The sequence below is a fragment of the Calidris pugnax genome, unplaced genomic scaffold (assembly GCF_001431845.1).
Source record: "Calidris pugnax isolate Ruff unplaced genomic scaffold, ASM143184v1 scaffold171, whole genome shotgun sequence".
In the NCBI taxonomy this organism is placed as follows: Eukaryota; Metazoa; Chordata; class Aves; order Charadriiformes; family Scolopacidae; genus Calidris; species Calidris pugnax.
In genome coordinates, this window is record NW_015091064.1 from 7,856,808 (window position 1) to 7,928,896 (window position 72,089).

A 72,089-nucleotide genomic window follows, 5' to 3' on the forward strand; every position below is an offset into this window, starting at 1 on the left:
CTGCTGTGGCTTTTAAAGGTAAAAAGGTAAACCTGATTATCAACTTTTGGATTGTTTTGCTTCTTAAGACTAGCAATTTCCCGACCTCACAAAACACACAGACCTGTTTTTACTAATTTCACAAAGCACTTCACATTGCTGATGAACAGATTTTATTTAGATTTTGTCAGCACATAAACAGACCATTTAAAAAGCAGTGCAGTAAAGCCATTTTAAGAAGTGATGCTACTATTTTAAATTACAAAGATTGGGATTTGATACAATGTTAGAGAGACCTTTAAAAAAAATGAAGCTCTGGTTGCCATAGTGTACCAAATGTTACCCTTCTTACTGAATAATCCAGATGCAAGCCATATGGATTTATCAAAAAAAAAACACAAAACAAATAAAAAAACGCCACAATTCCTTTATTTCTGTAACTTGGAATGGATGGCTTCAGATTGCCAGTAAGGTTTGTGTCCATTCTCAAACCACTGCTGGCTTGCTGTTAGATGAATTTGGTTGATGCAAATACTCTCTTCTGCTCGGTTTAAGGCATGAACCATTTCATAAATGGTGGCATTTATGAAAACTTTTCTGTGATACTTTGCAGAAAGCGTGAATAGTTCTAATCTAATTCATAAATGGTTTAAACATTTTGTATTTTACCATGATTAGCAAATAGAGATTGTTTTGAGACCCAGGCAAAGTTCTCTGTTACCTTGCAGGTTCCCTCCCGCACCCTCCTTTAACTTGCTCACTTTCTGGTGCTGCGTTCTGCATTCCTGAGACCAGCTTTAATGAGGCTGTAGGGGTAGTGGAGCACAATTGTTTGCAAGCACATTAAGTTTTGCTTTGAAATCACAGGTGATCTTTATATTTCCAGCAGGCGGAACTTCCAGTTGTGTAAAGCTGCTGGATTCAGTCCAGAGAATTTGGCCTGGATGAGTGAATACAGCTGAACAGAAACCCTGGAAATACTTCCATACACTATGACTCAGAGGGGCACTGCTGGGCCTAGTCAAAATCTTCAATTAAAATTAAAAACCTGCTTGCTTTGTCATACATGTGTTTCTGATGTATTTTCTGATTCATAAAATCATCATAATTCTGATGATTTTAATGAAACTATTCACATAGGGGAATTGTGCAACATTTATCCCATTTTCTGAGGAATGCTACTGTATAACATTGTGCCATTAATGTTCAGCTGATAAAAGTTAGCTGTGTCACAATATTTATTTTAAATTGCCCTCATAATATGTTTCCATGCAGTATCTGATCTCTCTATATACTGTTGCTGTCCATGTGTTGAAACTTTAACTCACTTGTTCCTACTATTCTTATTAACAAAAAACATTGCTATGAGCAATTTTCTATACACATATATTAATTGTGGATTACTGAGATAGCCTAATGAGTTTATACTTCTCTGTTAAATATTTCTGACAGAGAAGATCCAGAACAGAACTTGGAAAACATCTTTTTCTCATGATGAAACCAACTTCATTTAGTCAGAAATATTCCCAAGAAAGCCTTCCACAAGAAATTATCCTGCATAATGCTAATAAAGCAGAATTAGTTCAAGCTGCCACCGAAAGCAAAAAAAATCTGAATTGTTTCACCCTATAGGGCTCCCACACTTGGAAATTATTATAAGCAACTGTTAGGAACAAGAATATGAACATGGGAAAAAATGGAGAGGGAATATTTTTCCTTTCAATTACTCTTGGCACCTTGGAATGATCATCCTAAAACAGATCCTAACTCAGTCACCTGAAATTGCATCCAATGGAGCACGTCTCAACACACAGGTAAAAATTCAGTCTGGTTTTCTATAAATTCTAATTTTTACAGGACTTCTTGATTATGTTTTATTATGCAGCACTGGAACAGTAGGGGTTTAAAAGGGAAGATTATTTTTCTCAAATTATTTTTGAAGTAAGATGTTGCACACCAATGCACTTTATTAACTGATGTTTGGAGGCAGAAGTTCAGTTGGTTGGAGAGAAGGTGGGCTTTGCCAGGTTTTGCTTTAGTTTTCTGAGAGGCTTTGGGATTTTTTGCCGGATCCTGTCTGAGATGCTGCAGCTCTGGTCAGTTTGATACAAATGTCTCCTTAAGGTGAATACTGATGCAAGTTACATCTTCCTATGATTTCTGGGAAATTGGGAAACACGCTGAGCCTTTTACCACCATGTCCTGCTGATTGTGGTAAGAAGCATTGCAATAAAGAAGTGTATAGTAAAGTTCTGATTAGCATTAAATAACAATGAATTTGGCCCTTTCCTAGTCATAATGTCTGTACTAAACAGAGCCAAAGCATGAAGTCAAAAAATGTTAACTGCTCATCCTTGGGTTATGTCAAATTTAAGAAGTTGTGTGGCCCAAGAGGAATGAATCTGTAGAGAGAAACTCTTGGTGCTGAGGACATGATGTCTGCTGTATATGTATTTTGGAGGTTTTAGCTAAGTCACCATTCTGGTGTGTTCTGGTTTGAGGAAAAACAGAACCAATTTTCTGTTCAGTAATTTTACTTTTTAGCTGGGCCTCTTATAACTATCTGAACTCTGAAATTAACAGCACATTGTTCAGAAACTGTTCACTTTGAGAGTGAAAAATGAACCAAACTAGCCAAACCCATGACCAAACTATCCAGACCATGGTGTCATGGACTGAATGCTCATTAGCACCTAGAGCTGTGAACTTCTGGAGCACACCTCCTGGTTTAGTATCAGGGAAAAAGAGTTGCTTCATGTATTCCAAGACAGCTCCACCACACAGGCAAGAGAATTGCTTCAAAAACCCCATTCTCCTCATTCAAATTAAAAAATTAATGCAGACAAACCCAAATATATTACTTAATTATTACCATGGGCCCTGCTGTATATGGATGCAAACTCTTCCATGTCACTTGCCCTCATCTTAGATCCAGCTGTGGGCTACTGTGTTTGCAAAAGAAGCCACAACCGTCCTGCCCCCCACCACATGCATGTCTCATTTGCAAGAGAAGAGGTGGTAAATGCAACTCACATTTCCTTGACTTAATCTGCAGATTGGATATTAAGGAAGTGGGAAATGTGTGTCTGATGACCTCAGGCTATGTCTATGCTTGAAAGTAAAACATGCCAAAGATCATAGCTTGGCTCACACCCATACACGTAAGCTCTCTTCCCTCCAACACCAGGGTCTCCTCAGGTAAAAGCCTTTCTTCCTTGTAGGGAAGTTGCACATATCTGTCATCCACTTCCTGACTTTTTGTTTGTTTGCTTGTTTACTTTAATGTTTTTAATTTGAGAATTGAATAAAAAATTCTATCAGAGCCAGATAAACCCTCTGTCTTGAGAAGAGTGGCACTATAGTGCTACTACAGCTCTTTTCATGGTAATGACAAAACCTTCCTGAATTTGTTTTACACCCTGGCAAAGTCCAGTGGAAGAAAACATGATGATGAAATTATATTCCTGTTTGGGAACTTGGTGCGGTGTACCCATCCCTTACTTTACCATTCTTACTCTGAATGCAGTGCTTGGTAAGGCCACATCCTCTACTTGGATAAATTAGAGTTGCTCGTTAAATAGAGCTATTCTGATTTGTGCCATTTCAGGAGATGGTTTGATATGATGTGAAGAAACACTTTCTAGAAATTAGATATAGCTATGTTATATATATATCTATAGCTAAATAGATATGTGTCTAGGCTATTAGGCTGTTAGCCATAGCCTAATTCATAGACATTAGAAATTAGTCCTTGAAGACTGATGAAATATGATGAAATTCCTTGCATTTGTTACAGAGAATTTCTTGATTTAAAATCTCTGCATTTATAAAATTCCTGTATGTGGACACTCTAAAACTGCACATCCTATACTTTGTCCATATCAGGAGCATTAATTCCAGATAGGAGTGAAGGCTTAAGAATTACCTCTCTAGTCTAACATCTGGATGTTCAAGAGGAAGTATTTAATTTAAATCCATCACCCTACAGACTAGCATGAACATGGTTCTACAGACAAACCTGTCTATAAAAATGGAAAAAAAATATCCAGGTTAATCCAAAATAATTCACTTAAATGAACCTCATTTAAGAAAAACGTACTTTGAGTCATCAGTAGGTCATTGCCAGAAGGAAGGTAAGTACCAAAAGGAGATTTGCAAAAGCCTGTCCTAATGCCCAGTGTTCTTCAATATATGTATACAAGTTCTGGACAATTGGCTAGATAATACTTTCACTACTTTTGTAGATAGATAATACCAATGTGGGAAGGACTGAAAGTGTAACAAAAAGTCTCAGGTACAGCTTGCTGCTGAAAAATGGACCCATTTTCCCCAGGCCACTCTTAATGTATAGAGTGTACAATAATCCATGTAGTAGTGGAACTAATCATCTGGCCAAGGACCCCCAAAAGGCTTAGCTTTCAACTGCATGTTATAGACTGCAAGGTGACATGGCACCCGGCCCAGAGCAAGGATCAGGGTGGGAATGCGTGAACAGAACTGGGGTGGGTGGGGAGATGCCCTTTTCAGCCACAGCCACTGTAAAAGGACCCTGCAATTGAACCCAAATAGTACACTGAAGGCCAGAAATACAAGTTCAAAATAATCTCGACAAATGCGAAATTCACTGAAAATAGGATTAAAAAGGATAGGAGCAAAGTACTGTACTTAAGTAATATAAATGGCCATTGTAGGTGAATTGCAAGATTGTAGTTCCCCATTTGAAGTTTATTTTATTTTCATGCTGACTTCTGAGTGCACCACCTTGATTTGGTGCCTCCGTGCTACCTATGAGAATTTTGGGTTGCCTTTCCAGTTTGGTTATGATCAAGCATTAGGGCAAAGCTGAGAGAAGGCTGTTCTACAAGTCAGTGAGCAGATACTCAGATAATATCTGAAGTAATCCTTACGTCCTAGAATTGTTTCATCTACAGCCCCCAGTTTCTGCCTTTTCAAACAATGCAGGAGACAAAACAAACAAAAAATCTGCTCTCACAAGTGAAAGTTACAACCTAAATAATATGGTTAGAAGGCTTCATCTCTTTTGTGTTGTATATCCACAGCTAAACCCAACACTGAGGTCTTTCCTCAGTCTTCAAGTAGCGCTTAGGTTAAAACCTTGCTGAAGGGTTCAGCTCACCAGAGATCTCAGCTGCCTTCTCTAGATATCATTCTCTCTTATATTTAAGCTTTATATTTGCTTCTATGGACAGGCACCCCAAGGATGTAGCTGTGCCCTTCTATACATCAACTGGGTGCAAGGCTTATGCAGTTTCCTGTACTGCTTTTGTTACCTTCCCACTATGAATGGAGCAATACGATGTATTTCTAACACATGAGATTTCTTTTCTTAGGCTTTTATCCGAGGGATAATAATTTCTTTTCCTAGCATTTAGATTAAAGTAAAACTTTTTTTTTTTTTTTTAAATTACTTTCCAATGTAATTTAAACTAATGAAATTACACTAGAATCTAAACAATACGTAGAAGAAGAGACTTGGGCTCCTAAGCCATGTTTACATAGGCATCCGAGTGAGGAAACCGTTTTTCTGAGCCGCACACACATCATTCTCCGTGGAGCGTGGTTTGTATAAAGCTGTATTGTTCCCCCTTCCAACTCACTCAGAGGGCTTTTTGTGTTTTTGCTGCTTCTCCCTCCCCCTCAATCCTATATGCAGCCCATTTTTCTCTTTTTATTCTTACTGCTGCTGTGTCCTGCTTCCCTCTTTGGCCTCTTTGCAGGATGTAGCAGAGCTTGGACTCCCACCTCTCCCACAGATGTATTAAAAAAAATATCAAAGAAAACACAAAATGTGTAATACTGGAATTAAATTTGCTTCCAAAATATTGTGCTCAACAGCTTATGTGAAAAGAGAGAAGGGTCTTTTCTTCTCCAGGTAAGACTAAAGAGTGATGGAACTGAGATAAAGAACGGTTCACAAAATTCAGCGTTTGTTTGGCACCTGTGGTTATTAAATCCATCATTATAACTATTAGATTTTCTTTTGTTCTTTTCTTACTTTGACTATCTGCTGATAATAATTCTATAGCAGGCATAAGAGAGAGACTAACATTTTCCCCATATTCAATTATGCTACACTTCACCTTTCTCAGATTATATTAATTATAATTCATGGCTTTAGCAAACCACTCTCATAGTTAAAGGGCACTCAAATAAGGAAGAAAAACAAATGTAATCTCTGACTCCAGTGTACTCATGCAAGCCCTGCTAACCCACTGATTAAATGATTTAGCCTTGCATAATTATCCCTGTTACATGAACTGGTAAACAAAGGCAAAAAGGTGGCTTTGCTAAGGAGAGCCAGCATAGGGATATTTTATCCGTTAATTTCCACTGAAGCTTTAAAAACATTCATGTTAGAATGTTCGTATTTTGCCTTAATGTTCACAAACTTCAATCAGGATAAATTCTTACATTTGAAATCAATTGTGGTGTTTCAGCAGGGGATGAGAGATGACATGTAAGTCCCTCATATTTCAGACTGCACGGCAGAGTTTGTTTTTCATCAGCTAGCTACAGTTTTATATAATACCACTAAATAAAATTAATCATTTTCCTTAATACAGATGAACATACTTGGATGTTTGTTTAAAGAATAACTACACAAATCACATAATGTAATACCAAATAAGTGTCTGATGAACCATATTTTTCCCCATCCAACATCTCCATCTTCTTGAACCACAGTTATCTGGGGTGAGAATCAAGATTTACCCTTATTCTTTCTCCGCCTTCAAACCAGCATCATCACAACTGACGGAGCGAAGGCTGGAGCTGTAGGTGACCTTCTCAGGTACTGGGGTATGGGGTGGGACTGAAACATGCCAGGCACTGAGAGGTCTCAGTGCTCACACCCATGCCTTGGCCCAGCCAGAGTGTCTGCATTCAACGAAGGGCTTTTATTCACCCTGAAACAGGGTTATCTAGATCCCATCTCTTTAGCTACTTACAGGCAATCAGTGTGGGGTAGTATCAAAAACCTCATGGAGGCAAATGACTTGGTATTGCTGCTTCTCCTTTTGCTACTTTTTCCTCTCCATTAAGGAAACTATACTGCTTTGGCATGGTCTGACATGCCCATTACCTAACTGGACTCTTATTTGCACACCCCTTCCTGATTTTTAAGGGCAGGCACTCCTGTTTAGAAGGAATCACATATAACCACAGTCTGTGCTAAACCAGTTCACCAAATACCTTAAAATGAAGTTCATCAGGCCCAACCTGCTCCAAAATACTGAATTTAACTAAGGCTGGGGCACTGAATCATGAACTCAATATTTACTTGCAGCATATCTACCACTTGCTGTGGGATAATGGTGAGAAAACATTAGCTAATGGACTTATCAGCAACTAACACTGCAAACCTCCATTTCTAGGGCTGTGTTTTCTTCTATCAGTGTTGTCAGTGCTATGCCATTGGAATCACCATTCCTTTTATTTCTTCGTCCATTTTAATGCTTCCACATCTTTTAATATTTTACATTGAGAAAGATTCTTCCTCTAAAAATATCTCCACTAATATCAGTCTAGAGTAGAGTAACCCCACTAAATCATTGCAGTGGTACCTGTAGGAAACAATGTCTATTTTTAAATAGACAAAGAGCTGAGCTGTTTTGCAATACCTCTTGATTTCTTTGCCTACTTCTAGAGGCTTTTTGTGGATCCTAAATGTTTCCAGGTCCCTCTGCCCCTGGTTGTTTGTATTCGCCTCTCACGTTCTGATTTCACTGTTTAAAGGGCAAGGAAAGTTTACTGAATGGAAAGACCTTGGAGTCTACAATATCAAACAGCGGAGTGACCTCAAAGGAAAACATATTTCATTAGAAAGAAAAAAGAGTTTCCTTGCAAATGCAGCTTGTTTTACCCACCCAGATCTGACTTTTTGCTGCCTCTGTGGTAACACATGTTTTATATGAATCTATATTAAGATGAATTTTAACCTACAAATAACTAGATACAGCTATGCAGTAGGAGGGAATTCCTACAAGATGATGTAAAGTTTTTTAGGCAGTAAAATTAAAAATAGCACATAAAACCTGACCAGTAGATTTGGATCTGAACCAAGGCAACACATTTGGGAAACATTATCAAGTTTATCAGGGGTAACATATCACAGAAAATCTGCTTCTGTTTATATGCCATTTATTATTCATTTTTGACATTTCCCTTTTTTCTTCAACCTTTTTTACCCCTAAGCAAATATATGTTAGACTTAACTGAAATGTGAGATAACAGACTGGCCTTTTTATTTTCTTTCCCTGTAAGACAAAAGCAGATCTGACTAGAAGTAAAAAAAAAAAAAAAAAATCTATGAAATATAAGTACAGGAAAAAAATGTTGCCAGAGTAGCACTGGTAATAAAGGAGAAATCTGCCTCACAATGAAAACCAAGAAAAATTAAAATGCCTAACAAGATTAAACTAAGGGCCAAATTCTGTCCTTCCCTATGCTGTCCTGCATTTGATGATGTATAAATAGCACATTACAGACTTCTGCCTCATGCAACGTATCATATCAGTGATAAAAAGCTATTTTTTATGTCAAGGACACTTATATTAATAGGGTTATACCAGCAGAGACTTTTTTGCCCATAGGTTTCAGAACGTTTGCAAGTCAAAACAATTTATAGTGATCAAGTCTAACTCAGGGAAAAATACAAGCAATGAAAGCAAATTCAGTCTTGGTTAAATGACCCAGTCCCTCAACTTTACTCGGACAAATTCTCACTCATACCATTGCAATAAACTTTAAATGAGAAAGAGCTATAACTTGCTTTTGATCTGTCTTCGAAATAAAGCTAATCATTAGAAGTCAGTTTGTTGTTTGCCCATTGGTAGTTTGTGATTTTCTTCAATGGATTCAAAAGCAAAATATTAACATGCTTTTGAAAGCCCTTATTGAGCAGTGGTTTGTTCTGATGCTGAGAGCTCCAGCTGAGGTGAATGTTTGTTATTCTTTGCTTGGACGAGCAAAACTTTTGGAGTGGTTTCAGGAGCAGATCTTTCATCTGTGTGCTCTAGAATGCACACACTGCGTCAGCAAACACTCCTCCTATCTCAAAGCAAGCAGAAACATTACTGGGTATAAAATGGTGGACATTTATTTTAAAATGCAAGCAACGCCCCAGAATATGATAATACAAGTATGTATTATTTGGGGTTTATTTATTCTTAGGTTTTATTTTAGTAAATGCTGCAGTTTTGAAAGTAGAGACTTTTTAAAGAATGTATGTGATAAAACAGCTCTGCGATTTTATTCGTTGTTGCTTATTGTTGCTTTCTTTAAGTATCTATTGAATATTTCTAATTGAACAGTCATTTATGGCAATAAAGGAAAACGGTGAAGATTCTTGTCATTACAATGTACAATGAATTTGCAGATTCACACCCAGATGTTACTAAGGAAATTTTGGGTAACTCCACTACTGTGGCACAGCATGAAACTCACGTTTTGGCAAATGTAAGGTACCATGTATTAAAACAAGGTATTTAGGGGACATTTATTCAAAGTGGATACAGATGGAAGAGACCACAGAGAGTAAGTCAAAAGGAGTTTCTAGTAACCCAGTAAGGTTGAACTGCTGAACCTTGATGTGGAAATTAGCATCACCAGTGATGCTGTCAGGAGCTGAGTGCTACTAGACAGAAAAGATGATTTATTAGGGCACAAGAAGAAAAAGTTGCAACTTCAAATAATTAAGAAGTTTTGTTTCGGGTTTTTTTGGTTTGTTTTCAGCTTGGCAATTTGAAGGCTAAAGACTTGAATCAACTTTGAATAAGCTCCTCAAAAATCAACTATATCCGAATGAAACTGAAGTAATTTATTTTATATTGCTGTTTATGTTGCTTCTCTCTTGCAGATGCAGAAATCCCCGCACACAACAGCACTAGACACCACTCAAAGCAAAACCTTTCAGATACTGGGAAGAATTAGATGCTTAGTTGTCTCTCCTTAGGATCCATGTAAGAGTTGGTGTTTTGTCCAAGCTAAGAATTCAGGATGTCCATAGTCCACAATGAAGAGACAGAGGCATTCTGGGGGTGCCTCAGTCCACCCAACATCAGAGTTCAACAAAGAACAAGGGTCTTTAATGGTCTCTCTCTCCATAGTCTTTGGAAGACTGCGCAGAGGGGGACAGGACAAAATTTGCTACCAAAGGCAAACCCCATGGTTGTTGCAAGTGGTGCAGTGGTGGCCAACTGAAAATCAAGGTTATAATACCTGACACCCTTATTTTCAAGATGTCTTTGGCACGTAGGACTCAAAAGTCTATGCTTTAAACAACACATGAAGTCAAGATGAACACAGGTGTGAAAGAATTCATCTGCTTGAACAGAAGCAAAAATGTATTTTCTAATTTTGAAAAGAGATTATAAAAAATATTTAAAAAGTAATGCCATTAAAAAGAAGGTGAGAGAATGCCCCTTTAGCACCTCTGATGCAAGTACTCTGATCATGAATTATTTTCATTCTGCTTTCAAGATTGGGGAGGTAAATGACCTAGTCTAGAACACCATCTTTCATTTTTATGCTTTTTGACCCATGAAGTCAATAAAAGATGTCTCAGAGGAATTATTTCAGCATAAGCTTGTAAGACAATTGTGATACAATTGAATCAACACCCCAGGAGAAATGAACTTTCCAAATCCCAGACTGACTTCCCACATGAGGCCATACCCCTGCTATTTCACGGGCCTTGTTTTACACAGAAATGGTCCCACGACTAACTGGTATGAAAATAACCTGAATTAAACTGAAGCCTGTAGCTCAGAGCTAAAAACCAAGAATGTTTGCTTGTTAGTCTTTATTGGCTGATTTTTATTAAATATGGCGTTTCAAATTGTTCTTGGGGTCAGTGTTAAAGGAAGAGAGGAAAAGTATTTTTGCAATTTTATTTTGAAAGTATGAAAGAACTGAGGGATCTTGAACTTTCCAACATGAACGATGAGCAGTGGCTTGGGCACCTGTGCCAAAGTCTACCAAAATTGTTCTGTTTTTTCTCAGATCTGTTACACTGTGCCTCTTGATTCAAACTACTTGAATACTCGGGTAATATCTGTATCAGGAAAACTCCAGTCTCTATTTAGGAAATACATAAAACAAGGAGGACTATGGAAGCTTGTTTGAAAAATCTTGTCTCAGAAGTAATATTTTTCAACAATATAATTTAAACTAATATTCAGAGAGCAAGCATTTGAGTACTTTTGCTGATTTCATTTAACCTACACTGGATTGTATTATTTAAAGATCTAGCCAATTATATCTATCATGAATGACAAAATAATGAAAAAAAAAATTGGTCTTATTTGCATATCTGAATTAAAGTAATTACAGCTGTACAACATATAATCAGAGTAGTGGGTCTCAATGTGAATGTGAAACCACTGAACAAAAGGAATCTTCATTAGCTTTTCAAGCTTCCAAATTTAATAAAGCAAATGTCACTTTGACAGCCACAAACGTGGCATTCACCCTGTAGTTTTAAAACACAGCTGCAAAGAATTGGCTAAGTCATTGATTGCAAATAGTCTTTTGTTGTATAAATATAATAAATATTATTATGAAGGTATACCTGAGTATGTGTAATCCAAAATTAACCAGAAGAACAAATGTGTACATTTCCTCTGATACACGTAACAGAAATCTCCACAAAATCCTTTCATTAGTCTGGCTAGATAGCACAACTTTTCCTTCTCCACATTAAAAATTTTCATAGAGATGTAATACCTGGCTCAGTCTTATACTGATATATTCAGTATCTCAGTAAATAGGATCATGTATACCTGTTCAGTGAAGTTCATCTAAGAATCTTAAATCAAGTCCATTTTAAGTAATCTTGTTTGGGAAGGTTTCTATTAAAGAGCCTTTGAGCTATGATGCTGCATGATATTTAAGCCCGAGTTTAATAGTTAAAGTGTCTATAATTAATCACAGCCTTGCGTGCAATAGAAAGGAAAAAAAAAAAAAAAAAATGATGCTGCATGATATTTAAGCCCGAGTTTAATAGTTAAAGTGTCTATAATTAATCACAGCCTTGCGTGCAATAGAAAGGAAAAAAAAAAAAAAAGACATTAAATGGATTTTGCCTTTTTTCCCAGCCACCCTAAACCAAATCAAATACAAAAGATCATGGAACTGCTGTATTTCACTGTCAGACGTTTCTTTATTATTAAGTTTATAAAGACACAAATAGGAACTGTGTAGAAAATTAGCAGAAAAAAATATCATAAAACCCCTTAGCATTCGATTTAGAAATATATCCTACATTGTCAAATGTTAATCTCTGTTAGAAAACCAATATAACATCATTTTTTTCAATAACCTTTTCATAAATGTTACCAAGAAAAGAGGTTCAGTTCCCATCTCTCTGAATTCCCTGGGAAGACTCTATTCACAAGAGCAGAAAGCAGATGGAGGCTCCATATGGGTGAGCTAAGGTGAGCCACCTTGCATTCCCTCACATGCTCTTTACAGGATAAAGCCAAGCATCCAAAAGCAGAGGTTACAGCCTGAGGTGGGACCTCAGGCAGCAACTGGAGTGGAAATTGAGGCTCTGCACAGTGCTGTGCTGCTGCCATGGAATGGGAGGGAAGATTAGTAAATCCTCCTACCATGGCATCCTAAGATCATGTCTGTAAAGAAATAAGTTTCTTCATTTTGGGAAGAATCATGTCCTGGTCAAAGCTCTCCAGAAGTTTCCGGCCCATCTAACATGATCTGACCTTCAGGCATTGCTGTGTCACACAACCCACCAGACAGCATAATTTCTGAACTGTACAGTGACTGCATCCATGTCAGGTGTTATGTTTTGTCCTCTTTTCATTAAGATCTAAACCAGTTGAAGGTGATCATCTTCCTCTTCCAACTCCTTTTGTGTGTTTAGAGAAGATAGACAAACTCTTCCACAGTTTTCAAGGCAGTAAGAGAGTAGCTGTTTGCCACTTCATTAAAATCCATGGAAAATGTCTTTAAACCCGAGGCTTTCACTGAAGTGAATGCAGAATCAGAATGAGAACAATCACGAGCTGTAATAGCAACTTTGATCCAAGCCACATACTAACCTTTTAAGATTCTAACCTTTAAGTTCTGTTACGTCAAGAGATAAATCAAGTTCTTAATACACAAGTCTAAATATTTCATTGTCACAGCCTATATATCGAGAGTTGTATTAATTCCAGCTGGACCCCAAATTAAGATCTGTTGAAAAATCATGATATATCTTCCTCTTAAACTAAAGATTAGCACTTCGTTGGTCTACTTTTTAACTACATACTTATTGATTTTTTAGAACACCTACTGCACTGTTCATTTTAGTTTTAATTTCAAAGCAGTCAAGCGCAAGAGATCTCTGCAAGATTATCACGTTACGTCATTGATCTGTACTAGCAGAAGACTCAATTTGCTCAGTAATAAGCAACTTAGGTCAAAGGCCACGGCTGAGAAGAGACAAAGGGTATCGTTTACACCCATGTCAATCAGAAACAGCTCTATTGAAATCAATTGAGTTATATTTGTGTCAAATCTGAGTGAAAGAATTCTGTGTTTGCAGAATTTGGATTATGTGGCAGTCAGGAATTCACCTTCATTAGTCTGTAGCAGGAAGCACTACAGACTACTAAATTAAAATACTACACCTGCTACAACAGCTTTTTAACCAAAATGGGCTTTATTCTCTCGTTGGTCAATCAAATTAATGTCACTGTTTCAGCTCACTGGCTTCCATTGCTTTATCTGTTTCAGTGCGTGAATTCATAGATCTTATAATTTTTACAGCAGAGAATTAATCTGAGACAAAAGAATAGTAATTTGTGTCCTACTTTTAGAAGAAAAATACCCAACACCACAAAATCCCACCTCTTCCAACTGTCTGCAACTATTAGCAAATTTTTGGATATGCAAGATTTTCTATTTCCTGACTTTGGATGTTCACAGAATCATGCACTTCTAATAGCACTAGAAAACATGCAATTTTAAAAGCATATTCCTGACTATACAGCCATAAAATGATTTAGAGGAAAGACTGAATTTGGGAATTTTAATTTGACTTTTTCAGGGATCTGGTTGAAAGAACCGCATGGGCTACAGTCCAGAAAAGAGGAGCCCAAGACAGCTGGCTTATTTTCATGGATACCTCCTCCAAGCTCAAGAACAGTTCTTGAGCAAACAAAACCAAGCAAAGATGGCAGGAGGCCTGCATGGATGAACACGGAGCTCCTGACTAAACTCAAACATAGAGAGGCAGCATGCAGGAAGTAGGAGCAGAGACAAGAGACCCAGGAAGATATAAAGACACTGAACATGCATCATTTGAGTTAGGAAAGCCAAAGCCCTTCTGAAGTTAAATCTGGTGAAGGTCACAAAGGCCAACAAAAAGGGCTTCTACGGGTATACTGAAGGCCATCAAGACCTTCATGTTCTTCACAGGAGCCGTCATATTGCTATGTTTTGGATTTGTGCTGAAAACAGTGTTGATAATATGCTAATGTTTTAGCTATTGCTGAACAGTGCTTACACACCGTCAAGGCCTTTTCTATTTCTCACCCCTCCCCACCAGCGAGTAGGCTCGGGGTGCACAAGAAGTTGGGAGGGGAAACAGCTGGGACAGCTGAGCCCACTGGCCAAAGGGATATTCCATATAACCATATGACGTTACGCTCAGCAATAAAAATCTGGGGCAAAAAGGAGGAAGGGGGGGAAACATTTGGCGTCATGGTATTTGTCTTCCAAACTAACCGAGAGGCATGATAATGCTCTGCTTTCCTGGAAATGACCTGCATGCTGATGGGAAGTACTACAAGAAGTCCTAATTTTGCTTTGCTTACATGCACAGCATTTGCTTTACCAATTAAACTGCCTTTATCTCAACCCAAGCGTTTTCTCACTTTTACCCTTCCAATTCTCTTCCCCATCCCAACTGAGAGAGAAACAGTATCAGGACCAGGCTCAAGGAGGTGATCCTTCTCCTCTACTCAGCACTGGTTAGACACATTTAAATGTAGCTGAAACACAACAAAGAAGATAGCAGAGAAGACTTTTTGTTGCTTTGTAAATTTTAGTAGATATGGAAAACATTAGATAATTTATCTGAGTGATGTGGTCAATCACATACCAGTAAATATAAACTCAGCAACTATCCTTTATGACAATGACTTAGTAGCAGCATGAAGTTGAGAAGTCATAAATTATGTTTCAAGCTCATTCATTTATTTGCAAAGCAAATTCTAGTCTTTCAAAATTTATACTACCTTCAAATAGTATTTTCTTCCACTAAAAAACAAGCAAATTTTCTAGGGCTGTTCTGACCCAAACTTGTCAACTCATTTATCTGCATTCTGAAATGCTGTCATTAGGAAGCTTAGATATTTACCATACTACAAACATGTATTCTTACCTTCTGATGAGCCTAAATAACAAGAACCACCGACAAAATGGAGATCAATAACCTTGACCATTAGTCTACATAGCTCTTCTTCAGAAACCAATTCATTTGCGCTTATCTTAAGATTAGATGAATCATCTTCTAGTGACCTTATTGATTGTAAATGCAACCTGAGATGGCCACCATAGCCTAGGATGACCAATGTGAAGATACAAAAGTCATAGTCGTTCTGTCAAAAGTCACTCTGTAAGGTAGCATCAACTGCTCAAGATGACAGACAAGTGCCAAGAATCAATAGAAAAACCCAGGAATTGTTTAAGTGACATGAGGTTAGATTGTTGTGGCATACAAGTGAAATATTTTAAATGCTTTTAAAATAAACTATAAACTGGATGTATAAAGGTGAGCCTACTATACCTTAGCTCCAAAACTTTAAATGAGATACTTCTCAATCTTTTGATGTTGTCTCTAAATACAGAGAGCCCCAATGCTTACTGTACCAAACTTTTTATTATTTCAAACAAATTTCTGTACAAAAACATCATAGCAGGCAAAGAAATTCAGTGACTTCGGCAAACAGCACATGACAACTCACAGAATGCTTTAAGGTTTACATTTTTATTATACAAGTGACAAACAGCTTTCCTCTGGCCTATTTAAAGATAAGACTTAATTGTTCGACAAATAATTGCAGGTAAGCATGTATTAACTTCAGTTACCAAAGCTCAACAGAGTGACGTGTCATCCACCTAGATTTGCCTAACTGGAAGTGAATAAGAACAAAGCAGGATTTCCCCTAATATACATTTGTAAATGTCCCCCCATCAAAAATGGAGTTTGTAAACAGTGGATTTACTACTGTGAAAAAGCAGTGTGATCACTGCTTTCAGAAAAAGAAAAAAAAAACGAGTGTGATTTCTAATTCTGCTCCTGACAACAACATAGCGACCTGCTGCTAGAACTGCAGATGTGTGACACGAAGGTGGAGTGGTGGTGCTGTCCAGTATTACCACACGGGTAACGTTGGCACCTATGGGTTCTCACCAGGCTTGAGAAACCTCATAGCGATTAAGTTCTGCTCAGAAATAAACTCTAAGGCAATTCCTACTCCAGAGAACTTGTGATATTAATACTGTTTAAGGACTGAGTCCAACGACTGAATTTGTCACAGCGCAGCCGAGTTTCAGCAGACCAAATGCATCTTCAAAGACTTAAGGTAATGTTTTTAGAAGTGATAATGCATGAAAATTCCAGTGAGAGCACACAAACCCTGATTTACATACACAGAAATAAGCAGATACAAATTTGAATCTGTGCACAAGCACTGGCGTTTTCACACATACATGCAAGCAAGGTACACAAAACCGAACACATTTTCAGAACGTGACCTCTGCAAGAATATGTACAGCGACTGCAGACCATCCAGAAGACACACTTAACAGAGTATGAGCTTTGCTTCTTTTGGCAAAGTATTTCTATTCTGTTTACTGGAAAAATTACTAGAAAATAAGAACAAACAACTCAGCAAGGAACTGAACTCCTTGAAGCATCAATCACATCTCAAAAACCAATGAAGAGCAGTCAGCTGATATATATTTCTGCGTTGACTCTGATTCATCTAGTGCATAATACTATCAAGGAACTTGATGGAGTACCTAAGAACAGCTCAGCTCTTGAAACTTATTTATATTATCCCTAGTCTGATGAGGCCAATTTGACAAAAGGGAAGTTTGCCACTAAAGAAGAGTGCTCTGCTTTATACCGGTTTATATCAGCAAAAAAATTACTTACCAGGTAGAGCTGTCCAAGAGATAATGTTTGTCATGGTATATTTACACTGACAAACCCCTTCTAGTAAGGTCAAGGCATTATCATTTTCCCTTTCCTTTCTAAATCTAACAAAATTATATAGAATTTTCAAAATCTAGCGACGGTCTTAAAACACATTTTCTCTTTACTTATACTGAATCTGAAAAAGGATATTAATTTCTTCAGTGGTTGAAAGGTACAGTTTATACTTAATAAAAGAGGTGAAATAACCTCTTTGCAATATGTTTTTGGATGTCAGCCAGCACATAATACTTAAAATTAAGTGAATATCCACTTATTACAGGAAAGACAACATATTTTATGGGAGTGATGAACATTCAGGTATTCTCCTATTCATACAAGTTTGAGGAGGTCCTAAAACTAACTGAAAAACGGTGCACATGGCCTTAAAATATATCCAATGAATTATATTAACTTCCTCTGTCTTTAAAGTTCCTTTTCTGGGTTATCTTTGACATTTCAGTTTTTTTGATTACCATGTTGTCTTCACTACTACTTACTTCTCTGATAGAGAAGGTGTTTAAGGATTAAAATGCACAGATAAACTGTCGTAGCTGAAGTATCTAAGTAGAAAAGTATTTTAGAAGTCAAAAGATAAAAGGCTAGAATAAAAACTTAGGCTGCACTATATAAAGTCAGTCAGGTTATGAACCGATTCATATATTTTAGCAATGTGAAGAAAATGGTTATGTAAATACACACAAGTATTAACATCAAACTGTATTAAATTATGTAAACATACACATCTTCTGTGATCAATACAAACATCTAGTTGTCTCAGGATACTACTGCAGCATAGCTCGAATTTGTTTTGAAGTAGATTCATCATTCAGGTGTTTTGTAGTGAACCTAGAAATTACAAGTTAAAACAGTATTTTATAAAATGAACAGGGATTAGAAAAATTCAAATAGTTCTGTGCCTCTTTTTGAAATCAGTGCGGTTGAATTACACAAAGGACGTACCTAAATGTTCCTCTAGTCACTGATTACTGGAATTTAACTTATACTCCGGTGCTCTTTATCTTCTAAATACTTCTTGCAATATATTATTCCCTGCTAATAGGTGGAGAATTTTGACTTAATCCTGGCTAAATACTGTTTGCCATCTGTCTATGGCATTGTAATAATTCTGGGCTAAAATTATCTCCTTTTTTTTTCCAGTTAAAAGCCTCAACAGAAGTAAAAAATATGGAAAGACATAAGAAATGGGGTAAATATTAAAAGGACTTAGGAATCTAGATTGAATTTTGGCATAATCTATAAATCTAGTTTTAAGTAGCTTTCTTAAATGTCCTATACCTTTACATCTTACAAGATACCATCAGACAGAGGGGTTTCTATTTCTTTGGATTTTGTAACCAGCAGTTTTTTTGATGCTGAGTTCCACTTTTAGGAATATCTTGGAAGGACTGAAAAGCTTTAGTGTGGTTTTTTCCATTTAAGCCTAAACATTCTCCACTGCTTGTGTTCGTTGGGAGATCAATCACAAGCCCAAAGCACACCTGATACCTGTAGGATTTAACTCTATGTCAATTCAAAAGACATGATAAGCATGGTTATGGCTGCAGTTCTCACTCTATCCAGCTACAGAATTCAATACACCTCTGAAAACTTGGTACTAAGACTCTTTTCTCAGCTTCAGAGAAGTGTCAGACACTTCTGTCTTGGTTTCCCAGACACCACCTTAAACACTTAGCTACAGGATTGTGATTTAGGTTGCTGTGTTCTTGAAGCGGTATCATTCAGCAAAATAAAATAAAATAAAATAAGTCTTATTAAATCACAGGGAAAGAGAAAAAGGAAGCATCAAAGGTTTGAGAAAAAGAAATTTTACTCTTTGCTTTGAAAATGTTCTAGTTGCTGGGGTATTTTATATAACAAATCATAGCCTAGAGAAATTGTTTATCTTTGATATATTGTTTACCATTTAGATGGCTCAGTTTTAGGTGATAAAACAAACCTTAAATATGTCTGAAGAAGGATATTATCACTTCCAATACAAATAGTCATTGCTTATCAAAATGAAATGGAATCGCAAGAAACAAGTATTACTTAAGAAAACCCCAGGTGATAAAGGCAAACCTGAAAGAACAATTTCCTTAATAAGTCAAGCTTCTATGGTGAAAAGTCTTAAATATAAAGAGATTAGGAGAAATAAAGGAGGAAGTTGTTAAGGTTGAATGAAACAATTATTCCACACATACCTGAGAGCATTCAGAAGTCCTTCCACAGTGTCAGGTGGTTGTTCCTTTAAAACTTTTATGCATCCCTTCATCTGGGAACAGAAGCATGCCACTATTGAACAATAATATATGAATTGCACTAGCTGAAAACAAGGAAAAATTTCACCAAAGACAGGCAGTGTTTTTTTCCTACTGAGTGTTAATGATGCTTTACATGACACAATAAAAGCATTGTAACTTATTAAAAATTATCTTAAGTTAAAAACCTAACTTTTGAGAAAAGAGTATCTACTTTTCAATACGCATTTGTAGATAGTAAATTATATACCAAATGTATATATTCCAACTTGCACATCATTTCTCCAATTCCAACAGAAATACCAGGAACAGCTGATAAAAAGCTACAAAATTTGGAAGACAGTTCCACATCGTTGCTGTTAGCAACTATAAGAAGAGAAGTTTCAACTTAGACTTTTATTTTTAATTTCAGTATCCTGGTGATACTGGTGATAACACGATTTGTTTCATACCTAGTGGTTACAAACTTAACCTGAGATAAGTAGTCCATGATGTTGATTTTAAACACTACACTGAACAAATATCTTCATGGAGACTGTGAAAAACAGGCTGAAACTCTGTCCAAATTTACAAAAGAGGAAATGAAGCAGAGAAACAGGAACTCATTTGACCCCCTATATAGTCTCCCTATGTAGTCAACAGAGAGAAATAAGAAATTCTCTAACCTATTCAGAATATACTTTCAGATGTAGTGAATTGTACTCCAGAAGTGCCTGTTTCTTCCCACTGCTATAAAGACATCTAACAGCTATCCAGAAATTAGTCTAGAGGAATTTAAAATAACAGATCAAGAAAAGGCAGAGTCAAAATTTGAACCTTCTCAAGTTAAATTACAGTACTAAATCTACATGCCAGTATTTTCTTTGTAGCTAAGGAGCAACTCTGCCTTATTATGAAAGTGGATGATTAAATACATAACTGAAGTCAGGGTCCATGTATTTGCCATTAAAAATTATTTGGAAAATAATTTTGCACCCCTCCTGCACAATAACCAGCCTAACAATCAGTGGTCACTGCTCAGTTAGCTCACTTTTACCTGGAATACAAAACTAACTATAGCAAACAGTTGATCAGATGAAATTCTCAGGGTAGCAGCATGTGTTTTTAAGTGACACAGATACTTCTGGACTAAAGAAACTCAAGACTATGTTCATGTCACTCAGTGCAGGTTTACATACTTCACCAGATCAAAATCAAAGGAGATAAAAATTCAAATCATTCTTTTCCTTTTTGTTAGAATCAGAATCCCTATAACAGTCATAGAGGAGCTGTTAGGATGTCTAAGCTAGGAGACTTTAATTAGCAGCTTGAAATAAAGTCTCCAGTCTTGAAAGAGTAAGGAAAGTGTAATTTGTTCCACTGTCCCTGAAATTCTTTTGAAATGGCTCCCAAGAAGCGACCAGCTTGGAGAAAATAATTGTTTTCACAGTAAAACAAACTCATTATCTGAAATGTTGTAAGATTTTTTCATTATTAGTGAAGAATCATTAACTAATTAAGCAAATTAAAATTTGGGACCACATACTCCTTTTTAAAAACTGAGTCATCCATCTCCTGCCTCCCGTTTACATCCAGCCAACTACCCTGTAAGATTACAGGGCTTTATGATAAAGGTGAGAAATGAAGTACAAGCACTGCAGAGCTGGTCCTATCAAAATTTTACTTGTGTAGTCTCCGTAGGCAAGAGACTGAATTAGAAGTCAGGAAGTCTGCATTCAATTCCCAGGCTCTATCTGCTGCATGACCTTGAGCAAATCAATTCACCTCTTTGTGACATATCTTTCCCTCTGTAAAGCAGAGTCAAAGAGGAGCCGTGGTAAAATACTGATACGTGCAGATGAAAAATGCTAACAAAGACTTAGTGCCATGGGGCACGATAATATATACATATATATACATTTTCTCTTTTGAAGTAGGCTTTCTTGTAAAGGGAAAGATTTAGGATCTTTTTTCCAGGAATTACAGTCTCTTTCTGCTGAAAGATGTGGTGCATGAGATTTAGGTTTGTAAAAAACACGTAGCGCAAATAATAGTACTTTTTTTTGTGTTTGTTTGCAGTATCTCAGATGTAAAAATAATGTTGATTTCCCTGTGACTAGTGATGCCAAAGCTAAAACCAAAAGCTCAAAGGCTCATTATCAACATTACAACAATAAGATTTCAGTTCTGCTACTTTAGATCTCAGACAAAGCAGAGACAATGTGGAATATTTGCTTATTTACAACAGAACTGCTACCAAAGATGAGCATTTCAGCATAAATAAATTACATTTTAAATTATTAAATTACATTTAAAAATTATGACTACAGAACTTATTCCAGGGCAGGTGTAATACAAAATTATTTTAGTGTAACCTTAAAGTTGGCAGGAAAGCAGAGCTAACAAAGACAAATGAGTATCTGTGTCTGGAAGAAAATACAAAGAAAAAACATTGATCCTTTTTTAATTTCAAAGAAGCTGATATATTAAAGTACACAGGTGAAGACAAATTCTAAATTTTGCTATTCAAAAGTAATTACAATTATTTATACAAAGTCATATGCTTGGGCTGAAAAAAATCTACAGACTAGTATTCTCAAGCCTACAAAGTACTAAAGAAAAGTCACTCTTACATCAATCTTTGATGTCTTTGAGAAAGCTCCCACAGGATGAACGTGATCGTACAGAATGATAACTCCCACCATCACTCGCATGCAGAACATAAGGGTCTCTTCACTGGTGAATCGACTCCTGTACTCTCTGGAAAACAGAACAAAAGAAACAAACAGCCTTGACTTTTTACTGGACAATTTTGCAAGCTAGACTATAAGCACATGAAATCTGAACATTGTATTTTAAGGTTGAAGATTAATCTTAGTCAGATTTTAAAGATCTCTGAATTGCATAAGTCCTTGTTAATTTAGCAGCAAGGTTAGAAAGGAAATAGATACGAAAACCCCTTCTAACAACCCTTCACAGTTCAAATCCTCACTTCAGCAAATTGCCTAAAATGATGGCTTCACAGAAGACTTCCATAGCTCATGAAATATGATGGAGATTTATTGTACTTCTGTTTAATCTCAGGAACCTCAGAATATTGAGACCTCAAAGGAAAGCTACTCTTTTTGCTTAAATTCCTACTTTGAAACAGTTAACATTTAGGTGGGAACTAATTTCAGCAGGTAGTAAGTTCAGGGCTTCACCTAGGTGGGTCATAGTCCTTGGTCTCTCTCCCCCCTAAGTACATAGGCAACTTCAACACCCCAGGTTCGTGTAAAATGTGGACTGAACTCATTCTAAAGAGTTTTTGACGTTTCAATTGCAAAATAATAATATGGATGGCACAGTTAAGACAGTCTCTATCATCTCTAATCTCTGAAGCCATCATCAAGACATGAAAAATTAACTATAGTAAAGAAAAACAGAAATCATCACATTTTTTCTAATAAATATTATGAGTAGGTAATACATAGATTTTTCTACTGTCATTCACAGGTTTTTCAATAAGTGAAAAAATCAAGTTTTATAAACACATAATTAAAAATACTAAAATCTGTACTATACTACCTCTCTGTTTACAATGACTTCAACTTTTATTCTTCTGTTTAAATAACACAGCATCATAACATGAACAGATGTAAAAGCTACAGTCACTTTGATGTGAAAATGCTTGATTATCCCACAGTAGAACTAAGATAATCTTCTGGTAGATGATTCACAACTTTCTTTTTCTCTACTTTTGCCAAAAAATGAGCTGACACATAAGGTTTGTTTTCAATTACTACTTCTAAGACGTCCCTGGATTGTGAGATGAGTTCTACCACCTACATATTACTTCTCCAGAATTTTCATAAACAAACGCAATATCCTCAGGAATTCTACCCTTTCAACGGCACCATGAACAAACAATTCAAAGACAGGAAGACTACCGTGGCTCTATCTTGCATTTTTCACTCAAAGATATCTAACCTAAAAAAAAACTTGACTAAATGCATAGCTAAACAATATCAACCCCACTGACTGTACCTGTGCTAGCAGCTATGAAAAAAACTATACAGTTTCCATACAACTGAAGTTTCTCACACCCAGAGTGAGACCCAGAGATTGTTACATCCAAAAATATCTACTCAAATGATTGTCAAAATAATCCCTGTGTATCATTTGTGAAAACACAGCTTGGGAAAGCCAAAATCTTGCCCCCTAGTGTGCTAATAACAGCGGCACAGGCAATCAAGAGACAGCAGTTGGCCTACGGCCCCAGTTTGACAAGACAGAGACACTGAAACCTGTAAGAGCATAAGATTACATTTGTATTTTAACCTTTTATTGAAATACAGGCTCACCATGTATGTAAGCTCTAACAAAACTCAGTGCTGATTTATGAAGAATATCCTAAGGTGTTTAAAACAGGGGGCAAGGCTTTCTCATACCAGCTCATAAATTATCATATTTACATGCAAAGTAAGGCAAACATACAGCAATTCCTTTGGAAAAATACGTGTTTATCACAGGTGGCTACTTAAAATGCAATACAAAATCTCTCATACAAGAAAAACAAGATTTAAGGTAAAACTTACGGTGTTTCCAACATGACTTTACATACACTAGCCATAGTACTTAGACAGTCCGTTGTATTTTCAATCGGTAACGTTTTGTTCTAGAAAGGGTAAAAACAGACAATGTTCAGTAAACCATCTTGTAAAATTAAAATCAAGAATGTCTGTGTCAGACCTTTTCTCCCCCGTTACCTACTTCTGACACAAAATGTGTAGTTGCGTTACTGAGTGTTTTCAGCATTGGTGTGGCTTCTGCGTAAAACAGGGACATCCTATTGGCCATTTCATTGTTTACTTCATTCTCAATGTCTAGCTGATAAAAACATGAGAAAAAATAGTCAATAAAACTCTTTAAAAAAATCTTGCCAGCAGCAATATAAAAGATACAGTACACGCTTGTGTCAGCAAGTAGATTGTAGCACCAATAGTTCCACTCTAATCACTTCATCCGGACTGCTGATTAACTCTTGGTGTGAAGGAGAGAACATGACAGCAGGTGAATCACAAGAGAAAACATTAGTACACGCTCATGTCAGCAAGGAGATTGTAGCACCAATAGTTCCACTCTAATCACTTCATCTGGACTGCTGAATTAACTCTTGGTGTGAAGGAGAGAACATGACAGCAGGTGAATCACAACAGAAAACATTACCACTAATGGTATAAATGCATAGTGATAAATACCTCAGTGTGAACAGCAGATCAGATTTTATTTACTTACATGCATGTTGTTTATTCTGTTGCGACTTATTGTTCGCCTATAATAACTGAAGTCATTCTGAATTGCTGGGTTCCTCATCTGAGAGGAAGACAAATAGGAAACAATCACTTTCAGTTCAAAATACATGGAAAAAATCAGGACACATTAAAAGATTTTATTAACCTTAAGTTCATCGAAACGAAGAGTAAAATGTAAGATTTCTGCAAACTCTTTTGCTAGAGCCTGTTCCCGTTCCAGGTGCTGAGTTGGAGTATAAGGTGGACACGTCAAGGACTCCAATAAGCTCTGCAGGGCCTTCTCTGAAGAAAAATCAGAAACACAAATTCTGTTCAGTCCACATTATGACCAAGTTTAAAGTAAGTATCTAAATATACTTTGCTTGAAGGGAAGGAACCCTCTGAACATGCAGAGCCCTAATAGACATGCTTTTTTGTACTATTCGAAGCAGAGAAACATTAGTCTGAGACCTGCCTCTTCAGGCTCTCTGCCATTTTCTCTCCATTTTGTACCACTGCCCTCTTTTCCCTTTTTATCACCCTTTATCTGGGTTCCTTATCAAAAATTCTAGAGAAAGCATTTTTCTTGCATTCACATATTCAAGTCTTTCTCTTTCATCTTCCCTAATTAGCCATCAGCTCGGTACAGAGACTTTCTGGCATCTCTGTTACTAAAACTGTCCTCTTAGGCACTGATAGCAGTGTAATTCAGCTCCCGCAGCTATAATTACCAGCATAACTTAACAAGTGAAAGACTTAGTAAGCAGGATGGGGCAGAAGAATTCCCTTGCATTGGAAGCCCTCCCATTTTATACATAATTTTTTGCACATTAGTTCTCTTCTGGAGTCCTAATTCAAGGAGCAATTTCATAGTTTTCTGGGTTTTTAGGGATGACAAAGCCAGTGTAAAACATGCCCAACTTTGGATTTCCACCCCGTGAGAGAGTTTACTGATGATACTCTTATCCCCCCACTGTCCCTGTTTTTTTAAAAGTCTCAAAATATTATTGGTTTACATTCCTTTTAAAAGTCAGAATGATCCAAATCACAAAAAATAAATTGCATTTGTACCACGGGGACCAGTGAAGTGCAGAAGAGTGGCAGGCACCAGAGAAAAACTTTATACAGATTTATCATGTTCTTTGCTTGTACTCTATTTAGATAATGCTGATTTATTTTAAGTGATAAACTACAAACTTTAATAACTTTGAATTTAAATTAAGATTAAAAGTAGACCTTGATAGATGTAACCGCAGTTAAATGCTTGTTGATACCAAACAGAAAGAATAATAACAACCCTTAAACAGTCTATAGAAAAATAAACTTCCTATTTCTTTATATATAAGTAGCCTAATAAGCAGACATACTAAAACAGGGCTCACCTAATCTGAGTGAAAACTCATAAAAGCGCTTCAGCCTTACAACCAGAGGACATACTGAATTCCACGCTTTTTCTTGCAACTGGATATCATTGGGGTTTTGTATTGCCTGAAATGAAAATATTACTGTAAAATAACTGTGATCCAGAAACAATAAGCAAAGAATGCTTCAGAAGTTTTCTAATTCACTGTTTTAGAAAGTAAGTATTGTAAAACATAGAACAATTAGAAGACATTACATTGCACAGGAATAGGAAATTAGTGAGTCTGAAAAACACCATTTTTTCCACCTTCCCTTTTTCCCCTGTAACATAGTTATTTAAAATTATTCACTCAAATGCACTGCCGACATACAGGAATACATTTTAACACATTATTTGGGGAAATAATAATATGGCAGAAATATCAAGGAAGACCTTTTGTATTATTACAGGTTACAGATATAGCCTTTTTTTAAAGATTCTGATGCTTTTGAAATCTTCAACATATTCAGGTTCTTGAGCAACGAATACCTCACACCAACAGTAACTGCAGGGCAAGGTTTGGTCAGTTGAGCTAAATTGTAAGTTACAGTTCAGAACTGTACTTCAGGACCAGTATCATAGACTAAGATGCCTGCAAAGTTGATGTAAGGTTATAATTTACTTTGTTTCATTATTTCACTTACACTGAAGAACAACTATTTTCTACTCTTTTTTTATAGTGTCTTTCAAACATCTGAGTATTATTTCTTCCATATCCTCAACTTTGACTTCTACCGGAAGATATATGAAATGAGGTGTATGAAATGCTGTTTCTCAAAGTGAAAAATAATTACTAATAGTAAACTTAAAAGAAGTTCCAACAGCCACCATTTAATGATTTGACATTAAGGCTTTATATTCAACATTACACCTAATCTGTAACATATTTTCTAAATACAATTTTAATGAAGATTTTCATATTGTTTCATAGAATGTGCTTGGATACAGAACAGAAGCAACGAACACAGTGATTTTGCTTCCAAAGAACTGTCATTAACTTTAACACACATACATCTCTAATTTCTTGTCCAGCTCCTTTGTAAGCCTGAAGGTCTGCGAGCATACTTTCCGAGTCCTGTAAAACTGCACTGATCTGATTCCATACCTCCCTCTCTCCATCTGTGGGCTGTGCATCTAAGAAACAGAAAAGCAAAATGCACAAAGTCAAAAGGCAGTTGCAATGCAAACGGCAAGGTTACTCAGTTCTACTTAATGCATTATATCCAGATTGACTCTGTGTAACTCCATTCTGATGGCTTTGGTTTTTTGTTTTTGGTTTTTTCTTTTTTTTAAATGCACCATTATACTACACTGCCAGAGTAACATCCAAGTTTTTGCTTTCTATAGCAAGGAAAGAAAAGCTGTACAGTTCTCGTACGCTATGGCTCACAATGCCTTTTCTAAAAATGCAGGATTTTCAAGTGAAGCAGTATCATAAAGCAATGCTATTAGGAAATAGGATAATGCCTCAATCCTTTAGTAAAAACATCCCTCTCTTTCATGAGCTCCGCAGCTCGATTACAAAGAATTGTTCACTTTTCTTGCAGCTTGGGGATAAAATCAGGCCTTTCAGTGGATGGAGCAGTGGGATATTAGGCCACTTTGACTTTCCTCCAGGCTTCCCTAACCAGGGTAATTTATTTCTCCTTTTGTAAAACATAGATACAGTACTGTTAAAAATAAACATTTTTCTTCTGTATGCCGGAGACCATTCCTGCTACTAAAATAAATCCAGCTCTGTCAATGATCAGTTCTCAGGCTGGGAGTGACCTGTAGACCTTTATTGCTCAGAGAAATGCCATTTGGAAGTAGATCAATTTTCCCATTCTAATCCCATCCGATGGGATTTTCAAAGCAGTGTGACACCAGGGAGTGTGTTATGTTATCTCTAGAGTATCAACACATTAGACATGGCAGAGATCTTCTCCTTTAAAACCTAAGGATGACTAGCACTGACTAAAGACTGGATGACCTATATATAGAATTGTAGTCAGTATTTGTAGAAGCAACCACATTTGTGCTGATTTTGGCTGGGGTAGAGTTAATTTTTTTTTTTTAACTAGATGGGGCTATGTTTTGGATTTGTGCCTAAAACAGTGTTGATAGCACAGGGATGCTTTAGTTATTGCTGAGCAGTGCTTACACAGTGCATCACCCCATCAGCAAGTGGGCTGGGGAGCATAAGAAGTTGGGAGGGGATGCTGACTCTAACTGACCAAAGGGATTCTCCACGCTGTGTGACATCACTCTCAGCTTATAAAGCTGGGGAAAGAAAAAGGAAGAGGGCACATTCAGAGTGATGGCATTTGTCTTCCCAGGTAATTGTTACACGTGATGGAGCCCTGCTTTCCTGGAGATGGCTGAACACCTGCCTGCCAATGGAAGCAGTGAATGAATTCCTTGTTTTGCTTTGCTTGTGTGCATGGCTTTTGCTCTACCTATTGAACTGCCTTTATCTCAATCCAGAAGTTTTGTCCCTTTACCTTCCTGATTCTCTCTCCCATCCTGCTAGAGGAGAGAGAGTGGCTGCGTGGTGCTTAGTTTGCTGGCTGGGGTTAAACCATGACACGTCGTCCCAACAGATTTCTAGAAATTTCTAGATTTTTTTTTTCATAAATTTGTATTAGCTTGTAAAGACAGAATTTTCTATGGAAGAAAAAAATAAATAATTGAAGGTGAATATTAGGACTTAAGGAGTACTTGTTGGAATTAAAAGCAGTGAGATATCTTCAGTTCAAAATTCATCGACTAGGAAAAGTTACTGCATAAATCTCTTCATTAATAGACGTGAAATATTAAAAATACCTTTTCTATTTAGTCTTCTCACTCTCATTAAGAAATGAGACACAGTTTTCCACCCATACATCAGTACAGAATTCATATACCCACCCTGCATTAGAAGCAAATGAGATGGTTTAACTTGAAGAAAATGCAAAGATCAGGTATTTTCAAAGCTTCACGTTAGGATAATTTGTTTAAATGTGCCACTTATGGACCTTACACCAACCAAACATGAATGGCTGAGACTTATGTGTCCATGGCTCTGAAGCAATTAATACTTAAAATCTTTTCTATATTCACAAGTCACCATGAGTCCCATGAGACTGGGCACATGGAACACTAATGATTTGACATTCCTTTTACTCTGGATGTTATCCCTAATCTTGTTTAAAAGATGGAATGAGTAAAAGTAAAAATAAGCTGAGCTTACTCAGCTGGGTTTTATATCCACTGTAATACTTGATATAACTAAAAAAAAAATCCACCATTCTCCAAAAAGTTAGGGAAAGTAGCACCAAAGGGAAAAACTACCCCAAACAGGAAAATCCCAGCTGGTACCCAGCTGTTGAACTAAACTATTGGTCACATTAAGTTTACAGTGTCACTGACTGGTTCTCTCCCCAAGCTGCAAGAAATCTCAGGTACAGACTGTAACAGGTCTGTCACCTTGTGATACAGAGAGGAACAAAACAGTAAATGCTTCTGAGTTTAATGAAGAAGGTGGTAATCTTGCTAAACAATTACATACCATAGAACAACAGAGTAGGAAAGTAGGAGTCACCTATAAATCAATATCTATACTTTAACAGCTAAACAAAAGTTAATCAAAATAACATTTTCAGTGAATATTAAGACACAAAAGAGAGTAAGCAATTTATTAGTACAGTTCACGACCGTAAAATTTGCATGTTCAGGTCACCTGAAGCATGGGTAGGTTAACAAGGTACTTCTATGTTACTTTTTACAATTTATTTGCTTTAAAAAACATTGGCCTCTAACAGAAATGTAAATACTATAGAGCACACAGCACTTTGGGACTTAAAAATGGCTGTTAGTAACACCCTTCATTGTTAGTCTTTTTCAAATTTTCCCAATTTATCTTTTGGAAGTTGGGGGAAGGTTGAATATTTGAAACCAATTGAGCTTTCTGTAGTATCCTAGCACCTGGGTAAGTAGGAGGAAGGCAGATGGATGGAAGAGGGGAAAAAAAAGGAAGGAAGAGGAAAAGGGCTGCAAAGGCCACAGGGCAACAGGCTTAGCTTGCATTTGCAGAAGCAGTTTATATTTATGCTGAAAGTATTTAGCTTAAAAATAAAGGTAGGGAGGATGATTCAGGCTTTTTTTTTTAAAGAAAAAAAAACAAAACATGCATTTTACTTATGAAATATATGTTATGCAAACAGATGTTCTGATAAGACCATGCCCATGTTTCAATAGGGATTTTACATGAAAAGCTTGCCAGAAACGGTCAGCTAAAATACCCGTAATTGATGACTTAGAAAAAGTTTTCATCTTGCTGTCAACAACAATAGCAACAACAACAATTAAAAGGATTACAGACTTTTTTCATGATGGATTTTGGCTTTTTTAATTGGTTTTCTGTTCCAACAATATCAAAGCTCGTTTCTCTGTTCTGAATAAAAAACATGCCATTCCTGAATCACAGTGTGGAATCACTGCTTGGCAGTGCTCACATCTTATCCCTGTTCGCCAGAGAACCAGCACGTGCTTAAGTAATTTGAGCCCATTTATAAATAAAACCATATCCACTGACTAATCCACATTGAATGCAAGCCCCCTCAATAATAAGTTAACATAATCACCAGACCTACTGCATTTCAAGTCTGAATTATTACAGTACCCATACCTTCAGAGTACGCTGTGTTTAATAAAACCAAGTAGGAAACTCTTTCACCTCTTTCTGCCCAAGAGTTTACAGTGTGAACCTTAAACCTGACAACTAAATGAATCCTCTATCAAATTAATTCAAGATTCAGACCAGGCTTAACTCTCGCATATACAGATTCTACCAGCAAATATTCATTTAGAAAGCAAAAATTTTAGTTCTGGAGAGAAATGCAGTTCCACTGGCTCCATCAGAAATAACCAGGATATGATAATTCATCCATTCCATGAACAAATGCTCTCTTTCAATGGTCTATTCCATGTTTTGGATGGGGCTTCAGATTTCATTAAAAAAAAAAAGAGGGAGAGTTGGACCACCTACAATCCATTTATGGATGCATTAAATATTTCACATGCATGGTGCAGTGGGAGGATAGAATCATCTTTTTTTTTTTCTTAGAAAAATACCCATCATTTTTTTCACAAAAACTGTACCAGCACAATGTATCTACCTTATTCTTTCCTAAGTATGCATTAGAAAAAGCATAGAAACTGCTACATAGGCAAAACATTAGTACTCATAGGGCAAGATTAAATATAAAAAGAATGGATATGAAGCCTTGACCAATACAAAATCAAGTATAACAATATCTCAGTAATTAATTTTAATTAAGAGATAAGAGGCAGTACTAAAAGAAGTATTTCCAAGCCATATGGCCTTTCTGTATCTGAAATGCAGACCAAAAGCACAGAACTTTATTCCACCCTCAGCCAAAGGGATTGCAGGTTAACAGGACTCCCACTGAAGCTGGTTAGTGGTTGCGTTTCAGTGAAGGTGGAGTCATATTTGCAAAAAGACATGATAACCGCCTGGCCTTGACAGCCCAGCAAAAGAATAGCAAGTAAAACGATGTTTTACCAGCTCTGCTTTTAGCTTTCCTTGCCCTGTTCACTGCTGAACGTGGCCAATAGTTTCATCAGCCACTGAGAGCGAGTTAGAGAGCACTATCTATATTTAAGCATATCGTGCTAAAGCCCCGTTTCAGGTTTCTCACCACGATGGTTTTCCTATTCCAATCTGGGATAAAATTAGATGAAAAGCTAGTTTATGTCCTTAAAAAGACAAGCAGCATTACAACTACAGTGAATAATGCATTGCAGAGGGTGTCAGAATCTGCTATACTCCATACACTAAGAAGAACAGTATTAGGCAGAAACAGCACCCTATCCAGCCTACACTGGATTTTTGAATTTCATCCTTTTTAAACTAGCTAGAACAAAGTGAAGCTCACCAAATTGTTAATACTCGCTATGGGCACGACGCTGTGCCAGGGATATCAGCTCCGTGGCAGACACGGAGTGGACAGACTCTCTCCAACTGAGCCGTAGCTTCTCGCTTAGGGGACTCCCTCCAGCGTGGGAGACATGAGTTTCATCTCCCCCAGGCTGGGTACAGAGCACATCTCCAGCCCTGCCGCCTGTGGAGCAAGGGTATTAATTAATATCCTACTAGGCAAAAACTGGGAAGTCGCTCTGCTGCCAGATATGTTCTAATAATAGACACTTTTAATCATACATGAACAATGATCACTGAAAATTTCATTGATATTTCTGGAGATGGGGGGGTACATCCTAGAAATTAAGTGTCCTTGATTCTTGCTGGGGGTGAGATTAAATTAGGATCAGGTAACAAGCCTGCGCAGCTAACATTTAGGAAAAAACGACACCTGCTCAGGTTAAGGTTAGAGAGTCTGGTCCTATAAAAAGTATTTGTAGCTGAGGAGAAAAGAGGACAGGACTGAAGGTGTCACTTAAGGATATCTCCTCCCAATAACCTATAAGCTTTAGTCTTTTAGGTTCAAAACAAATTGTTGTTACCTCAACCTTCAAATTATTACCAAGAATTCCTGTGGAATTATTTGTTTACTTTGCCTGGAATAGGCTCTCTATGGGCAGCAGTAATTTGACAATAGATTTTCTGCAAAATAGAGCCTTTGTAAACTGCTATGGAAAGAGCCTCCAATACAGAGAATTCATTTACCTGTGACTAACTTAAACAAGGTCAATATCTAAAGACAAAAAGGTTTGTCAACTGACATTTCAAGACAATTCGGCCTGTGGCTCATGAAATCCTGAAATCCACAAATCAACTCTCAAGACTTGCCATGCACTCACTCTTCCTAACATTATTTTTGAGTTGAAAACCACAAAGGAATTAAGGCAAAGCAGTATATTATAAAATCCAGTAAGTAGCAGTTTGAATAAGAATAACCACACCAAGATGCAAGTGTAAAACAGCAATACAGTTCACTTTCCAAGAAATAAGAGATTCTTTTTCTTTATGTAAAGCTTTCAGTCAACCTTAAGAGTACTTTGGCTGAATGCATATAGTTTGCATTTCACAAAAAGAGTATTTTGGCTGAATGCATATAGTTTGCATTTCACCTCAAAGAAAAAGCTTTCTTCACCAGCACAGGAGAACAGTATTCTCCATACCATGCACTGAAGTTACCACAGTTCCCATTTGTCCCTCTTTGCTTTCAAGACTGGACTAAGTGGATCTTCAAATTGCTTCTTGCACAGATGCAGAGTAACTGCCTAATTCAAAGTGATTCCTGGAGAGCAGACAGAACTGCTTTTGCTGTACAACATTAACTGAAATTAATGCTGGATTCAAGCTCTCTCAAGTATGACCATGGAGTTATGAAATCTGGTTTCCAGTTTGAAATCAAGAATAATGCCAGTATAAAGGTGTCATAAGAATTGCAATGGATGATATAGACAGCTGCAGAAAAGGCAGGGCAAAGAGATGATTTTAAAAATTTTCTGGGGAAAAAATAGAAGTTATTTAAAGGAAAAAAAATGGAAGATGAAATTTTGAAACATGTTAATTTATTTTTCTTTCATGATTCTTTCCCATTTTTAAATACAGCGCAAGACAGAATTTGAATTAGGTGAGAAAACGCTCTTTTTAAGTGTTTCTGGTTTTAGCTGTCCATTTTTCAAGACCTCAAGAATTGCACAGAAAACAGGTATTGCAGGGACTATGGCTAATTTCAAAAAGAACAAGTTGGTGAAGAGCACATAAAAGAAAAGTGAGAATGCAACTGATCAAAACTAACTTAATAATTAAATATATTTTAAAATAAAAAGCCCCCTCATACCAGCATTTTTCAAAAGATGCAATACAAGATATCCTCTTCAAAATTTTTATCAGAAAGGAGAACAATAACTCACAAGAAAATAACCATGTCATCCACATCACCCTGATGTGAGTGGAAGAGTATTTAGTAGGTGGGGGAGAGAGGTAAGTGGTAGTTTGGTGGGGTTTTTTTGAACAGCTAGTTCTTAGCAAGTTCATTTTCCCACACAGCTATCTGTATTGGGTTTGCATGGCAAGATTTTGATAGCAGGGGAGCTACAGGGGTGGTTTCTGTGAGAAGCTGACAGAAGCTCTCCCCATGTCTGATAAAGCCAACGCCAGCCGGCTCCAAGACAGATCCACCACTGGCCAAGGTCGAGCCCACCAGCAACAATGGTAGCACATCTGTGATAACATAGTTAAGAAGGGTAAAAAAACCTGCTGCACAGGAGGAGCTGGAAGAGATGAGTGAGAATACCTGAGAGCAACAACTCTGCAGCCACCAAGGTCAGTGAAGGAGGAGGAGGAAGAGATGATCCAGGTGCCGGAGCAGATTCCCCTGCAGCCCATGGTGAAGCCCATGGTGAGGCAGGCTGTTCCCCTGCAGCCCATGGAGGGTAACAATGGAGCAGATATCCACCTGCAGCCCATGGAGGACCCCATGCCAGAGCATGTGGATACCTGAAGGATGCTGTGACCCTGTGGGAAGCCCACACTGAAGCAGGTTCCTGGCAAGACCTGTAGCCCCATGGAGAGAGGAGCTTATGCCGCATCAGGTTTGCTGGCAGGACTTGTGACCCTGTGGGGGCCTCATGCTGGAACAGTCTGTTCCTGAAGGATTGCAATCCATGGAAGGGAACCACACTGAAGCAGTTCCTGAAAAACTGCACCTATGGAAGGACTCATGTTGCAGAAGTTGGTGGAGGATTGTCTCCTGTGGGAGGAACCCCAGGCTGGAGCAGGGGGAGAATATGAGGAGTGCTCCCACTGAGGAGGAAGGAGCATCAGAGACAACGTGTGATGAACTGACCACCACTCCCATTCCTCATCCCCCTGTGCTGCTCAGGGGAGGAGGGAGACAAAATCAGGACTGAAGCTGATCCTGGGAAGAAGGAAGGGGTGGGGAGAAAGCGATTTAAGATTTGTTCCTATGTCTCATAATCCTACGCTGATTTGATTGGTAATAAACTGAACTCATTCTCACCATGTCAAGTCTGTTTTTCTCATGATAGTAACTGCTGAATGATCTCTCCCTGCCCTTATCCCTTTCATTATATTTTCTTTCCCCTGTCCAACTGAGGAGGGAAGTGATTTGGTGGGTACCTGGTGTCCAGCCATGGTCAACCCACCACAGTATCATTCATGATGGGTGCAACCCCATGTGTTTGCACATTTCAAATCTAGCATAAGGGTATGCGACTATGCCGCAAAGCATCACCCACGGGATGACAGCACAGATTAAATCTACTGTCAAATGAATCTAACACTTTAAGGTTCTTTTCCCACTTCTTTGTATAAGCACTTATATTATTTTTGACCAACATCAGCCCATAAAGCCTCTGATTTTTGAGGCATGGAGACAGATCGTTTATTCTACTCCTGCACAGGAGGAAAAAGGCTGTCTCTGGTTTTTTAAGCAGTATTTGTGTGACACATTGTACACACAGTAAGAAGAAGTATGTCACACACCCTCCCTTCAGGTCCAACACGTATCAAGTGAAGAGCAGCACAAAAAATACCAGGGCAACAGTATCAAAAAAATATGTATTTCAGAAGTAGCGCTGACAGATTTACTTTAAGAATTCAGCTTTTGGCTACTGAAAAGTGCACAAAAAACTAGAAAGCAATATCCTGATGAAAACAACGAAATACAGTAAGCACATCAACTCGACATACCTCTCATCCTCTGAATGGCCAACTGTAGTGGCCATTCACACATGAACTCAAACTGAAAACTAAGCCCATAGAACATCTCAAGTCCAGCGAGCATGCAAGCAGGCTCCACTAACCTATCTCCACTAACCAAGAGTGTCCTTTTACTCCATATGACGTCTAATTAAAGGAGACCAAACCACACAATTACAGGCATCTTCAGTCACATCCCTTTGACACAATACAGATTTCATGCCATAAACCCCTCCAAGACTTTATTTCACCAGCAGAACATTTTAACCTGTCTCTCGGGAGTATCAATTTCATCACTGAAATTTGGAGATGATAGTTTTGTTCCTCTCTAGGTCGATGTGCCTGACCAGCGTGTGATGTGCTTGCACTAACCACCAGTCACCTCCTGTGGGAGAGGGAGCTTCACCCCACTCACTTCTTGGTAATGCACTTATGTAAAAAAACAAAACAAAACAAAAAAACCAACCAACTTTCACTGCCAAAGCTTTAATAAAACAGATGTTTTCCCCTTTCACCACCCCTTCCACTCCGCCAAGGCTTCCCAATGTCAGACCACCTGTTTCCTGCCAAAGCTGCAGCCTGGGTTAGGAGAACTTTCTTACCATCCTGGACACGATGGTACTGATATAAACCTGGGAGCTCAGAGCAGCTAAAAAACTTCACAATAGCGTGGCAAAGCCACAGAGCACTACCAAAGCCCTCGAAAGGTTGATAGGAAAAAAAATATAAAATTATGTACTGGTTTGGATAAAGGTTTGACATCCTGGGTTTACAATTAAATTCTCAAATTATATAGACAGAAGAGAAAAAGGGATACAGGGGTTGCAGTACCTTCTCCTAAACCCAACTAATCAATTAACTTTTTTTCATCATTTAAAGCCGATTCTTCATAATGAGGTAAATAAGATCTAGATAAGAAGATTAAGATATGTGCAAAGTTATAGTCATACACTCTAGCTCTCCTCCAGGAAAGCATGTTTGGACAATTTCATGAGATTTAAGTATGCATTTAAATGACTTTTTGAACCAGTACTTCAGAGTGTGTACACACATACAGTCTAATACCGTGCCAGTAACTTCTTTTGAGAAAAAAAAAATTCAGGAATTAATGATTCAAGAGAACTATTTCAAGGTGATAAGATGTGTCTAATCACATGAAACCCTCTCTTAAACCATGGTTCAAAACAAAGTTATTTTAAAAGCACTGGCTTCTCTCAAAATTTTTTTAATTATTTTTTAGAATAAAGGTATTAAGAGACAGAACTACACACAATGTTAGCATTTTAAATAAAAAGCATTTCACGTAAGTAGTGGAGTAAGATTAAACCCATATTTAATTTGATGACCATTTTTCAAGACAATGTCTAGAAGTACATGCAGAGAAATTGTAACCATCAAAAGTGAAACAGCTTGAATCAGATATAGATATGACAAGAAAATTAGAATGCGAAACACTGTTTTGCAAACTGATAACCATGCAATTAAGAGAGATGCAATCAAGCACATACACTTTGACCACTTCACTACTTTTTAGAAACTATAATAATCCCAGTTAAATCATCACTGAACCAGGCAAAAATAGTGCCACCTCCACTATTCATCTTTTTTCAGATTTTTTTATTTTTTATTATTTTCAATATATATTTCAATTCAAGGAAGTAACAGAGCAGGGTTTATTTAAGCCTGATTTGTTAGTAAGCTGAGGTGAAGTTCATCCATATGTAAATTTAACAATGGCTCATAAATGTTTCGAAACTAATTCAAGGTAAGCTTTGACTTCCATATCTATCATTCTGCCCCCTTCTCTGCTGAGAATGAATTTAAATAATTTTGTATGGTTTTATAACTATCAAAAAGCAATATTCAACTGAAGTGTAATTTGATTTGTTTGCAAATCCCTTTTGAATTGCTTCATGATGCGTAAGCGCATGCAGATTATTAAGAAATAATAAGCAAAGAAGGCAAGCCAGGCAAGAAGCTTTGCTCACTTTCAAAGTCAAGGAAAAAATTTGGCCCCTGATCAAGCTCTGTGCAAGTGAGAACTTTTAAAAGATTTCCCATTTGGTTCCTGAAAAATAGAAAAGGAAGAGAAAAGGAGTCCTGAGTGAACAAATGATTTTAGAGACAAGGACTTGGACAGATTGGTTGTGCTGAAAAATATACACTGCAAGCAATCAGATTTTAAGTTTTTCCTCAGTTTGCTGTTAAGTCAGGGAAAAGATTCTCTCATTGTCTTGTAATTGTTTGAACTTACTTTCAAAATCCAGGAAAAAATGTGGATAGTTTTCAATTTCCCTGGTAAGGACCTTAAGAAGATTACCCATCCCAGCAAACCTAGTAAATGCAACAAAATCGTAAACAGTTATATACGTAAACTTAGAATACTACAACTAAGAGCTTGACACAGTCTGCATCATATATTAAATATTATGGCAAGTTCTGGACCATGAGAAACATTTTGGTGGTCAATTCTGTGATATTTATGCATGGGGACAGAGTAAGACCTTGGATGAATACAGAAATAATTCTATTCAGCAAACTGGAAATTAAATAACAGTATAACATTACAAAGCACAGACAGATATTTATGAGTTTATTCTTAGCAAGAGAAACAAACTAAGAAAAATATCTGTATTCGTAAATCCTCTATATTGCTGGACTCAAGATTACTGAATAACATTCCAGTGTAAAAAAAAGAGGTTTTAATCCTTGACTTGGGTTCTTTAGCATAAACCCATCTTATTTCATGAAAATAACTCAATTTAAGAAAAAAAAATATCTAATTGTTTCTAAGCAGTAAGGCTTTATAAAATATGAGCAGTTTTATAAAATATGAGCAGCTTTATAAAATATCTATCAGAAAGAAAAGCTAAAAAGCTTGTTCCTTTTAATTTTTAAAAATATATGTATGCAATTTTGAAAACAGAAAAGGAAAAAAAAGGAAAAAAGGAAAAAAAAAAAAAGGAAATACAAACTCTGCCTTTTTATCTGTTATTCCTATCTTTTAACATCTTGGAAATCTTCTCAAGTCATGAAAAACTCTCCAAAGTGATCAATGCTCTAAAAAATTAAGTCTCTGCAAAAGGCAAAAATGAAGGAGACATGAAGAAAAGTGGTTTTTTTTTATCAGTACGGTCCCTGGAAAAGGCATTATTCTAGAACTATGTAAGAGTATAGCTTTCTTGGGCAAACAAACTTTTCTTAGAAGACAGAAAAATTAAACCATGAAAAGCACATATAAGGATAAAGAGGTCTGCCTGGAGGGCTATAGAAATATGTAATTTTAGATTTAAAACTCAGATTGAAAACTGATTTTTGCCTCAAAGATAAATATTCTCTGTACTCTAAACCTTGCCTCTTGGGGCTCACATCTGACGCCCATTTAGTTTTCAGTTTAACTCTTTTCCCACATAAGAAGTCAGACTACAAAAAAGTTATTCTAAGCATGTACATGACTGATGCTCCTTATGAGGAGACAAAGGTTTTTTCAAGTTTTCCCCCAAGCATTACAGAAGAAAAAGTATCATCAAACCTAATTTCTATATGCACATAAGTGATATATTGTACAGCAGGAAAACCTAGGAAGGTAATGTAAGGCTTGGAGATTTCAAAGTCATTCCATAAAATGATAGAAATTTAATCAAGAATCCGTTCAGAGCACGCAGCTTCATGTAAACCAGGTTTTGTTAAACAAATGGCTTTGCTTTGCATTAAATACTTCAAAATTTTCTCTCCAGAACAAATCCAGTGAGCAGACTGTTAAGCCCTTTACAATTAACAACATCTTGCATATACAACATTGAAACATGAAGAAACATTCTCCATTATTTATAAAGTTACATACATTTATATGCAGGAAAAAAAAAAATTACAGTTTTACTTTCAGAACAAGATCTGCACTATATTAACTGAGTTTGACTTTCTGATTAGCCTACAAAGGGGAAAAACATGCAAACAAAGCAAAATACATTTTATACAGCATTAAAACATATTTAACATTTTCATCACACTGGTATAATGCATTTTATCAGCATCATGTAAGAGGGACAAGATAATGTGCATACACTTATTTTCCTTTTCATAACCTTGAAAGAAACAATGTATATTATTATGAGGTACTATCACAATATAAATTACTGACTCAGTTTGGATTCTTTGCTTTCAACTCGTTCTAAGCCATATCTTACCTCATTGCCTTCAATCTTCAGAGAATATCCAACCATTTCTTCTGCTGCCAAAGTTAGCACTGCAGCCCGAGACTTGATAGCATCCTTCCAACAGCGAGAAAGCTGCTCCCTTTGCCAAAAACCCGAGGATACGAGCCCACATTTGCATTGAGTAGTCTGAGGTCATGTGCCCAAGCTCCAGTTTCTGAGCCTTCTTACAGAAGTACCGCACACCAGGGCTCTGGAGATTTCTCAGTGTTTTTCCTGAACTTTTACTGTATTTCTTAGCCTTTTTTAAATTCTATTCCCTTCTCCTTCAATCCCTGTGTAGAAACTGATTCAGCTATTTAAGGTCACAAGTACGACACAAGAACCCTGCCACAAACTTTATACCATTTTCACAGTATTTCAGCCTGTGTTTTTCCAGTGATCTCAAAAGCACTGATTTGACACCAGCTATTTCCAATGTACATCAACCCAAAAAACAGTGATATTCATCATCAACATCTAGAAGATACGGTTCAGGCAGCTGCTAAACACACTTCTTTATGATTTCAAATAATTTCTTTATGGTTCCCATAAAAAAAAAAAAAAACACACACCTAAAAGAAGATCTATTCCAAGAAACTTTCACTTTAAACTATAACTCATCATATAATGCTAAGTTTTTAACTCCATATTAAAGGCCAACCTTCACCTAAATGGAAGTGCTAATAAACGTAATTCTTTGTCCCAAATTGAATTATTTTATTCTGTATAGCTTGCTGCTTTCCAGTACTTGAATCTTCTAAACTGTCTTTCCCTGAAAACTCTAATAATGTATTCCAAACCTCAGGAACAACAAGTCACTTTCAGGATAACTTTTAATGAGATTTCAAACTAACTAACAAGATAAATTCTGAGCAGGTCAGCAAATATACTCTGGTTGCAACAGAAATTCAAATAAAAAGCTGACATACAGAAGCAAGTTAGAAAGGTTTAACTTAAGAGCATAAAATTCCATTTCATTAAACTGGAAAGCATTTCATTTCACTTACTGTTAAATCAGTTTATATGTTGAAATGAGACTCAATGCATATATAAAAATATAGCTGTTGCAGCACTCCTAAATGATAGCACCTTCTCTTAAGAGAGATACAAAACCTTTAAAATTCCAACTTTTCACAGTATGCTTTAAAAATGATAACATGTTGACATGACAATGATGTTTGCATTTTCATGTTTTCTTGTGTTTTCCAAACCATTAAAGCTTATGTAATAAGTATATAGAAAATACTTTTAGGCTACTGTTGACAGTTTAAAGCTAATTGCTTGATTTTTGATGCTCAACATTTAATTAGCGGCACACAGACATAAATAAACTGTAAAGACAGTAATGAACAAGAAGGTACATTTAGCATTTTGCATTTTAAATATCATTATCCAGTAGCATATTTAAAAATGCTTAGCCTTGAATAAAATAACACAGGCTGGTTTTCTAACACATCACTTTGTTCCTAAATTAATTTAGTTTTGACATTCTAGAGGCATTATCTAGGATGGGAAGATAAATTCCTTCTCCCCCATTAAACCAATCAGTTTATTTTTGAATTGTGAAAAATAAAATACTATCCCCTCAGCCAAATCTTCATATCCGCAACCCTTCAAATCTGCTATGGATTGTGCATACATATATTGAAAAAATACTTAAATATATATTTACTATATACTGAAATCTAGTTTTGAAAATTTAGTAAATGTTCACAAACTGGGTATTATCAACTACATATTGCATGTCCAAAGCAAAGTATCATGTTATTTAACTCTTCTTTAAAATCTTTGTTTACACAGTATTTTAAGCGATTACATAAATTTGAAGTGTGGAGGTTTATACTATAGTTTTAGCTATAGTACTATATAAATTGCTAGCAAAGTACTAATTTATTTCTCCTTCCTTTACAGGACTAATTTAATCTGTACCAACTCAAAACCATCACCATCACTGTAGCTGCACTGAAGGTTTAATAGACAAAGCATTTAAACTTAGTGTCAGTGAAAAAGGAGACATTCGCCAGCTCAACTCTTCGCTGCTCATTAGTGTTCCTTTGCCAGACAGTATTTCCTAAATGTGCCCACTTACAATAACAGAGTCCAATAGGCTTTTGTCAAAATGAGTTGAATCAGCAAATACCTACATTTAGATCATCCTAAAGGAGAGATTACTTATCAGGGATAGGAGAGTAGGGGTAGGATAGTGGTTTTAAACCAAAAGAGGGGAAATTTAGATTGGATATTACCTTTATCAGGGATAGGAGAATAGGGATAGGGTAGCGATAGGATAAGGGGTAACGGTTTTAAACTGAAAGAGGGGAGATTTAGATTGGATATTACGAAGAAATTCTTTACTATGAGACACACTGGAACAGATTTCCTGGAGAAGCTGTGGATGCCCCATCCCTTGGGGTGTTCAAGGTCAGGTTGGATGGGGCTTTGAGTAACTTGGCCTAGTGGGAGGTTCTTCTACCCATGGCAGGAACAAGATGATCTTTAAGGTCTCTTCCAACCCAAACCATTCTATGATTCTACGATCCTAATGAAGTGAAGCTGGGAGTGTTCTGATGAGCAGCTCCATTGGGAGTTTAAGGGGTAAGAGAGACTCCCAAGTTCCAGAGTGACAATGAATGATGAGGAACTTCTAATGGTACGTCTACATGGCAAGAGACAAGCATCCATTCTGCAGTCTGAGGGATGGGGTTTTTTTATTCTTCTCTCCAATTTTCTTATAGTTAAAAATATTTTCATGGATATGGTAGAATCATTATCTTCAGTTGTTTTACTGCTATATCTTTAAATTTTATAAACTGTAGTTGCATTGATTAAGAGAAATATAACAACTGATGTTTAAGAGTCCCAGTTTTGCAAACAGATGTTAGTTGGTTAAAGTGGCATTATTCCTCTGTGGACTTTATTTCAGAAATAAGCATCAGACGGTATCATTATATTAAGGAAAAAAAAAAGGAAAAATAGTCATATATTGGTGTTTGAGATGCTAATTGCAAAAAACCACCAAGGATATTTCGCAGTGAAGTACCTACAGTATTCTCTAAAAAGCATGGATAAGAGAAAAGCCACACCCAAGTTCTTTTCAGAGGGCAAGCTATATTCATTTTCCAGAAAAAAAATTTAATTATCGCCAAGGTTGGCCTCTAAATACTGCATTTATAAGATTTTCATAACAAGTAACATACTCAGATAAGAAGCAACCTACACACACAAGTGAATTAAAAAACAGTGCCACACGTTTCTTATGCAGGTGAAGCACACACAGACTTAAAACACTCCAACAAAACTCAAACCCCAAAAGCAGATATAAAGAAGTGAAAAGTGGAATAAGAGAAGAAAGTTGCTCAAGGTGAAAGCAACCCAAGATAAAAGAATCCTTTCTGCTTTGAACAATTATTTTATTACAATTCCTAGATAAGCAACACATCAAGCCAAGAGCTTTTGCTGTTAACTGATATGCAGATTGCAGGACACAATTAAAACCTACAGAAAAGGTGAGGCAAGTCAAAGGGAGTTAATAAACGGTTTTTAATGGCAAAAATATTTTTCACTAATCATAAATCTCTAAAAGACCTGGCCAACAATATTAGTACCTGTAGCCCCAAGGATTAAAGATCTTGGCTCATGGTTTCCCTAAAATCAAAAGTAAAAAAAAAAAAAAACCAACAAGTTACCTCAGATGAACTTATAATTTATTCAAGGGGGGGATTTTTCTACATGCCAGCCCTCACACCTGAACATACTTTGAACAGAACTCCTATATATATTTTTTCAAAGGGCAGAATGTCAGAAGAGCCATCATAAAAGGATGAAAACCAGGCAACCAAATTATGTGGATTCTGATTCATAGGTGATAATAAACAAAAAAACCAAACCCCAACAAAAAAAAAATGTAGAATGGAAGCAAATTAAATAATTAGAATAAAATTACATTTGGAATTAAGAAAACACTGTTGCACTTTGATCCTTCCACCTGAGTGTACAGTAACTACAGTACCCTCATTTGCACAGGGCACAGATGTTTATACACAAAACAGGGACACATTTTCCCTGCACAGGATATATGGAGCCTCTATCAGTCGATCCTGGCAGGTAAGCAAAGCAGGATACCGGCATTTACCAAACTGATAGATGGGAGAGAGATATCTTTAACAGAAACAGAACAGGTTTGGCTACTTTAAGTGTTTCTTCCTTCAAAACAAAACCACTTCATTTTTTTTTTTTTTCCAGGTGGAGTTTGACCTCGTTCTTCCAAACTCTTGTGAGAGAAGAGCAGCCACATAGTCCTCTTCTGCTTATAATTTCCTCATCCGTGCCTTCTCTCACCCAAAATCATAGTGAAAAAGGAAATAAACCATCTTAGAACACACTCAGTTTTGGAAATCTAGGGATTTGGGCATTTGAAAAGGCATCTGTTTTCAATGTTTGTGAATATATTGAGTGAAAACTCTATTCTAGAACATATATATTGTTTGATACAGAATCAGGAACAGGAGACTCGGGTGAAAAATCAGGACCAGAAAAAGTGTTTCTCCTCCTTTCTGCCTGTTAATGACTGCCAATTATTCAGCCTTCTGACTATGCCACACGGAGTATTTTGTACTATGTTCACAGAAAATCTAATGCAAGTGTCTGAAAAAACAAGATGAAAACCATCATATTCCAGTTCTTTGTGCAACCCTGGAAAAGACTCTCAGAGTTATTTTATTTTCAAGTTATTTTTTGTGCCAGTTGATAACAGCAGTAAGTCTTTGCACGTTAACTTTGTTCTTTATCTATTTTCCTTCTCTTTTTAATACATAAATGCCAGAAACAGTACATCTAATCTCACTCAAGCCAGACATAAATCCTACAGAGACTGGATTTCTTATTGCACATTTGCTAGTGATCTGCTCTGAATTTATCAGTACATAGGACATAATGTATTTTGCCAGCTAAATTTCTATTTCTGGTTTGGAGGGTAATAAATATATGAAGTGGATCTGAAGCAGTCTTTACAAGTAATCCTTTCTGGAAAAGGGGAGAGAAGTCAAACAGTATCTAAAAATACCAAGCAGACAATTAATACTGATCAGAGAAACATACTGACATTACTGGAATTAAGATAGATGTGGCTGAGTATTTGTATCAATAGCTCAAGATTTGAGGAACTAAAGATGAAATGTGGATCTTTGTGGGGACTATTTGCTATTAGTTTAAAATACTTCAATTTGTATAACAGTGGTCTAATTTAATATCTCATTACCCAAAATAAGAAAACTTGCTGACCAATTTGCATTACAATGCTGTTGATAGAAATAGCAAGAGCTCCACTAGGAGAAAAAAAAATATTCAAAAAATAAATAAGCTGTAGAATAATATATACTTTTTTATTATTTAAAATTTCCGGAAAAGGTAAAAGAAAAAGTTCCTATGTGTCTCCGGGTGAGCATAAAGGAGGAAAGAGCAAGTATCATCCCCAGATAGCAATGGGATAGACCACCTAATCCTAAGTGGTAAAGAAGGTTTTGCTGAATTACAGAGGCATCTGAGTAACAGAACTGGGCAAGAAGCCTGAGGAGGGTTAACTGACCCTCCCTGTACAAGCTCCCAGAGTGATAAATGTTCTTTCTAGAACACAGAGGAGTTTGCAGAGGAATGACTATTTTAGACTCACTTGATACTTATGGGGAGAATTAATTTAATATAAGGACGGAAATACAGGAGAAATTAATTAAAAACAGCAGAGGCTGCTAAACAAGGAGAAAACAGCCAACTAAAGATCATGATTTAAAAAAAACAAAAGTAATTTCAGTAATCTCAGGCATCTGGAAGAATTGGTCTCTTGGAAAGTTGATTTAAGGGGCAAGAGAGTGCAGGAGACAACAGTAATGAAAATACTTAACAGGTTAGTCCAATGGACAAAGTAGATAAAATGGAGACTTAGAAATCAATATGCCTGTATAAGCATATAGAAGAACTGAAGGAAGCAAAGAAATATGCAATGGAGGGAGATTTGATAAGTGACTGGAGATGAGAAAAGAGAAAATGCTGCAACATTAAAAATCTGAAAAAGTAGTTGTCAGTGGTTTCCTGGCAAAAGAGGATGGTATTTTTAAACAGTATCTGATATCTGTTGTATAGATCTGGTTTTGTTCAGTACTTTTAATTAGTGACAAAGAAGAAAATAACCTGTTAAAATATGCACTAAGCTAGAAGGGAATTAAAATATTATGGAAAATAGGATCACAATTCAAAATCACTTTGATAAACTGGAGATACTAACCAGAAGAAATTCAGTATAAACAGAAATGTAAAATAGTCCACTCAAGGGAAAAAAACAAATCAATCCCACAAATGCAGATGGACTGGTAAGCAGAAAGACTAAGAAAAATTAACCATTTTACTGGACTATAAATTAAACATAAAGCAGGTAAGAAAGTGGCTAAACTCTGGAATGTTTCAAAGATTGCTCTCACATTCAAATTTAATTTGGTTGAGGGGACTGAATATTGAGCAAGAAGAAGTCTAATCTGTAAGTACGCAGGAGTTACATGAAAATATAAATTCCAGTAAAACTCCTCCTTTTTTCTTAATTAGCTTTGTGTCATTTTTTAATCCTTTGTGATATTACTTTATTAACTTCTATTCTTTCACATTAGGCACTCAATTCATTAAGATGTACAGGGGCAGATCGGGACCATGGCATTTTTCTGGAATATAGCCTGGCTTGAAAATTGCATTTATTTAATAGGCAAGCACATTAGCCTTCTTCATGATGTAAATATAACAAGATTCTTAATTTTGCATTGTGCCTAATACTCTAAAGAAGCACATCCCCTAGAAAATGTATTTTCATATAATGTGTTTTATTTATACAGAATGCCAAACAAGCTTTTGTGCCCCAACATGAGCTGCTAAAAGCCACTGCAACTTTTTCTGGTATGTTAACAAATCTGCTATTTGCCGAAGATGACAAATAAGGAAGGAAAACTGAGGATGGTGCTGAATTAAAACCATCCTTTTAATTAAAAATCTGATTTCTTGTAAGTGTAAATGAAAATTAAAATAACATACTGACCCTGTCAGGCTCTGCAGTAATTAATTCAAATCACTACTGGAAGCTATTCCTAATTTAGCAATGAAATGTGCACAATAACTTTTTATTAAGACAATAAAATTGATGCACAGTAGTGACTTTACGCGCCACTCCTGTTTTGCTATAAAACCTAATTTTAGCTAATTGACAAACTCGGGTGGCGATGAATCACCAGCCCCTTTATGACACGTTTCCTGCCTTCCCCTTCGCAAGATGCAGGAGCCTACGGAGGCCCCATTACACGAAGAAAAAAAGAGAATTCTTCCACCCTGTGAACAAAGCTAAAGGAAAACTTAAAATTCAAACCTCGCCGAGCAGGCTGGGGTCGGGAGGGGCGTGGCCGAGGGGGCGTGGTCTGGATGGGCGTGGCCGAAGGGGGCGTGGTCTCAATAAGCAGCGCTGGGGCGAGCAGGGCAGGGGCGCCCCCTGCTGCCACTCGGCCGCCCCCAATTTTGACTCAAAATTCAGGCTCTGAATAAAAGCTGGTTAATTTGCCCAAAATGCCTCCTGCCTGCACGCCTCAGCGAAGGTGGTAAGGCCACGGCTGGACCTAATAACGAGTTCATATCTGCACTCAACCACCTGCGCCACCTCCCTGCGCACATCAACCCACACCTTTGCAGGGACTAGAACCCCAGGATCCATGGATGAGTTTTCCCCTCCACTTTTCTAAATCAAGGCAAACTAACCTAGGTAATATTTTTATAATTACACTTCAGCATGAGCAACAATATTAAAAAAAAAATTATATCGCATTCCTTTCCCTCCCACTTAAACTCAGAGTTTAACTTTAAAAGTAACCGTGACTGTAAATTTGCATCCAAAATTATGAAAGAAAGCCACCATTTGTACTGGAACATAAACCAGTGTGGTGGTGACTGGGCCTAGCAGCAAGTGAAGCCCCGGGGTGGTGAGCATTCCTGGCAGGGCATCCCAGTCCCGCATCTAACACGTGCTCTGGCAGCCCCTGGCAGCAGTCCTGCTTCCATCACAGGAACAGAAATACCATTTTTATTTCCCCTTTTCCAAGAGTTTTTGATTAGCATTATTTCTTTTCAAATGAAGAAGCAGCTGAAAGAAGGAAGAAATCTTGTTTTCCTTTTGTAGTTTCTGACTAAAACCCAGACACTCGGGATGAGATACACTAGCTTTAAAATGCCAATTATCTGCAATCAAAAACAGAGTGAGGTAGTTACATTCAGCATTTTCTTACTGCTTCTGTTGAGTACCCCTGCTTAAAAAGGCAAATCAAGCCTTTTAGAACTAGAAACTATAGAAAATGCACTATATTTTGGTTTAGAGCAAACTTTAAGTTCTGTTTGTACATTAAAAAAAAGGATCTAACAGCCTTACTGGTTTGACTTTTAGTCGTAACCAAGTCCCCATTCACACTTCGATAGAGGTGACATAAGTCAAATGTAAAAGAAATAATGCCATCATAAAAACATCATTCATTACTTTCTAATAAAAATTCAAACTATTAACAACTATTTAAATAGTTCACTTAAAAATATTTTAAGAAATAGCCATGTAACTTGTCAAAAAGCTTGAACTGCGTAAAAGTTATGCAGGCACACAAATGTACATCATGTATGTACATATACACGTACACAGAGAGCTGCAAAGTAGCATCTTTAGCAAAGAACTACAAAATAGTTGCTTGTTACAGAAAAAAAAAGGATAAATCAAGATTAAATCTGTAACACTCATAACAATCAAGATGAAAATCATCATCTTAACTAAATTTTCTGTTTGCTGACTCAAAGCCACCTGCTGTAGGTGTCTGGAGACACAGGCAGTTGTACAACAGCACAGTGCCCAGAGTTATGGGGAGGAAGAACACCCGTGTGACTTGAGCACTAATGGGGTCTTAAAATGTGGGTTTCTCTTAGCTCATGACTTAGATGGTGTGAGTTCTCTGGAGGAAGGGATGGGACAGAAAAAAACCCTTAAGTATTCCCAATTTCACGATGAACAAAAGGAAGATAAACGTTTTCTGGAAAAAAAAAGTGTAATATTCATCAACAATAAAACATTTCATAATCCAGTACTGAAACATAGCTGGAAATTGAATTATGTTTTCTTCCTTCTCTGAGCCAATCATTCTTTTAGTTGAAGTTTATTCAACTGACTTGCTAATAAAAACTGTGTAACTGAAAACTTCAGAAAAGCCTGAAAGATTAAGTAAAAAAAAAATGCTCAATGACTGAAGATTATGTGGGCTGATGGGAAAAAAAAAGTTCAAAGAACACAGTTTAAAGACTGGAAAGGAAAGACCTAAATCAATATATCTTTCAACAGTGCAAAAAACCTTTCCCATAAAAAAGCCTTTAAACTGCAGAGGATAGTACTCTTTTATTATAGAATGGGGTTTTTTTGATACAATGATATTAGAAGAAAAATATACATATATAGAGGGTATAAACTCTCTATATATGCACATATACAATGGTCTCAGATAAAATGTTTGAACTTTTATATATTTAAATTTTATATCAAAGTTATTAAATACTACCATCCAAACTACTTAGCAAAGAAAAGCCCTTATGAAAATAATATATTCAAGAAGTAATAACTGTAAATGTCAGTGGTGGAATAGATATTTAGCATCTATCTCACCTTTTTGAGAATACAAAACAGAATTACTTGAAGTCTACAGAAGTCCAACTAAAACAGGGCCCAGACCAGTCCTATATTCCCATTCTTGTGCATGCCCTTCACAACGTCACCCAAGAAAAGGCACTGACTACTTCCCATCATGTCCTCTTCAATTCAGTTCTTGAAGAACTGGCTCGTTATGGTTCAGTTTGCCCAGCCATCAATCTTCCAACCCTAAGTGCTAAAACCAAGCATTGCTTAAACCTCCAAAATTATCACATACTGCCAATTACGTTTCATTAACCTAAAGAACCAATGCAAGAAGACCAAGATTGTTAATCTTTCCAATCAAATTAAATACGCAAATAAAAAGATCCTTGTTTTCTTATAAGAAGTTTAAAATTCTGTAATAAAAGATTCCTACATTCTAATATCATCCACAAACTGAATTGGTAATCATAAACTTCCCGAAATGGAATTGATAAAAAAAAGGTTCTCTGAAAATAGGCTACAATCAGCATATTCTAGCCAGGAGGAAAACTCCGATATAAGTCAAGATAGCTGTCTGCTACCTCATTTGGTTTGGAAAAAAGGCTGCAGTTAAGGCTGTTATCCACTAAGTGGCATTATCACCTCAAACACCTAAACTTGGCAAAAAATAATCATAGTACAGTGCCTTTTTTTCTTCTACAGACAAATTGATAGAAAACATTTCCTTTGGATGATTCCTTTTATTGTCAGAAATTTGAGCATCGTTCCAGACAGTCAAATGTACCAGTAAACCAGTATTACCAATTTACTTTTCACATCAAGACATTTGTAAATATTTAGCAGAATGGTCAGGATAGAAATAAAACTATCATGCCAGACACCTTAAACAAAGCAATAAAAATATCAGAGTTGTATGAGCTCAAATCAGACATATAAAGGTATAATAAAGTATTTTAAAAGTAGCTGGAGCTTCAGAAGTGTTGTCTGTCAACAATTCTAGTATTTCCTGTTGTGAAGTATGAAAGTACCAAACCCCACGCCAGATATTTACTTTAGATAAAACACTTTAAAAGAAAGTAAATGCAATAGATTAGATAAACTGATGCTACCTGATGCAAGAAGGTATTTTAAAAATTACAGTAATTGGAAAAGCGTTACATTTTACTGATTAGTAAAGGATTAGTTTTCAAAAGGTTAATTAAGGATTAATGACTGTAAATAGTTTCCTGATGTTTACTGGAAAAAAGCATTTAGGAACAGTATAAATACAAGAAAAAAGGGTAGAACAGAACTCTCATTGTAAAATATTTTTCCCCCTATTCCTGTTGTTTGCAACTGGTCTTTTATCACTGTCAATTTGTACATACATATACAGCTACTGAAAATAAAGCGGGGAAAAAAATAAAGCAGTATCACTGTATACAAAGAGTATAGGAAAATAAAATGAGCAACAACTACTGTCTCGCTGCCTCTTCAAAGCATATATTTCAAGCTTGTGAAATGTCCTACACACGCACTCAAAATTCTAAGCATACTTCAATGCTAGAAGGATCAAGATGTTCCTTTTTTTTTGTGTGTGATTTTTTTTTTCCCCCTTCGCTGGCCACAGAGGAATTACATTAGGACATAGTCCTTTTTCCCTACATCCGCCTACGACAAACATTTGGTGCAAGTCAGCGACTCCAAAACCAAATTGTTTACAATTAACTCAAAAAGCCATTAAAAAAAAAATTGTTTCTTTGTTCCAGTTGGAAAGAGAGACAGCCAGATGTGTGGCTTGTTGATCTTGCTCTTTTCTGACCTCTGAGTGTAGGAAGAACTGCAGCTGAGGAAGGAAGTCAGCAAGTTGTGTTAATGAAGGTGAACGTGGCAAAAAAAAAAGATGTTTGCAGTCTTTTTTCATGAAAGAAAAATCTCTTTGAAAGAGCTTTTATTAAAAAATAGACATTACAGAGCCTTACTTTTCACTATTGGTGAAAAATTATAGCCTTTGTTTCAGGAGAAGTCAATAGTCTGCAGGTTTTGTTACTTCTGAAAGATTCTACCCTTTAGTTCAAGAACTTCATGAAGTTTCACTGCTGTAAATTAGCAAACACCTCATCACTAACACCTGCTGGGAGACCATCTTCCTTTGAGGATGCAAAATTTTGATTTCAGGCTCTGACTGAGTCACAGTCCATCAGTACACACCAAAATCAGGTCTAAAGCTGAATTCCAGATTGAGAGTGTGCCCATTTCTTCGGAAAACACATCTGGCCAACAATGCAAGGCAAAAAACTATAGTTACGGCTGTACCTTTCTTCACACTTCTCCCTGAAACAAGTTTATGCATTTTATCTGTAAAACACCTGGTAATGAATTAACTAGCAATCTGGGTCGAAAACTTCATTACGTGGTACAGGATGCGCCTGCCTGTACAAGATGTTCTGAGAGCATAAAAAAGAACAATCTCTCAAAGACTGCAGAGAAACATTATCATCATATCTGTGATCATCTTGTTTCTGAACTTTGAATTATTTTCTAAAAAAGTCTGAAATGCATTCTGAAGTTCTACAACCACACAGCTCTTCATTTTTCCAAAAGCAGCTCAAAAGTTAGTAAAAGTTACCATACTTGAGGTGATACCCAAAGACACATTTGCGTGTGAAATACAGATTCAATCCAGACATCCAGCTATAGATATTAATTCTGGCACCTAAGCATGAATCCAGACTCCTTAGCGAAGCTTTCCCAAATGCACTCTAGGCATGCAATTTAATTGCCAGAATTAGCTTAAATGTTTGACGTTGCTCTCCCCGCATTGCTATCTTCATCTCAACAGCTCATGCTAGTTTTGGTAGAAAATGATGCCTAATTCTCATCAACTATTTTAAAAATATACTTATTATCCAAAGACATCAGTAATATCATCATAGTTTATCTTTCAACTTATGTTCATTATGGTATTAGTTAATTAAGAAACTTTCCTATGTATTCTTAGAAAAGAGGAAACTGAAAACTAGTTTACTCTCTTCACACCCCATGTTCTCCTGCCCCCTAAGGTCATTTAAAAAATAACATTAATAAATCACTATACACACGCATATGTACACATATAACCATTTCTGCAAATGGTTATACATATATTTAAACTGATTAAGAAAATTCAAGTTCTGGAGAACTAAAACAATATTTCACGTCATACTTTTCAAAAGAGGTATAAGGGATATTGGTCATTTAGAAAACATCCTCAGAGATTCCATCTTTTTCTTTGCACCAACAGAAATTTAAAGCCTTATGTAAGACATTCAGCACAACTCAAACAGCTCAGCTACAAGCACAGAGAATTGGTTCTGCTGCAGCAGTATTTAGAAATTATTATTGACTTGGCATTGTCACAGGAAGATTTGATTTTCAGAAAAAAAAACGTTTTATTTTAGAAAAACATTATTTAGATGGTCCTACAGTCCATATTTTGTCATAGTCTTCTGAAAAAATCAATCTTTAAGGTAATTAAGGGCATATTTAAGGGCTTCATTTCAAAAAAATAATTTGTCTTAACATCTGTAAAAGCTCTCTATTAGTAAACAGGTAGGTAAAAAAAGAAAAGACTAATATATTTCCCTACCAGTTGAAGCTCTTACCAATGGAATTAATAAAAGCAGTCAACTACACTGTAGTAATATTAACTTTCTACAGATGAAGTTTAAAAGAATCCATAATTTAGCAAACTTCTATTTCCTCTTTTCACACTCCTTTTTTCTCATCACTTCCTCTTTCTTCTCACATTGTGTTCGTTTCCATTCCTATCATTTTTCCCTTTAATTCTTTCTTTTCACTCAACTAGTCCTGTCTCTAAGGTCTCCCTTAAGCTCGTCTCAGCCCTCCCCAATAGGGTGGATAAGCCAATCCAGAGCACTACATTTAAGATATTCTACAGCTAAAAAAAGATCTTTTTTCACTTAAAAAGTAGAATGGGCCCTAAGCTTTAATTGCAATGTGATTTTTTAAAAAAATTATTAAATTAAATGTCATATACATAGCTCCTATTTTAAATTCCATTCAACTGTAACAAAATAGAAGGTTAGAAGGTCTTTTAAGGGAGAAAATAAAGTGCAAAAATAAAACAGACAAAGCAGCTTCACTAGATAAGTATACAGTCCTTACTAGTATCCAATCATTAGTTTATAAGGTAGAGAAGAATGATTTCCTACATTGCAGAAACAGTCAAAACTATGATTTAATCTTTATAAGTCTTTCCTTCCACCCCTCACACCCATCTTCTCCTGGACAGTTCATTCACCCCTCCAGTGAAACAAAACAGGACTATTGCTGGCTTTCAACCATGCCGGTTCGACATTGACCAGAATCCTTTGTGCCCTTAAATTAATGCAGCTCTACACCTTCTAAACTCCTCTGCAGGTGGCTTTACTTCTTTTGAACAACCATCCACATGATTTGCAAACACCTTTACTTTGTAGACTGCCACTGAGATCCCTGGGCTCACTTGGGTACTGCAAGCCTGCTGTGACAGGAAGCCAATCTGGCTGCTGCTGCATTGGGCTTGTTTCTACCTGAAAAAAATTGAAGTTTTTGTGGTCATTTGCCCACAACATCGCTTGTTGGATGCCTCTCACGGCAGCTGAATTAATGACAACATTCACTGTTACTAATGTAGGCTTAGCTTAAAAAGTCCTCTTCATACTTGATGGCTGCCATCTCTTTGAGAAACCCCTGGATGAAAGCTACCATCTCACACAGCCTTGCTTCCCACAAAACAGTATGATATTATTCCCTTTCAGATTTTAAGTGTTACATGCTGCAGTCACCCAGTAGAAATGTCACATCTGGTTCACGTTTCCCAGCAGTCCAGAAAGGGCTGGCAAACAGGAGTGAGTGTGTTTGGGTCAGAACCACTGGATCCATCATCTGTGACTTGCAGCCTTGGAGCTGTGGTGCAATGCTGGCCACAAGTTGGCCACATGTGAAGTGTGACACTGAGATTTCCCTTCTGTTCCCTATAATCTATGTGGTAAATATGAGTAGACAAATCGGCACAACCTCCAGTACTTCACTGTGAGGAAGAAGGGTAGTCTTCAATGACAAATATTCATGTAATTCCACCTACAGATCAAAATCTTCCATCTCTTCTCTATCACTCTCTGCTTCCTCCTCAGATATTGCAGTCTGCAGCTGTTCACAACCCCTCCGTAGTCTTCCTCATGTATCAAACCTTTCCTCAGAGCAGAGAGAAGCAAGATGTTTAAAGCCAACATCACAATTTGTTGCTGCACCGGTTTCCTTGTGCTGACACCAGTGCTTGTTTGAGTCCATGGTGAGCTGATGCAGAGGTCAAAGCTGACAGAAAATTAATCCTCCAAGAAGTCCTTGCAATCCCATAGATTTTCAGCAGCAAATTCCCTAAACCAGCACATCCCAGATGAATACAGGTGTTGATCCAAGAGATGGGGCAGACAGAACTGGACCACCACTTTGAATGGCAACAAGCTAACCAAGTAACTACATACTCGATCATAAATTTAAATGCCATAAATAGATCATGCAGAGCTGCTGGTGTGGTTTCTCTCAAGAAATAGAGAAATATTGGATAACTGAACTGTTATTATTTAAAATCTCAAGTAACATTGGACTCATTCAACAAAGACATAAACACTCTACACAAAGTAAAGTCCATCATCTTGCACTCTTTAGCTTTCTCACAAATCATGTATAAAACAAAGTGGGTACTTAATACAAACACTTGGATATGTCTTACCTTGAAATACAGTGGTTCCAATTCACATTCAAATATCCAAAGAGGTGATACTAAACATTCAACATCCGTCTGTCACAAAAAACATTCAAGATTACACTTGGAAACCCTGTACTTTTTGCTCTCACAATTTTCAGATGAAACCTTCTGTCTTAAACAGGAAATATCCGGATTATATCCATGGAAAACTGAAATTATTCTTTTAAAAGTGAAATTTGGAACTTTCATAACCTTTTAAAGTAGTATCATTCAAAAATGCTGCCAGGTTGAAATGATCAGGTACTTAAACTGAATTTTTATCCCATATAATTCTGCAGAACAGATTCAATTTAATTTGGATTTATAATGAGCTGTTGCCAAGACTGGTACAGCCAAAGGAAAATAATGTTCACTGGTACTGGTATTCATTATATTAAGAATTAAAAGAAACAGTAATAAAATAATGAAAATGCAAACCCATATCCAAAACATTTAGCAATATATGGTAATAGCTACATTTATTTAAAACAATATTTACATTGAATGAGGTCTGGCTAAAGCATTCCAATCTTTTGAAACTACCAAAATATAGAATGTAATTTAAATGCCTAACAGTGAGCATTTCATTCTGAAAGTGTTGGGGGTGGGGAGGGAAGCCAAGAGAAAAACAAGGGGTCCAGGTCCTTCAGAAGGATTTTTAGGGACAGCCATTCTCAAGGTCTGGCTCTTATGTCACTTTTTCAACTCTCTAGATAAAAAAAAAAAAAAAACTTATAGCAACATAAGTTTGCTCCCAGAACAAAGATGAAATCAACTTAAGAAAAAGAAATCTGTCACAGAAAAGCTTGGAAGTGAAACTTCCTTTCCAACCATAACCTCTACAATACTAATATAACTCCACAGACACTCTTCTTCCCAAGTGTTCTGGTTCACTATCCTCACAACTACGGAAAAACAGAGGTCAAGTCATCAGGTCATAAATCAGCTGAATTAAGTTTTGGCTTTGAAAAACACATGGTTGTATTTCTGCAGCTATATTTATAAAGATATGACTAAAAACTGGCTTTTATCTAATGATGGATTTTTATTCATTTAATTTCCAAATAATTAGAGTGCTTGATCACTGCCTAAAGAGGAATTATCGTTTGAAACTCAGGGGTGGTGTGGTGCAGATTTTTTTTTTTTTTTAGTCTAAAAATACGTTCCTTACTGCAAATTATAACAATTCATTATAAAAGCAGATGAAATTAAATCAGAATGTAACACTAATTTTTCAAGTAGAGCACCCACATAGGGAACTAATTAGGAATAGCTCCTCTGTGTAAACAAACCTTTGTACCAATTAGTAGCTGGTCAAGTCAGGGAACTCCCTTTCTCTAGGGGGAAAAAAGTCTATTTTCAGCATTGCTTTATTTTGCTGCTGGTTGCAAATTCTCTCCAGTTCTGTAGCAATGGAGGGTGTTTAAAATTTATATTTCAGAGACTTTGATGGGAAGCTGGTCAAGATTGAAGAAAAAAAAATAGGCAGCAGAAGGCCTAAAAAAATTACAGAATTAGGACTTCAAAAGGGATGAGAACAAATCCCATTCTCTGCCTAGGCCAATTCTATCCCAAGGGTTTACATAAACCAGAACAATAACAGTGAAATGATTCAAAACAAACAGTGGAGTAAACGAAAAAAGTACATGGGAAAAAGAATTCTCAGTTGTTGTTCTATAATAAGAAAAGCAAACAAATAAAAACCCCAAGGCGAGAATATTATGCCCAGATAGCATTTTGAAAGCGTCAATTAGGTGCAACAATAAAACTACGTAACAGGATGCCATTCAAGAGACACTGAGTGTTCATTTATCATTTATGATGTTTGAATCTGCTAGACAGCTGTTCCGTGCAAGACAGAAAGCACTGGAGTCGACTCTTACCTTGTTGAAGATGATCCAGAGCCTTCCCGATACTTAGACAGAGGCTGCAACCTGTGGATTTTAAAATTTGTTTAGAAGATTTGTTATTAATAAAACTCTTTTAATTACTAAGTAAAAATCAGAGAAGTTACTTAAATGCCTTCAAAACATAGTCATTTCCCTTTAGTGACACAGTAAGAGACAGCTACTGACCCTCCAGCCCGAATGGGTTGCAAAAAACAGCTCTAGATACCGCTGTTTTCTACACCATTTACTGGTTTGAAGGTTTATGAAACATGACATGGCCCTGTTGGAACGGGTCCAGAAGAGGGCAACAAAGATGATGAGAGGGCTCAAACACCTCTCCTATGAGGACAGGCTGAGAGAGTTGGGGTTGTTAAGCCTGGAGAAGAGAAGGCCCCTGGGAGATCTCATTGAGGCCTTCCAGCACCTAAGGGGGGCCTACAGTACAGACGAAGAAGGTCTCTTTATCAGGGAGTGTAGCGATAGGGCAAGGGGTAACAGTTTTAAACTGAAAGAGGGGAGATTTAGATTAGATACTAAGAAGAAGTTCTTTACTGTGGGGTTGGTGAGGTACTGGAACAGAGAAGTGCCCAGAGAAGCTGTGGATGCCCCATCCCTGGAAGTATTCAAGGCCAGGCTGGATGGGGCTTTGAGCAACTTGCTCTAGGGGAGGTGTCCCTGCCCAGGGCAAGGGGGTTGGAACTCAATGATCTTTAAGGTCCCTTCCAAGGTGAACCATTCTATGATTCTATCACCCCTTCCTCCAGACCCAACAACAACAAAAGTGACAAGTCTGAAGGACTCAGCAACACCAGCACTAATTAAATGAGCATCTGTGCAAAAGTTTCAAAGAGGGTATTGCACTTATCAGAACACGTTAACTCCCAAGTTACTAAAGGTTTAGGTATTTTCCAAGCTTCATGTAATTAAGCCAACTGGAAAGAGTGGTTAAGCAACAATGCTGCAAAGTTAAACACAAATTAAATCAGATTTATTAACGAGGAATGAGAAAAAGTGAAGATCCACGGTATGGATGAAAATTATGAGAAAGGATTACAGGTGGGAAGAGGAGACTGGAAAGAACAGAAACAGAAACAGAAACAACGCAAAGAGAAATGTGAAATTCAGATAATTGGAACATATCTTTGAAAGGGCAAGTCTAGCACAGACTATGCTGACATAACATCAGCTGGCTTTGGAGGAATGTCACGACACAAAAAAAGGCCCTAAGTTAGTTTGAGAAAGGGGCAAAAAGCATTGGAAGGGAAAAAAAGGTACTAAATTTCTGCTTTTTTCCTGGAAGTATTAAATGGAAATATGACTAGAGAGATCACAATTTGATAGTGTGTTTTTCAAGAAAATTAGTTAATTATAGAACCAGACCAGCAAGTGTAATTATAGTAAAAAATTTCAAGAAACCTTTAAACTGATTGCAAGTGGGACAGAAAAAAATCCAGGCTAAAACTCTAAGAAATAAAAATAAAAGATTGCTAAAAGAAAAAAAAAAAAGCATAAAAGTTGTGAAATAGATGCAAGAATGGAAGATAAAATGTGTTTTATAGAAATTTTAGAATTTGTATATCGCAAAACAAAACAACTGGTTTCTTTTAAAAAACTGTATGTTCATCAGAGCACATAAGCCTAGTGAGGCTCATTAAAAAATCTTAAGATCTAACATAGACCAAAAGAAAGGTAAACGAGAACTGTCTAGAGTTACAATCATACTTTGGGTATCTTTATGTTAGACCAGCTTGTTCTGTTACATAAATTGGCTTACGTGGAGAAAATAAACACTGCTGGCAACAATAAGCTCTCACGTAGCAGGTGCAAACCATACTCACAAAAGTCTTACAGACCATGGCTGGGAAGTAGACTGTAACACAGTTACATTTGGAAGTCTACACTGTTTTATACAGAAAAACTAAATTTTGGAAACAAAAACCCCAGCAACTATAAAGGAGTATCTCCCAACCACCTGAATCATGAAATTACAAAAACTTTGCAACTTATATGGAATAGCTATCCTAAGCACAACTTAAATAGTAGCTAGCACTAAATGACAGTTTTAACAAAATATACATTACATTCTGGAAGTCTGCTTTTTAATCTTTTTTTGAAATGTATCCTGGATATCCAAATTTCTTTCAGTCTAAACCAGAATCAAACTAAAACAATCTCAAGTGGGATGTAAAAATTCTGTTGGTCCAATTTGTAAAGCCCCAATGACAAAGGGGTATGAAATGGGCATGGAAAAAGGGCTACAAACAGATGCCAGGAAGCAATTCTTACTCAGCAAGCACTAACTGCGTGGAACAGGCTGCAAGGCTAGTTCATTGAGGGAAGATATTTGGACTGAGAGAGATGCTGCTGAGTAGGAAAGCAAGTGCCATGAGAGAGAAAGAGGACAAATTACTCTGACTGGAAGAGCTTCAAATTTTCAGTTTTGGGTCTTTAAAACAGAATATTTCTTTAGAAGTGGAGAAAAACAGTGCAAGATCGGTATCAGAGTCTTCCGTAGGAAAGCTGGGGGGAATCAAGAAGGACAACACTTTAACATGTTTATAAAATAACTAAATACCAAGATACTCCTTGCAAAACTCTGACCTCAACACAGGGTGAATAAATATGTTTATAAGCAACCACTCTACTCCTTGGGAGAATTCCTGAGTCAGAAAGAAAGGAAAAGTGTTCATTTCTTAAACACCAGCATGATAAAACCAGACAGAAACAAATAAGACACTGTGGAAACCATAGCAAAAAACCTTAATGCTACTTTAAGGGAAGGATGTCAACAAGGAGGCAAACCATCACATATTAATGCAGAAGAGAAAATTCTCTTTTATTGTTTTGACAACAGCCAGTAAGTCAATTTATCCCTAGTTAAAATGCATTTATACAATGAAATGCAGAAGTCAGCTCAGTACCCTCAGCATAGCAGTCTGGGGGACCTGCTGGGAGTAAAGCTTATTATCCACTCAGGGATTTCAGCAGTTTTAGTCCACAACCAATTCGACTTAAGGCAAAACACAGCTGCTACTTTGAAAGTTTCCCGCTGTGTAAGAAATAATTAAGGCTGTATGATCAGTATTCAACAAAGCATTAAGAGCAAAGATGCTAAATTAATTCTGCTTGCACATAAAGAGTTAAGTGTAGTTGCATTACAGAATGGATGACATAATATTGTAGTTCGAAGGCAAAACAGGAGTTAAATAAGATGATGTGTGTGTCAGAGGCCAGACTGAATCCTAACTATGCAACTGCAATATTATTTCAGGGTTTAGAAGTTCTTTACTCAAAAAGTACATGTTCCAAAATGAAGTTACAGATCTGTATTTTGATTTCAGATATAGGGGAAAAAAAAAAAAAAAGAGGAGCAGCAGTAGAACACACTTATAAATGTATGTACTAAAAAAGCACAGGCTCATTAAAGCTGTTACTACCAAGATGGTACTATTTCACTATTATGCAGAAAGATGCGAGAGATGCTAATGGTAATACAGGTAATTCAGGGCAGTTCATCCTTAGAGCATCCTGACCCAAGCTTCGATCTCTCCCCCACAACCCTCAAACCACAAATCACTCCAGGAATTTCCAACCCAGGAATGGCACTTGGCCCGTCACCGTCCATGTGGGGATCGGGAGCTCAGTTTCCTGATCACTGGACCGCTTCCAGGTGGAGAGATATGGGGCCAGGTCATCAGGCAGCTTACATTGTCCCCACAGCTATTCCTCATCTCCTACAGAAGAGAGGCTGCAAGACAGATGGAAGCGCTCCACAGACTAGTGTCAACCCATAAGTTGTCTGCTGGACCAGACTCCTTGAAGTGATTAGGATGCTAATAGCTTTAACACTACTTAAAAAAACCCATGAAAATAAAAAAAAAAAACCCACACCCTACAGTTTTTGTTAAATATAAAGTTAGACTTGCGGTTCCTTGACAGGAGGCAATCAGACAATTAGAAGAATTCTGGAATATTTGCTTGACACAGGGATTTCCAGGCAAAACTTAAATATCATGCCAATTCAGGTTTGTGCTAGCATGTTGCTACTGCTCCTTTAGTTAACAGAAGGCAAAGCTTAGGACAGGGATAAATTGTACACTACTGTCAGGATATACATCCTCTGGTTGAGGGCACTCTAGATGCCATCTGCTTATATTTAATTTATTCATTTTGATTTAAAATGCCAGGCCATAATTCTTCATATAGCACTTTCAAAATTGCTAATTACACCTGCGTACTCGCTGGGGCTTTACTTATAAAAACAATATGAAACTCAACTATTCTATGATTTTATGTTGGTCTGGATTATTTTTCCAGATGCAGCTTCTCACTTTTGGGTGTGATAGATTTTTATTTTTTTTCTTTTTCCCTATCCTTCTAAGCACACAAAGACTGTGCTACCATTACTTTCCCAAAGAAGTTGCTGAATCCCAGCTTCTGGGATTTTCAGCTTCCTGGAAAGCAGGATCTCCAGCCACATATATGTCAGAAAATAAAAGAGACCAGGGCACGTAGCCATGCTCTGGGCTTGCAACCAACGAGCATGGTACAGCTTGTGGCCGTACAACTAAAATCCTATCCCTCCAAAACAGCCCAGCCAGATCCAAACAGCCTTTTGGCAATGGTCCACCGTCTCTCCTAACCCCAGAACTATGCCTGGGCATTATCTGGGAGAGTGTTAGTTGGCACAGGACAAAACTGTGTCACGAACAGCACTAAAAATGTAACAGTACAGTCGCATACCATAACCATTCCTTATTTAGTTCCTACTATGAACACATATCACGACTATAGTACTCAATTGCTTCTGGAGAATATCATTTTTAGAAGTCAATTCCATAAGTAGCCAATGCATTTCAGAATGAACAGGTCACCTTTTCCAGGCATTATAGTTTCTGGCTTTAATATCACATCCTCACCTAGGCGTTTGTTGCTTTAAAATCATGAGAACAGAACCAAATAACCATGTAAGAGTTAAGCATTTGTGTTTCTACATGTATTGTTTGCAGCACACGTGAAAATCCACACTCTTTAGGTTTAGGAGTTTATTTAATGTGTTCAGACAGATTGAAGGTGAGCATCTGACTTCTTAATTTCAGCATGCCTGGGCTGCTGCCAGCAGAACATGGGTCCTGGCTGTCAGCTGGTATAAAGCGGGCAGAGCCCCGCTAACAGCATCCCAATGCACAGCAGCTGAGACTCTGCTTCTCCAAACTTTACCCAAGCAAGGAGGAAATTCACTTTACAAGATCAGCACTTCAAGAACAAATCTGTGGGTTTTTTCAGTAATTCAAAACTTATATAGGTCTTCACAAATTTGATTCTTTCTTCCAAGTTAGAAACCCCAACTTATTTACTTTAAAAAATTTCATGCAATCCTGAATCAAAAACATTTACCTTTAATTTGCAGAAAAAGAAACACAAGCAACAAGTCTTTGTAAACACAACAGAGGCAAACAAAATTTTTCCAAAGGAAAACAGAACTATCCTGGTGTAAATATTACTTGGATGTAAATATTATACTTAGTAAGAATCACTGTTTTTGAAAACTCTGTATAGATTAAATTGATTATGCAGTGTACTGAAAAATTATAGACACTATAAAAACATCCACCCTTTTCACAACTGCTTAACTACAGATCATCTCACTACATGCTTCTCCACTCCCCAACTGTGCTTACCTTGAAGTAGTCTTAAAAACATAACAGTATTGTGCATTGGATTTATGTGGCAAGGTTTCGGTAGCAGGTGTGGCTTCTGTGAGAAGACGCCAGAAGCTTCCCTCATGTCTGATACAGCCAATGCCAGCCAGCTCCAAGATGGACCTGCTGCTGGCCAGGGGAACCCTGTGGGGCAGCAGCCAGGGAGAGGAATGAAAATATGTGAGAGCAACAACTCTGCAGAGACTAAGGTCAGTGAAGGAGGAGGAGGAGGAGAAGCTCCAAGTGCCAGAGCAGAGATTCCGCTGCAGCCTGTGGTGAAGACCATGCAGCCCATGGAGGTCCACGGTGGAGCAGATTTCCACCTGCAGCCCATGGAGGACCCCATGCCAGAGCACGTGGATACCTGAAGGATGCTGCGACCCCATTGGAAGCCCATGCTGGAGGAGGTTTGCTGGCAGGACTTGTGACCCCATGGGGGACCCATGCAGTAGCAGTTTGCTCCTGAAGGACTGCAATCCATGGAAGGGACCCACGCTGGAGCAGCTCATGAAGAACTGCAGCCCGTAGGAAGAACCCACATTAGAGAAGTTGGTGGAGAACTGTCTCCTGTGGGAGGGACCTGGAGCAGGGGAAGACTGTGAGGAGTCCTCCCCTTAAGGAGGAAGGAGCAGCAGAGACAACCTGTGATGAACTGACCACAACCCCCATTCTCCATCCCCCTGTGCCACTCAGCTGCAGGAAGGACAAAAAAAATCAGGAGTGAAGTTGAGCCTGGGAAGAAGAAATGGGTGGGGGAAAGGTAGTTTAAGATTTGTTCCTATTTTTCATTACCCCACTCTGATTTGATTGGCAATGAATTAAATTAATTTTCCCTAAGTCGAACCTGCTTTGCCCACGACAATAATTGCTGAATAATCTCTCCATCCTTACCTTGACACACAAGCCTTTCATTATGATTTCTCTCCCTGCCCAGCCGAGGGAAGTGACAGAGTGGCTTGGTGGGCACTTGGCATCCACCCAGGGTCAATCTACCACAGTATTGACAAAACTGCATATTACTCTGTAAAACCTTGACAAACCATTTATAACTGTTGGAGTACCAGCTGCCAATCTGGTCCGGTGAGTCCACATAATAGTCCACCTAATAACCATCTGCTCCAACCTAATAGTTCCAGATGATGAACTCCCACACCCCAATTTATCAAGGAATACTTTAATCATAGTGCCTTGAACTATAGGTACAATTTCTGTCTTTCAAAAAGATGAAAAGATGACACATCGTCCGCAACAGTGACATCAACTAAAGACCATCACTCCAATTAACCAGAACACTCACTACTAGATCTTCCAAGAAAAACAACCAAAAACCTACAACACAACAAAAACCCTCCCACACAAGTGAAGTAACAAATTTATTAAATCCCAGTGATGATAACACTTCTGGCATGAGACAGACATCTGCTTCTCACAGAGCTTGGCCTACATCCTAGTTCTGATGTGGAAAAAAATTAATAAATGAACTAGAAAGAAAATGTGACTTTAGATCCAGAATTAGTATGGTCCTTTCGCTCTGTTTCCAGGATACCTACGGTGACACTAGAGAAGGATGATGCTAGGAAATGGCTGCTCATTACAGAGATCTTGATTTTCTACAGCTCCCTTTGGACTCCTTCACAAAATGCCTCATTTCATAAGACAGTAGATGTTTGGGTCAAAGTTCTCAACTGTTTTCACAGTTGCCAAAGAAAAAAGCCTAGTTTCCCACAGATAGATCCATTCTGCTGTGCTTTCTAAAACACCTTGTGCTGGACTAAGCACAACAAGACACTGCTAATTTACATGCCCCCACGTCAAACCGTTTCACAGCATCAGTAAGCAAAGGGAAGGTGCAAGGCTGACTGAAGCCAAGCCGGTCAATACTACGAATCATTGACTCCAAGATGACTTTGAACACACATGGAGGACACCAGCAGGCAGCATGGCTGAAACTGACAGTTCAAGATCATTCTCCGCATTCCAATGCCTAATCACGAGCCCATCAAACACCACCTAGTAATCCACAGCAGAAGCTGGGTGGAACTTAATTAGAACTGCTAATTGCCTTTGCTCTATGGAGAAAACGTGACCCTCATCAGTGGGAGGGCTATGCTTTCTCTCAGAATATGTCGAAGGAAGTCAGGCAACTCTTGCTTTACTGTACACTGAAAGCCACTGTAAGACTGCAGGGGAAGTGGGGTCGAGGAATTCTCCAGACATAGAAAGGCACGAAGATGTCCAGATTTGATTTCTGGGTGAGCCTTCAGAGAATCACCTGAATAGGCTGTTTTCTGGAAAACTGGAGATGAAACTTTTTAAAAGTGCAAAATTGAGCAATAAACTCAGGCATGCCAACCTGCAGTCACTGGCACAAGATGGGAGAATACCACACACAGTTGGGCTTTAACCACCAGCAGGAAAGTGTCTGCAGGTTTGGAGGACAGCCTAATCCCTGAGAACTGGGATTTTTATCTTCTTTCCAAACTCATTTATATCCAACTCTCCTTCAGAATCTCTCATCCATACAGGAAAAGAAAAAAAAAAAAAAGAAGTTATTAGAAGAATGAAATGTTTTACTTCAGTGTCAGCTGAAGGAAACACGACCACATACTCTGCCAGCAATAGCACATGAAACACAGAAAGCAGAATGTCTCGTACCATGTAGGAGAGACAAAGCTACCTGAATAACCTCCCCCCAACCCTCGCCTTGTGATTCTCTCCAAAGCGAGTCATATGGCAGCGCTTTTCTCCTTTTATGGGCAAAAAAAAAGGAGAAAGGAAGTCAGCAGCCGAGCAGGACTGCATTGCCACATGAATCGAGAAGCTCAGAGCTCTCCTGCTACTCACCCGGCCCTACCTCAGTGCATTAAGAATACATACCCTGAGAGAGGCACACCGGGAACCAACTGCCATTTACTTAATGCATATGTAATTACATGTCACCGAGCGTTTCACGCTGAACTCGTCACTGGAGAATGTATTCAAAACCAAAAGGACAGAGGGCATGTAACATATTTGCATTTGCTTATCTACCATCTCCTTTCTTTGTGTGAATGTCCTGTCAGTAGCATGCAAACCTCTTCTTTGGGAAACAGCTGTAGCGATAGTGTGACTCAGAGCAGCAATTAAAATGATAGCACTTTCTGCCTCATGTACTTCCCTACGTGTCCCACACCGCCCTGGTGCCCACCACCCACACCCAGCTCGGTCCACCCTCCTGCGTTCAGCAGCTCCACAAGACAGATTCAGGGAAAGTCACTAACGATCTGACTTACCAAATTTGGCTATTCTTGAGAGAACTGTGGAAATTTCAATAGCTCAATGCTAGGGGAAAGGTAAATGACACACATAATTCCCTATGTATCAGGGAAAGAAGGAATAAAAGCCTCGCTGTTCTTTATCAATAGAAAGAAATCATTGTTTCTGCCTCACCAACTGATATTAGAGTTAAATGCTTAAATAATGAGGACTCCTACCCATAAATAGCTAAAGAATCGAGAAATTCTATGGAAATCCATTTCCTCTCCATGTACAGGTAATGGAATCAAGAATCTGTAAGAACTCCCACCTCCTGCCCAAGAAATCCATACCCCCCAGTGTACAGACAGGCACCCGGAGGGTATCTGCACACATCTCCTCTGGAGCCAGGGAACATAGCCATCAGCCTTACAGGTACCCATCCTTGATCCAGAACCACCTTGCTTTCCCTCAGCTTTACCTACAGCCATTCTGAGGGGTATTTGGATATTACAACTTGGTATTTGCCTGCTTTCTTTGGGAGTGATCCTGAAAACAACTGAATTCAATTACACGAGTTATGCTTGCTGGGTCACAGCCCACGCATCAAAGATAAAACAGAGATAGGCATTTCCAGGGTCAGAGTCTCTGTCCTTAAAATTTTTTATTTTTTTATTTTTTTTTTTTAGGAAGGAAGCAGTCTCCCTGGTTATCAGATCATTATCAGGTCAGATGAGATGGTCAAAACAGCAGAGTTCAGTAAGGAGCTTAAAATAATCCCATCATGCTCTTACAAAGAAAATTGAATTTGTTAAATATATGTATTTGTTATTGTTAAAGATTAAAGCTTCCAAGGAGCAAATGGTAAAGTGTTACCAGTGCGTATTTAATTCTGTTTTGACAAAATTTTATTTCAGTATAAACATGGAATATTTCTTTAAAAAGTAGTATTTTAACCTGTAGGTGTCCCTTTGCCTTATGAATAAATTAGGAGACAGTGAATAACAGCAACCGCAAAAGTACAAACACTTTATTACGATTGTGGTGACTCAGACTGCCAGGATTTGGCAGCCCACAGTGTTCCTCAGCAGCAGAACAAAAGGGGATTTTTTTTTTTGGTGGATTTACTTTTAGTTCAGTAAAGGACAACATGATACTGTCTGCGCTATAATGAATCAAAACCTCAGTAAAACAAAGGCGTAAGTAGTCAGACCCCAATCATTTTTTTTTGTCTCACAGTATGAAAATGGACAAGCAGATTATCTATACTTCGAAGGCCTCTAATATGTGTGCTCTCTCCCTGTCTTTTGGGAAAAAAAATAAAATAAAGTAGTAAGATTATCTAGTTGCAGAAATCTGCCTGCATTTCTACAGGCAACATATTCCCAGAATACGTCAAGATCAGGAAATATTTTTTATTTTCCTCTTGAATACAAGAGACAATGACACAAAACAGTAAGTAGTTTTTTTAACGCCTTCTCTAACTAAAAACATAAACTCTGTAGCCCAAGTATCGCACTCTAACAAAATCTCTCAAGTATTCAGAGCATGAAACGCATTTTGAGAGAGACTCATTTTCCAGCATCCCCATCATGATCTCATTTGGAACGGCAAACCGTCCCCACGGTAATTGGAATTACAGAGCTCTGCTGCAGCACAGCCTTGTGAGAGGGCGAGGGAAGTGTTCCAGTCCTACAGCGCAGTTATGCTTTAATAATAAAAACATAGGGAAAACGGTTACAGAATATCAGCTCCCATTTCCTCTGCTGCCATCAGTTATTAGGGAGATGATTACAGACTTATTTCCAGAAGCTTCTAGAGATGCCAATGTCCATCACGAAATCTTTATCTGAAGGAGTCACCAACAGTCTACAGATGATCCTTGAAGCAAAACACCGTGCAATTACGAAGCAATACAGTATAAGGAGTCAGACCATGTATATGGGGGCGGATGAAAGTGTAACTCAGACAAAATTAGACTGTTCCCAGAAATAAAACATAACAAATTTAACAATCTCGCCTTCTATAATTTAAACAAGTTTGAACAACTCCGAGGAATAATATTATAACATTTTCCTCTCACCAATCCTTTCCTTCCCCATTTTCCACAGCATTAAACGAACCCCCTCCAAAAAATTAGGGCCAGCAAATCATCTGTACCAGATAAATACCACTGCACATCTCTCATGGAGGCTATTTAAACACAATTCTGGAATCAATTTACTGGAGATAGGATCATATGGATCAGTTACCAGAGAGAATTTCCCTTCTTCTCCAAAACCAATTCAGCTCCATAAGTGGCACCATCACTCAGCATTTCCGTACCAGCTAACAACCGACAGTAATGAATTTTTGCCCCACAGCTCCACACCGCTATTAATATGCATGAGAGAAACCAGAAGACGAACCTTCTCCCCTCCTTTCCCAGAAAGCCATTAACTCAAGCTAACCTCCCAGACTTAATCTGGGTTGGCTGCAAAATGAAAATTATAATGGTAGGGCTAAATGCTGAATACACTCGCAATAAAGAAAATAGAACAGAAAGCAGGTTTTCTTCGAAATGGCTTTTAAAAGCAAGAAAACAACCCCTTCCTCCTGCTTCTCAGTCTAACCACATTCAGCCTAGACAACAATAGTCTTGGGACACTACTGGGCTCAGTTCAGTTGCAGAGGCAATTTTAAGAGTACTTAAAATCTCTTAAAACATCCCGTCTTCCCAGTAGGTGCTACTCCAAGCAGGATATGGATCTTCTGGCCATCCTGCATCTGCTACCTCAGTGCAGACACAGTGGATGTCGTAAAGCATCTCGGCAAGGACAAGATGCCTATGCTGGACAACTGTAGCAAACCAGGCCAAAATTGTGTTCTAACCCCAAAATAAAGACTTTCTTTTCTGGAGGAAACCTCAGTCTTGCCAAATTCTGGCCTTCATGCCCCCCAAATCCACACTTTTCTTAGATCTACTAGCCCACGAGACTAGAAGCACAAAAGGGGCTCACAAGAGAATTTTGAACATGGCTACAATAATTTGGGGTATATAATGGAAATTAAATATAACTGGTAGTAAGCAGGAAGCCATCTAACCTAATAGGAAACAAAGCTGTGAAGGCTGCACCATAAATATCACTTATGCTGGAAGCCCAAGAGATAGCTATGGTATTAAAAAGGGTGGTAAAACCCTCAGGCCTCCCCAGGAGCAAGATACAAGGTCAGCCCTTTCACAAGCTGATGAGGAAAGGAGTCATGCAATTTTGAAGCTTCAGATGAGAAGGCAGGAGCATGCCCCCAAGCACCATCCAGCAATTTAAGAGCATCAGGAAAGCAACCACAGAGGAAGTAAGAGTGGGCGGGAGGCTCTTCCCAGGCGAAGAGGTTGGCTCACAACCCCATTGCTGCCATGCCAGGGTAGTGCCCCAACCCACAGACTCTCCTAGACTATCCCTGCTGAAACCATGAAATGGAAAAATATTTACTGGATGAAAGAATGAAGAACCCATGCAAAACACATTTCCCTCACCTCAGCTGAATACCTCGATCACAGGACAGGAGTCACTCTCCCTCTGGCCTAATTAATTCTTTTTTTTTTTTTCTTCCCCCCAAAGTTACACAGTTGCAGGTGAAATGAATGACAGCTTCAAACTGAAAAGGGGACAGAGAATCAAGCTGCACACTTGGTAAAGGATGGAACTAATTCACCACCGAATAGAAGGAGAAGAGGGAGAGAGAAACATAATTGTAAACGCTGCTTCCTCGAGTTTGAGAAAAAAGCTTACATGTACTTATTTCTTAGGAAAACAAGCTGTTCAACTCCCGGGGGAACACTCCCATCTCAGGATGCTAAAGGCAGTTTAGGCAGGAGAGAGAGATGCCACCCTCCAGAACAGTCACGGTGGTAACAGCTCTGGATGGATGCAGAAATGAAAGTCTGTGCATCTGATTATCTTCACAGTAAAAAAATACAGACAATGGTGTGCTTTCAGACAGGAGTTTTAAGAACATCGACCTCAGCTATGAGGCATTTAATTGTAAAATAGGCCACTGAAATAATTCATGAATTCAGGCTGTACTACAACCAGGAGAAGGATTTCTCCCCCAAAATCCTATAAATTATATATTGAAAAAGCTTCTAACAACTACTTAAATTTTAAGTTCAACCTATAAGGAACTACAGGAGAGTAGAGTACAGCATGGCTGTTTTCTGAAGCATCAGCGTAAGCCTACACATCCCTTTAAAAACACCAAAGCACTTCCACAGTGTTACTAAATTGTGCAAACTCCAATGCCCAGGTATGCCTCAGTCATCCAGAACTCACCACAAATGGGACCAAACTCAAAATCCCAGTATACTCCATGCCATATTCCAGACATGACAACTCCCACGCCCTATCGATGCTCTTCAACATTCACGAATTACATTTATTAACTTCAGACTTTAACCAAACCAGACTAGCACTTGTGATAGGCACACATGACACCGCAATGGAACCTTTAAAATGAACTTTGCATGTTTTACAAAACCTCACAAATTCCTTACACAGATTTACTCAAAATTCAGCCTCAGACTTAGGCACTGGCTTCACCTTTTGTACTGCCATTTATCCAAACCATGATGTTACAAGTAAAACTGTACATTGCTATTACAAAGAGCCACACACAAGTATTATCACAGACAAGAAGAAAAGGATAAAATGCAAAAAGAAGTCCCACAGAGCACTGTTTATATAGTCTATTGACAAGATAATAAATTAGACAAAAGAATTTCAGCCATTAGCATGCAAAAATAGCCATTCCTGAAGTAAGGTAAAACTGACTGATAATTTAATGGAAACATGAAGATACCAACCATGAGATTATTTCTAAATATTTAAAATTCACAATAATATATAAAAATCTTTCAAACAGTTGTGTGTCAGTGCTGCACAAGGTCACATCTGTCCAAAAGGTCTGTCCTCTATTACTGTTATTTTTGCTGTAGAAGCAACTACTGCTTCTCAAACTACCAGTTTAAATCAAGAACTTGTATCAAGCAGTACATAAAGACAGAAAATAAGACACATTTTTCATTTGATTTGGAAGTGTGAATTTGAATCCTGTGAAAGTAGAAGAATGGTAGAGATTCAGTACTACACAAGAATTAGAACCTGAACATCTCACATCATTCACATAGCTCCCATCATCATTCACACGAGTGCATAGCAGCTTCTATTACAATTTTAATTTAAACAATAAAATTCAAATTTATGACTGCGTTTTTTGCAACTTTCAAGCTGCCCCATATATTACGTATTTTAATTCATGCCTCTCAAACTGTTTTCTCTGATTTAATGTTACTGTTTTGCATTCCTAGATAACATAAGTGGAAAGCACTGCTAAAAGAATGATTGATAATACTGAAACATATCCAAATACACAGTGAATTCAGTATGGCAGAAACACTGAGATGTTTTGGCTCCTTCAAATCAACATATATTATTAATATGCATATTCACCTGTCCACTGATGCTATAGGTCACATTGACATGCTCAGTTTGTCTCCAGGGATTTAATAGGAGACCTAATGATGTCTGGATTGCATACAGGTTTTGGATACAGCATAATATTTTTCTTTTTTGTATACCATGTGAACTGAGCAGTCAACTTCATGTGCTACTCCCTGCATTATGCACCTAGTGCTAAAGAACGCCAATGATTCTACAAAACTCTTTTACAGTTTCTCTAAAAACTCTAATTAAAAGAGTATTTGGAAATACATATAAATACAATCAACTAAAGAGGTCTTATTTACAGTATCTGTATGCCTATAAATTATGATTTCTATTAAAGTG

The 72,089-nt window shown here is 37.4% G+C and overlaps 1 protein-coding gene across 4 annotated transcripts; it reads right to left on the reverse strand.

Moving 5' to 3' along the window:
• Window positions 1–15,867: 15,867 nt before the first annotated feature.
• FAM49A (family with sequence similarity 49 member A) lies at window positions 15,868–57,373 on the reverse strand. Of its 4 annotated transcripts, none has more exons than XM_014956834.1 (12): window positions 57,323–57,373; window positions 55,425–55,493; window positions 37,783–37,862; window positions 27,134–27,255; window positions 26,102–26,207; window positions 24,886–25,022; window positions 24,724–24,801; window positions 24,199–24,315; window positions 24,024–24,103; window positions 22,080–22,206; window positions 19,411–19,481; window positions 15,868–18,055 (listed from the first exon to the last, which is right to left on the reverse strand). In XM_014956834.1, the coding sequence occupies exons 3-12, from the start codon at window positions 37,853–37,855 to the stop codon at window positions 17,992–17,994; spliced, it is 975 nt and encodes a 324-aa protein (XP_014812320.1). In that variant the 5' UTR covers window positions 37,856–37,862; window positions 55,425–55,493; window positions 57,323–57,373; the 3' UTR covers window positions 15,868–17,991. The 4 variants fall into 4 exon arrangements, with proteins under 4 accessions (XP_014812320.1, XP_014812322.1, XP_014812321.1 ...); XM_014956836.1 differs by lacking the exon at window positions 37,783–37,862 and adding an exon at window positions 38,049–38,128 and having other exon boundaries at window positions 17,851–18,055; XM_014956835.1 differs by lacking the exon at window positions 57,323–57,373 and adding an exon at window positions 38,049–38,128 and having other exon boundaries at window positions 17,851–18,055; window positions 55,425–55,476.
• Window positions 57,374–72,089: the final 14,716 nt, after the last annotated feature.

Coding starts and splice junctions, on each gene's coding strand:
- FAM49A (XM_014956834.1), bottom strand. CDS start 37,855: ATGGGAAATCTTTTAAAAGTTCTCACTTGCACAGAGCTTGATCAGGGG. Junction 26,208..27,133: donor CTGGACAAGAAATTAGAGAT/GTATGTGTGTTA, acceptor TTTTCATTTCAG/GCAATACAAAACCCCAATGA. Junction 24,104..24,198: donor CTACACATTTTGTGTCAGAA/GTAGGTAACGGG, acceptor TACCCTTTCTAG/AACAAAACGTTACCGATTGA.